The 72,089-nt window shown below is 40.1% G+C and overlaps 1 protein-coding gene across 2 annotated transcripts; it reads left to right on the forward strand.

Annotated features, from left to right (window-relative positions):
* The first annotated feature begins 23,963 nt into the window (after window positions 1-23,963).
* Window positions 23,964-54,387, forward strand: LOC148030239 (uncharacterized). Of its 2 annotated transcripts, XM_087686516.1 has the most exons (11): window positions 23,966-25,160; window positions 25,316-25,513; window positions 25,601-25,810; window positions 25,906-25,995; window positions 26,100-26,142; window positions 26,230-26,303; window positions 26,383-26,595; window positions 53,105-53,283; window positions 53,415-53,658; window positions 53,774-54,029; window positions 54,151-54,387. In XM_087686516.1, the coding sequence occupies exons 1-11, from the start codon at window positions 23,994-23,996 to the stop codon at window positions 54,360-54,362; spliced, it is 2,886 nt and encodes a 961-aa protein (XP_087542642.1). In that variant the 5' UTR covers window positions 23,966-23,993; the 3' UTR covers window positions 54,363-54,387. The 2 variants fall into 2 exon arrangements, with proteins under 2 accessions (XP_087542640.1, XP_087542642.1); XM_087686514.1 differs by having other exon boundaries at window positions 23,964-25,160; window positions 26,100-26,303.
* Window positions 54,388-72,089: the final 17,702 nt, after the last annotated feature.

Consider the following 72,089-nt stretch of genomic DNA (forward strand, 5'->3'; position numbering starts at 1 on the left):
ATCTATTGGTCAATACTTGTCACTCTAATATAATGTCCTTACACAACCTACAGTGGTTGTTAGGGCTAAAATTCACTTACAAGTCATTCAAACATAGGACAAGTCTATGATTGTTTCAGAAAACTAACTTCTATCATTTATATCTTCTTTTGTAATGAGTTGATTCAAGACTTTAAGTGCTATTCAAAGAGACCATTTTAAGCTTTGATTTGAATCAAGAAGCGTCTTGATCAAATTTTTTTAACCAAAGTTATAGTCAATTTAGTGATAGGTGGTACTGCAAGATTGCACTATAATGATAGAGAAAAAAGGTAAATATAAGGCTTGGCAAGAGCATGCAATGGCAATTAGGGATTGCCTTTTGGAAAGCTCCCAAATCGAGCCTTCTAAGAATGACACGCCATCTTCTGTTTATGAAAATTGGGCTTTGCATGAGGATTAAACCTGATTTGTGTGGAAAAGTATCGGTGGGCCATAGGAGCTATGGGGGGCTACACTAAAGTTGCCTAATGAGAAGAGGGACCACCCGCTCTATTGCCTCATGAGGTTTTCTCCTTGTTGGAGCTACTCCACTAGTTCTTATAAGGCCTTTGGTTCTTCCTAGTCTTGTGCCCTCAGTTTTAACAATAGAGAGAACCCCAAGTATTATGAGGCAAGTTAGGGGTGGAAGCAAATGGATGCAAAATCAAGAGGGGTCCAAACAGCTAAGATGAGATTGTAGGAGTAGACATGTAGAAAAGTGGGGGGAAAGGGGATTGGAGGTAGCACTATGCAAAGGGGGATGTGATAGGATGAAGGGAGTGGAAATGACTACTTGGAGTTTAATTATTGGCATCCAATCTTATGTGTGATCCATTTGCATGGTACCAACACATTTGCACTGATGAAAGAGTGGAGGAAAACTTGACCATTTTCAATCTTATGTGTGATCCATTTAGATGTTACCATTTGCACTAATGGAAGAGTAGAGGAAAACTTGTCAGTATCCAAACTTGTGTGTGATCCATTTGAATTGTACCAACACATTCATGTTGGTGAAAGAGTGGAGGAAAACTCGTTAGTTTCAAAAATATGGCCCTCAATTGTTGCTTTTTGATCTGAGCGATAGGGAAGTAACATCAATAAGAAAGACTTCCCTTAGTTTCTCATCTTCCACACCACTCAAAATTGCAACTTGCAAAGTGGACCATGGGCAACTGCCTCATTACAATCAATGCCCTTGTTAAGTTTCTTTCTATTGAAAAAATCTTGCAAGAGCTACTGCACTTTGGGGACCCTTGTGGATCCACCAATCAAAACCACCTCATCAATGTTGTTTTTGTTACTTTTTGTGACCCTTGAATAGTTCTCTATAGGCTTTATACATTTCTTGAACCATGCTCAAACCTAGCACATGAAATGGAAGATTGCAAGTCTATTACTTCATATAACCTATTAATTTCAATGGCTATAGGGAAAAATAAAATCTCCTCTTGGCTTGCCCACAACAATCATATAAACTTCAAAAATCTTTTGAATTTTTGTAAGTCTTTCTAAAACTTCCCCTTGAATTTATGCACAAAGTAATCTATCATCAAATGGTGGTTGAAGTCTTCGTCGCCTCCAAGGTGAGAGTGACTAGCTGTTTCCTTGGCCTCAAGAAAGTTGTTCTCTCTCTCTCTCTCTCTCTCTCTCTCTCTCTCTCTCTCTCTCTCTCTCTCTCTCTCTCTCTCTCTCTCTCTCTCTCCCTCCCTCCCTCCCTCCCTCCCTCCCTCCCTCCCTCCCTCCCTCCCTCCCTCCCTCCCTCCCTCCCTCCCTCCCTCCCTCCCTCTCCCTCCCTCCCTCCCTCCCTCCCTCTCTCTCTCTCTCTCTCTCTCTCTCTCTCTCTCTCTCTCTCTCTCTCTCTCTCTCTCTCTCTCTCTCTCTCTCTCTCTCTCTCTCTCTCTCTCTCTCTCTCTCTCTCTCTCTCTCTCCCCCCCCCCCACCCACCCACCCACACACACATGCAAAAAAAATACATCTCAAAGAGAGAGAGAGAGAGAGAGAGATGGCATGGAGTTCTACCTCCCTTTGACATGCGGCAATGAGCACCACACTTACAAGTACTACCTTGTCCTCGAGCGCATGAAGAAAATTGAGGCCATTTGTGAAGCAAAGAAATTCAAAAAACAAGAGGCTTCCGAATCGATTGTTGCTACTGTTGCCGCCTCTACTACTATAGCCACTCAATAAATATCTCAAGAATGCCAAGTGTACTGAGTTGAATGCATGATTAAGCTGCAAATAAGTGCACTCTTGTAATTTTTCAGTGATCATTTACAGAAAGAGCAAGTTAAGTGCATAACAAACACTAATTATATTATCATTTTTAGGCTAGTGAATATTGTTTTCAATGCCAGTGTTTTATTCCTTACTTCAAGCAAGGGGCTGTCAAGCATTGTTTTCATTGTCGGTATTTGTGCCATATGTAAAGGTAGACAAAGTTGCTAGGAGACTAGATGTGTTGCATCAATAATCATGTCTCAGATGTGGTTGGTTGGTTTATGAATTATGTTTTCCTTTTTAGTTGTGGAAGGATGTTGAGATGTCAAAATCTTCATTGCTAAAAAAAAGTCATTGACATCTGGGGTTACATGTTATTCACTTGTGAATGGAGAGGTTCAATATTCACAAAAAAAAGAGAGAGATGGTAGATGTTAGATCTACTATGACGTGGACCAGCCATCAGATAGACCTGTTGTGATGACCCTACAAAAGTAAGCAAGGGAAACAAATGTTGACGTGTGGCCTGGAAAATCTACAATTGTGTTCTTTCCTGGCTTCATTATACATTCGCATAAAGCTAGGGAAACTTCTGTCAACAGGTCAGTAGACAACCTATCCTTCTCAGGTGCAAGTACTATTCAGTATACATGTGGATAGGGACATGCTTCGTCGGTCTATTGTGCAAATAGTGCAAACAATCATGAAATTGGGCACTTAGTCCCAAATGGGGTTTTCAACCCTACAGTGTGATCTCAGACAACAAACACTTGTACTAGGTAAGGGGGAGTTTAGGGCAATCCAGACTCTAAAGTCACCCAACTGTAGTCAACAAATGGGGGAAGTCGATTCATGTCTAGTCCATGTGGGCTCACTCATGTTGTCATTTGTGAGTATCAAGGGTCTTTCTCCCCTTCTTCCTCTACTAACTTTCTCGAAGAGGCCAATGCCAATTCAGCATTCTTCATTGCAATTTTTTTATGTTCTCTCTCTCTCTCTCTCTCTCTCTCTCTCTCTCTCTCTCTCTCTCTCTCTCTCTCTCTCTCTCTCTCTCTCTCTCTCTCTCTCTCTCTCTCTCTCTCTCTCTCTCTCTCTCTCTCTCTCCCTCCTCTTTATGTTCACTCTCTCTCTCAGTATTGGTCATATGCTTCTACATTCATTGCATCTGACATGGTATTAGAAAAAAATTGAAGGGTTTATCTGATAGTGGACACTTTGAAGAGATTTTAGCATGATAAAAGGCTATAGGGGATTATCGTGATCATTGAGAGGATAGATGTTATAATTATATTGTAGGACCATGTGATCCAGCTTCTCTTCTCAACCAACCCTTCTTCTCTACTATCCTAGAAAGGTTCACATAGTAGTTTGGTTACTTTACCAATTGTTATGACTTTGACCTCATGCCTTAGAGAACTTTCTATAACAACATAATTCGGAAGGAATCCACTTTGTACATTGTCTTGATTAGCAAGAGCCACTTTTAGGAGTTGATTTTTTTCTCCCTAAATTGTACTAGTAGATTGATTCCATGCAACTTTGCCTCTTGCAATTCTATACACTTGCTTTTGTTCAATAGTCTCCAATAAACACTTGCACTCTAATTCTGCCCTTACAAAAGCAGTTTTCAAGTTAGCTTCTTGATTTTTGAGACTTCAAGTCTTATCTCCTTTAGCACAAAGAATATGTTCAAGTTCAGCTGCATGTGACTTTATTTTAAATAATTTAATGTGTGAAGCTTTAGAGTGCCATGCATCTACATTTAGAAGTTGAAAAATTTTAGAATTTGATCTCACCGACACTCTTGTTTAAGAGCATAAGTCTAACATGGACCTCTACATAAAACCTATATAAATATCCCTCCCATAAATAATTATTTAATAAAAACCATCATTAGAGTTTTAGTCTCAATGCCTTTGGCACTATCTAATTCGAAGCATCTACATAACGCTTCTCCATGCATTCTTATTTCATCTTCTCAAACTTGCACCCAGTTTTGTATTATTTTGAATATTTTTCAAGGCATCTGAAGGGAAAACCTTGCTAATAGAGATGATATGGTGTATCATCTCCAAGTATAATCAACCATTTAAAGGCCAAGACATGCATCATAACTAATGCAAAACAATATAGATAAACTCTTGATGTCTATAATTTATAAGATGCTTCCATTTGCTAGATATTCAAGGTGAAAGTGATACTTTTTTGTCATTGTGAATCGAATATTGAAATAGCTAAATATACATTACTACAACCAATTTGAGTGATAGGACACTGAAGTAGTTCTAGAAGCTAGATAATCACCCCCATCGCATCAACCTTCATAGATTTTTTGCCACTCTTTGAAGAAGAATGCCAAGAACAAAGCCTTTTAGAGCCCTTCAATCTATTGCAGATTATTATTAAAACTTCTCATTGTTAGGTTAGTTCTTCATATAAAGCCTTTTGATACTAGGTTCTTCTTTACATGTTGAATGACAGATTTGTAAACCCACAATGAATGAAACCTTAGTAACCCGCCCTAATCAAACTCTCTCCAAAAAAAATTTGGATCTATTTGAACTAAATAAATCACATTGAACTTATTGTATCTACATCTTAACAACATTTTTTTCCTAGAAAATCATATTGTTACACGAAGCCTAGCGCTCATGTGCACAACTCGCATGCGATCTTGGCTATCTACCTTGTGTCCATGCTAGTGAAATGTGGAAACCTATGTGATGGCCATGAAGCATTTGACAGGATCTTGTAGAGTGGAACGAGTATTCCTTGACTTGATTCATTTCTGATTACATCAAATCTAAACAACCATAGCATGCTTTTGTCCTCAAACATAGTCTATAGGCACAAGAATATGCACAACCCAATACTGGCCCTGTTCGATTCTTTCAACCTCAACCATAGCCTATAGGCACAAGAATATGCACACCGTAATAGCATTATGTACCCAGCCTTTCTCAATGCTTTTTGCAAGGATAATGGATGTGATCACATGTAAAAGGAGTTCCATGTTGACATACTTTGAGGGGGTTTGGAGTGCAATGCCTTCATGCATATTGCATTACTTGGAAAAACATTAGTCGATAGTGTGGCAAATGTTGCATGCTAGCATATGCATGCCAATGATGGGCTACTACTTAGAAACATAGTGTCGTAGAGCATTATTTATGTTGCATATGTTGTGTGGGGACTTGTTTAAGAAACGAAGAAGTGTTTCAAATGTGGCTAGAGGGCATCCATCTCGATGGTAACATTAGTATCAAGTTTGAAAGCATGTGGTTGCAGGGTATCCATCCTGACAACAACCTTGGTGCCAAGTTTGAAAGCCTATTGCACAATTGGAGCTTTATAAACAGGCCAAGAAATGCATTGTGAAGCCACCAATATGGGATTGAAAAAACAAAGCTTTTTGTGGGCCATACCCGTGGATATGTACACCAAATGAAAATCCCTTATAGAAGCACATTGAGTGTTTCACATACTTTCCATTTGTGATGCAATCTCTTGGGTGACTTAATCAATAGACATCTCTCGTTAGAACTGAATCCATGTAAGGCATCCCAAAGAGAGGCAAGAAGCAAGACCCTTAGCTTAGACATCAATTGTAAAACTAAGTGCCTTTGCTAGTATCTTGAATTAACCAAACTCTTTTGTCCTCAAGAGAATATGATTGGATGGTAGCAATTGTTGAATATTCTTCAATTACAAAATTATGTCTTGTTTGAGCAAAATTCTTAATGGTTTTCCTTTTAAGAGCCATGCAATCACTCAAACAAAATGTGTTTTGTCTTCTATGTACAAATTTCATTTCTAATATTACAATAAACTAGTAATAAATAAATAAATAATAAAATAAAAGGGCAATGCTCTTGCATGCAATAGTGCACCCTTATTAACCCACAAATTAGAGACCCATAAAGATAGTGTCTTTGAGTACTAAGTTCCATAGTGATCACAAACAAAGTATAAACAAATCATTTCCTTCAAATAGATATCTAATTAGTGCATCATTTATTTTTTTGTTTTTAAATAACACATACCTACACTTCGAATAGAGTTGCTCCTATGCCAAAATTACTAGCACGTCCCAATGACCTAAGGCTTATAGGATGAGGGAAGACAAATATTTGTATATTTGGACTTCACATTTCGAAGTATGGAAGGCATTTTGCAATTCTCTACTTATAGAAAGAGAAGGAATGTCCATAGAGGAGTAAAGCCTAAACTTTAGAGAAGGAATGCCTCCAAAGAGGAAGACACATCCTACTTATATATCATTTTTAAGATATGAAACCCTCCATTAATGCTTATGTGATTGCATCCCATATTCTTAGATGAAATACGTTTTGCAATTGTCTACTCCATACAAAGAGGATGTCTTAGGAGTGTGATTGCATAAATCTCAACACCCCTCCTCAATCACAATCGAAAAAAGCACTAAGTATACATAGGCTATCATGAGCATACCACAAACATGGCAAAACACAAACATGGCAAAACATCCAGCGGCTATTACAAGGCCTCACTAAGTGTGTAGAGGTTGTAGTGCATAGGTTACATGAGGGTTACAAAGCTTATAATTGGAGCATTAATGCAAGTACATATGAGGCTTAAAAAAGTTGGTTTGAATAGTGGGAATAGAAGGATTGATGAGGCTTGTCCTTATGCTCTTGAGTGTTTTCTTGTTCTTCTTCTTCAAGATCAACTTGATCCTTGTTTGCCAAGTGTCGAAGTCCGTTCCTTTGAAGTGATGTGCTAGTGAATCTTTCCCCATACACTAGATGGCAGAAGCAATAGCAAATCAGCGCCAAAAATCTTAGATCAAACCAGCCAACGAGTTGCTTGGATGTGTTAAGAGACGTAAGTGCCAAGAAGCACTAATGAGTATCAAAATATACTATACTTATTGAGCTTGATGTTGAACTTTGATGGTTGACTCTTCCCCTCCTTGCTAATTTGATATGGCAATCTTGCTAGAAACTAAGTGGTACAATAGATCAAAGGGGTAGTGGGTTGGTTAAACTCAGAGGAGTGAGAAAATAGAGTGAAAAATGAGCTTGGGTGAAATTGGCTATGGCTGCCCTTTAGGGTTTCCTGGGCTTGACTGGTTTTTTACTTATGGCAGCTCACACAATGGACTATTTGAGCTCAAAATTTGTTAAGAGAGAGCCCATAGCATTAACTTCAAAAGCCCTAGGGTCATAGCATTAGGGCAAAAAATGCTTCAAAAAATGCACTTTTATTAATCATGGGATTAAGGGAAGGTTCAAAGAGAGTTTGCCACATGTGTAAGAATATGGTGTTCTTGTCTCCTCCTTTTTGGAGATAGTAGAGTCCACTTCGTGATTATCTCCTCTCTTTTAGCCAAAATCTCCAAATTCTGGCGTGGTTTGGTAGTCCCGAAGTCCTTATTTACTTATAAAATTTGACAAAGGACATGATAAAGATGTTGTGAAGTTAATAATGACTCTTTTGAAAGTCGAAAGCTTTTGGCATCACCAATATATTTTCATTAGTCTTCTTAATATTCCTTTTAAGTTCATTCGCCTTTCTCGGTGGGCTTCTTTCTCTATTCATTTTCCTTTCTCAGTGAGCTTCTTTCTCTGCAAATTCAATCTAAGTATGGCATCCAAAAGGTACCCTTCTTGTTTAATAAACTCCTACACTATCTATAGCTAAGGAGTAGACAAAAATCGGGAGCCCAAAAGCTTTTGCATAAACAATTGGGTTACCATGTTGCCCTCTTGCAAGGGCTCTCACAAGGTGAACAGAAGAAAAAGAGAGGATATAATTGCCCAAGGATATGCATTTGTCTCCTAACGAATGTGTTTGCCAAGAGACACATTGTAAGTCTTAAGTTGATAACATATATGATATTTCTTTCATTTAAGCAAGTATTAATATCTAGAGAGGTTGACCATAAGGGCGACACCATAAGGTATATTGTATGCCCCCAATCCTTGTCTCTGTGTTATGATATCACACGACAAACTCTTGCTTTGGGCTTTGATTATAGGAGATACAAACTTAATTAGGCATCTGGATTCCCTTCGATTTTGATACAGATTGCATACCCTTCAAACTTAAGATGCAAGTTATAGAAAAGGAGGTAAATATCACTTCCAATTAGAGTCTTAAAGATGTAAGGGATACCTTGGAGATGCTAGACAATACATCCCCTGAATATAAGTTCAAAGTAAATGGTAAAATAATTGGGAAAATAGCTAAACGCTCCTTCTCTTGTATGAGTTGCTTGCCTCCCACAATTGTAAGCTTCGAGCCATAAATATGAAAGCATTGATTACATTTACAATGACAAAAAGCTTTTCATTGAATCAAGAGTTACAAAATTGAAGTGTATTTACATTTACAAAAAGCTTTTCATTGAATCAAGAGTTACAAAAAGCTCCAATGTCCTCCTCAAAGTGAAATGTTAGTAACAAATGCATACAACAAATAAGTATACATTAAGCCCTTTGCAAAATTGCATATCTTTTGATGTAAGGAAAAAAAATATGGTAGTTTGTGATTGGATCACCCGTTTTGAAAAATATTTCTATGTTTGAATGAGATCTCGAAAACAATTCCACTGATAACAGTGGATCAACAATAAATATAGTTTTAGAGATTTCTTGCTTGAGAGAAGCAATCAACGCCCTAAAACCAATAGCAAAAACAAAGGAATGTCATTTGCAATGAACAACACCATCATTCCATATAGTTAAAATTTTGAGCCAAAATGCCATACCTTATGCAACAAAAGACTATTTAATCTGACAATTGAATATCTTTCTTAATAAACATGGATTTGTCCTTCAAGGGATATACTTAGATAGTCCTCTTCTAAAGAACTGCAAGAGACATTCACAACCATTTGCCCGTATAGCTCCCCCATTCTCCTCAGATTGACAAGGCCAAGGATAGCGATTTTCCTCTTGCAAACTTCATTCTCCGACTCTATAACCTCTTGTGGTTGTTCTTGTTGGGCAGACACTTGTTTTTTGGGACGCGGTCTTTGTTGGGTATAAATGTGTCACCTCCTTGATCACTGGCCCTTTCACTCTCCTACACAATTTTGGTGGAACATTAAGGATCTCAAAGGCTTTTTTATCAGTAGGTGGGCAAGGGCCTCAATACCTTAACAAGCCTATACCTAATTCTACTAACCATACTAAAGTCTTTGTTCATCAAAGTCACCCTAGATTTATTTTGCTCTATGCTCATTCTAGGAAATACAGGCTAATGTCAAAAGTAGTTGCATTCATTGTGTATACTCTTGTTAAATATCTTGTTAAATCTAATGAACAACAATTAGAGGGTCAAACATGTTCCAGCTTCTGCCTTTTGGACAAGGTAGCAAATGACAAGGATGAATAGGAATGTTTGGACCTTGAGCAAGAAGCATATATTGCTCGCAAACTAGATATTGCCCAATTCAAAGCTGAGACCATTATTGAAGAAAACCAATCAAATGCAGATATTGTATGTGACTCTTCTTTCTATAATGTTCCTTCACTTCCAACCTTCCCTATCAAGGACAAGGAATACATACTTATATTAGATATCCAAAGACTCTTCAATCTTAGGGAGGATTATTGTTTAGCGATCATTGCAAAGGCTTTTGATGCTGCAAATGGCATTGTTGACATAAAAAATGAATCAAAAGAAGAGTTACTTAAACTTGACACTAAAATTACGGACGACAAGTTTATTGAAGCAGGGGATGCCATTTGTCTTTGTTTTAATAAGGCAAACAATGTTGAGAAAGAGTATGGGATTACTGAAGAGGAGTTCTGTGGCCTTCAAGACCGACTTGGAATTTCCAATTTGGAGGAGGAGGAGTTAGAGTATGTTAAAGAATTGGAAGATACCAATGAGGCACAATCATCAATTAACATATGGAATCCAACTAAGCTAGAGAATGATGAAAATCAATTGGTACTATTATCTCGAATTCTGTAAGATACATCAATATGTTTGATTTCAACATTCATTTGACATTCATCTTTTTTTGCAGTTGGAGATTGAAGATTTTGATGATTTCTTGGGACAAGGTAAAGGGATGAAAGCTAGTATTAGTTCATTGAAACATGTTACACTTGGCCATTACTTAGCAAGGATTGATCCGCATGTTTTCTTGGTATTTCATAACATCTTCTCAAAGGAAGAAACATGGCCTATACTATGTATCAAGGCACTTAGAAGGCTACTTGGTTTCTCTAGGTTACAATACAATGCACACAAGGTGATGTTTTTGGAGAAGACTACGGTAGTTAGGATTTTTTGTTATGGTCATGGTTTCTCTTCTTTTGGAGTAGGATACTTTCTAGCCCTCTCATCTTATGCTTTGGTAGCAAAATCGAACTAATATAAAATCAATAGTTGGCTACAAGAGAAGAAAATGTCTACATTATGGAGGAAAGATCCCGAAGGGGGAGGAAGATGTAAAGGCTCTTGAGAGCTAGCTTTATACTTTTCTTTCTTGAAAAATACTATGGATTCTCAAGTTTCATTGTCCTCTTTAGTATTCATTCTTTGAAGCTATCATTGAAAAAACCAATTGAATAGCTCCTCAAGAGCATTGCTTTTTGTAACTCCTCCTCCATGTCTTGTGCTTCAAAAAAAACTTGTACGTTCTTGATAGTGAGATTTTCCCATGCCTTGGCCACTATAACTTGCTAGGGGGCCTTGCTCCTCCACAAAGTAAGGCCCATGGATATGAAAGATATGTTGCGAATTCAAAAGAGTAACGATCATTTTATGGCATTGGAAATTTTATCAAAGAAAGCTTGGATTAAATATTCTCTCTTACCAAATAAAATGTGATATCATTTTCTCCCCATGCCTCCTTTATTGCGCTTAAATAAGATTTGTGTAATCGAACATTTAAACTCTTCTGGATACGTGTAGGTTGTCTTTTGTTGCTTGAGGAGCTTTAGGAAGTCATTGAGGTGTCTCCAAACCTCCATCCTTAGAAGTGCAAGGCGTGGTGTGCTTGCAATGTTTATCGTTATCCCACACAGCTCTCTCCAATGCTCCCAAGTAATGCTCACCTGTTTTCCTATATGGTTTCCTAAAAAGTATTTAGCTTTTGAGCCTCCCATTGAGACATCAACCAAGACATCTCTTGTTTTCCCTGAAAGTGTTGGATCTTTCTTTAAATGAACTTGACCTCCATGAAAACCCATTTTGGAGGGTAATGCCTCACATTTGTCAATACACTCATCCAATAAAGACAAGGGCTTAATTGAGTATGCATAGTCGAGATGCAACCTGAGAAGTTTATCAATAATTCTAATCTCTGCATGCAAAGTACATATATGAACATTTGTAAGAGGAATTGAAAGAATGGGATCCCATATATCTTCCTTGTTTTTATTTTTACTCAGATCTATAGAGTCTCTAGTTGGAGCTCTTCTTGCAGGGCGCAAGTTTGGTGTGCAAATCGAATGTTGTATACGTGCATAGTGAACTCTAGAAGGTCTCCAAGAACAAAAAACTCTACAAAATCTCATAAAGCAAGAAGAAAGGTTTGCAGGACATGAGACAAAAAGACAAATTGGGTACAATCTCCCCCCATGCCTTGTGTGAGAGCTTCACAAGGCATGTATTTATAAATTTAGTAATCTCCAAGCTCAAAAATAGCCCAATTTACAATTAGCATGCTTTGGCTTTTGTGTTTGCTTTTTCCCAAATAAAGAGTAAAGCGTTTGGGCATCCAAAAAGTCGGGCTGTGCCCAAATACAATGTCCAATAATGAAATATTTAAATCGAGCATCTATGTGCATACAAAATAATAAATGTTTATCAAGCACTTTAATAAATAAACGTGCTTAAGTAAATATTGACGCCACGCCTTCAATGATAAGATACACACCCATCAAAAATAATAATTCTTCTAGATAATCAAAATACACGTCATCGCCCCGGTGCTTCCCAACACCACCGTTGCCTGCTGTACACATCAACTTAAGCATTCAATTGTTAGAAAATAATAAGATAAAACCCACAAAAGTGAATACTTAGCAGTCTTTAGTTACAAAATAAATAAATAGGTTGGAACTCTGTTCTAACCTTAATTTATTACGAGTGCACTCTAAACTCAAAAACGTCCATTAATTTAAATATGTATTTTGCATAATCACCCGTTGTGGATGTCTATGAACACTTCCAATATATGCAAATATACCCCATTCTTTGATTATAGTTGTCTTGTGTCTATCATTTGAATGGACTTGTATGTGATTATAACTGGAGAATCCGCCAAGAGAACTATATGCCTCTTTTTTCATGACCCTTTCTAGCATGTGCTCGGTGAGGTAGTGGGTAATTGTTTCTCTTCATTGCTGCATTGAACTTTTTGTAATTGACACCATGGGGATGTTGTGAATGGAAATGCTAAGGTCTATTCCTTTCAATTCCTCTAGTGACCAAATAAACACATCATGAACACTTTTAGGAGATTCATAAGATTAGTTTCCTCATCCTTGGGGTGAGGTCATCAACATCAATGTAAACTGGTTTAGGTTTATTGCCCTTTGCAGCTAAATCATGTCAGCCCTCATGTGCCATTTCACATTAAAATTACCAACCCCATCAACAACCAACATTTCTCCTTCACTTTGAGACTTAATAATGTTTGGAATGCCTATATGAGTGAACAACCATTTTAATGTTTGAGGATTTTCAATTGGTATATGAGCCGCACCAATCCACCAAATCTCCATCTCAGATTTGAACTTATGCATTGGTGCTTGACCCCCACCATTGATGTAGTCCAATACCTTGTTCATGATTCAAATGCTGACTCTTTCCATCTTTTGTCCTTTTTGAATTTGTGCTTCATCTAACTTCAAGGCAAACTTCAAAACACCATGACATTCCTCTAACATGAGTCTATACATGTGAACCATTTCAATTTGCACTCTTCTTACATCAACCCATATATTGTTAAACTCATTGTATTCAAAACTAGATTTTCTTTTTGTCTTTTGGTTTGGCATAAACGCTTCAATATGAATGTATTCGCCAAAAACATGTGGAATATTACGATTAGTGGCAGTCCTTGCAACCGATACTCTAAGGGCTCGAGGCAACCCAAATGTAGTTATTCTATTACATTTTATATTTTTAAACCATAATCTTGAGATAGCACGATAACCTTTTCGACTAATTCTCACAGTATCACATGTCTCTACAATTTCATTTGGTTTTACTGTGTCCTTTAAGTCCTTGACCAATTCTTTGAGAGTTGGGCCTCTCAAATCCATATTCTCAGGTGACTTAAGAATCCTCAAAATATCATTCTTATTCATGGTCGCTTTTAAAAGACTGATTCTCTCCTCACTCTCTTGAATATTAATGTTTGACATATTACAGACATATTTCTTTGCAAGATTCAATCTTCTTTTCTTTACTCTCACACACAAGCTAGTTATATTTTTTAATGGTCTCTTTCTCTCTCTGAATCCTGTTGGAGTTTTCTTTAAGTGTGCTAGCTTGTCTTGTAATGACTTATGAGCATTTCCTAGAACGTCAATCTTATTCGTAAGATGCTTGTGCAATAAATACTGCTTTTCTCATTTCATTCATTTGAGCCATGTAAGATGTAGAGTATAACCTTTTACAATAGCCAAACATCCCATTATAACCTTCCCCAACATATCTCATGTAGTCATGAATATTAAAAAAATTAAGAGGTTTACCTGTTGAAGGACCCTTGGGATAATATTTCCATCCACCCACAAATCTATATGTTTCTTTCCTTGAGTTTGCAATCTGTTGGCCTCCATCGCATTCTATATATTCGATGAAGTATACTTCTCCAAGATGAATAAATTGGATCTAGTCGGATGGTAAGTTTCTACTTCCATGTGCTCACATCTGTATTACTTGCAGAGGTATTGCTAAACATTTTAGCATATCAACGACAAATGAATCTCACAGTGATAAGAAAGTAAACAAAGAAGAGAATGGTGAAAGAGAATGGAGAAAGAGCATGTGCAAAGAAGACCAGGAGTAGACAAACACGATATAGGTGGACATTTCTCGAAAATACAAATTCTCCCAAGTTCCAAGACAAAAACGGCCAAAAAGGTGACCCTAACATAAATTAAAGATGAGGGACAATTAATGGTGGTTGACCTCTTCAATGAATTCAATATTCTCTCGTTAATCACATCTGAGCAACCAAATTTGGCGGTTTCATTCTTCCAAAACCTCAACTAATTAGGAACTTAATCATTTTCTTACAAGTGCCTTTTTTGAAGCGTTTTTTGCCCTAATGGGGTCAATCGTGTTGCGTGTAGATGGCGGGAGCTATACGACCAGCAAACAGTGCATTCAAGACAACAAGTTTGAAAATCTTATGAAGTGATGTAACAAGAAGTTGCACTTTGAGTCAAGGAACAACTCCCCAAAAGAAACCTAATTAAGATCTTGCTTGGATGGAGAGATCCAAGAGCTCCAAGACAGGTAGGTACTGCTGGTTGTGGCAATCAAGAGAGATAGAGTGAAGATAGAGTGAGGAGATGAAAACTTTTGTTGAAGCTGAGCTAGACTAAGGTTGCAAAGAGTTGGAAGAGCAATGTGTGGAGCTAAATTGAGCTCACCATGGCTTTGATACCATGTTGAGAAACATGGATCCTTGAGCAAGGTTTAGCTATGGAGGGCAGAAATCAATGATAAGAAGCATGATGCTTGAGACTAGACACACTTACTATTACTCAAGTGAATTAGGTTCCAAGATAGATTAGCTTGGACTCATAAACACAATCTTGAGTAGAGAGAGACAAGATTGAAAGTACAAAATACAATAGCATTCTCATTCAAATGATTGTCAAGTATACTTTTTTAAAGCTATAGGATGGTACCACTTTTCTCCAATGTGCCTATGGGATAAAGTCAACTTCTCCTAAGTTGTTGGATGTCCCTTGTGTTAGATATGCTCAATGCCCCACCCTTATAAGGTGCCATCAATGATCCATGGTGCTCAAAGTTGTAAGGCCCCCATTATGAGGAGAAGCCAAATATGAGCCCATACATTGGTTGAGTCCTGACTTGTATATTAGATGAGGTCTATGTGACTGGATCGAAAAAATGTGACCATTGTGGGTCTAATCTTTGGGTTGGACTAAATAGTTAAGCTAGTAGCAACTCGAGGCACATTGCCCGACGGTAAAGGGAATATCCCCTGGCCGACTAGTGGAGGCTCATATGGTAGGTCAGTCATGCCGACCTAACGGCCTTCATGGGCTATAAAAGCTAAACCCCTTCACAACCATCGATCATCTATCTTTCACCCAGTCAGAGTTGTTCCAGCTAGCCTTAAGCTCTTCACCTATCTTCTATCTAGATCGCCATCTAAGCTTCACTGTGGAAGCGCATGGGTAGACAGAGCCATCTTTGTATCAATTGTTTGGAGCTAAAGAAATTTTCTAATTCTCCTCTTATCTATTGTGTACTCTCTATCTCTATCTCTTTCTCAGATTCAGTTCGCTGCGCTGTGTAATTTTTACATGGTATTAGAGCCTAGGGGGCTCTAGGGATCAAAGAGTGCGCAAGAGGCAAAGGCTTCAACAGCAAAGAGGAACAATGTCGTCTTTCGGAAGCAGTTTTGACACATCAGGGAGCGGTGCAGGAGGTGGTGCTATTGTACCAGCTATTCAAACACTGAGGATTCATCCACCAACCTTCAGTGAAGAAAAGTTAGATGGTACAAACTATACCTTGTGGAAGTTCAAAATTACAACAATCCTTGATTCTTATGAGCTTTTGGAGACTGTGCTGGGGACTGATGTAGAACCACAGCCAACCCCTGACCCATCAAATCCTAGTGCGATGATTCCTCCGAATGCAGATCTTCTACGAGCTTAGAAACGAAGGAATGCAAATGCATTGTGTGCCTTAGTTACAAGCTGTTATGACAGTGTTTTGACTTTGATTCAGCATACAACCAAAGCATCAGAGGCTTGGAATGTACTGAGGAGTCAGTATGAAACACGAAACCAAACAAGGATTCAAAACTTGGAGAATCAACTAGCAATGGAGAAGTTTGCTGAAGGAGAGACAGCTGAAGCATTCATCACTCGAATTAAGAATCTCCGTGACCAGATGGCTGGTACTGGGATACAAAAGACTAGCGAGGAGCTAGCTTGGAGGTATCTTTGGATTTGTCCATAAAATTTTGATGGACTAGTAACTCCCCTTAATACTCAGGTGAGACCTCAAGCTTTGAGTTTTGAGGAGTTTTGTGCATTATTGCTAAGGGGAGGAGTTGAGGCTGAAAGCCCGAGAAGGAAGCAATAATGGAGATGTTGCATTCTCTGCCAATGCAAAAGGCAAAGGTGGTTCCTCCACCAAAAATGATGGTGACAAAAAGAAGAAGAGTGGTAAGAAGAAGTTTCAAGGAGAGTGCTTCTATTGCAAGAAGAAAGGACATGCAATCGCAGATTGTCGTGTCAAGAAGGCAGATGAAAAGAATGGTACCCTTAAAAGTAAAGGGAAAGAGACAGCCAATACGGCTGAAGCAGAGTTGGAGTTATTCATGGCGACCATTGAGGAGGTGTGCTCCTCAGCGCAAGAAGAATCTACCACTGACTCATGGGTGTTGGATAGTGGGGCCTCCCATCACATGATCAACAAGAAAGGTCTATATAGTTCTATGCAACCTCTACAATGATCCATCACTGTGACGGTTGGAAATGATGCAAAATGCCATGTTGCGGGCACATGTACTATTTCATTTGTTGCTGCAAATGGTGATGTCAAAAAGCTTTCAAATGTGTTGTATGTTCCTGGAATTAGGAGAAATCTGTTATCAGTTGCTTCCATAATTGATCTTGGTCATGAAGTGAGGTTCAAGAAAACAGGTGCAGAAATTCTTGACAGTGATGGCAAAGTTGTTGGCAAAGGAGAAAGAAGGAACAACCTATATGAGCTAAGTGCTCTTACAGCCATTGTTGGAGTGCGCACAAGTAAGCTTTGGCATGAAAGGTTTGGACACATTGGATTTGCACTATTGAAGGAGATGCACAAGCAAGGTATGGTTGCTCATCTACCTGCAATGACTTAATTGAAGGAACCATGTGAAGCTTGTATGATGAGCAAGCAATAGAGAAAGGCATTTTCACAAGAAAGCAAGAATAGAGCACAGGCTTCTCTCTAGAGTTGGTGCATGCTGACTTGTGTGGAAAGATGCCTACACAGGCCTTGGGGGAATCTTCTTATTTTATATTGATTGTCGATGACTACAATAGGAAGATGTGGGTGTACTTCCTTCGTGATAAGGCTCAAGCTTTTGGTAAGTTTAAAGAATGGCTCACTTGTTGAGAATGAAACAGGGAAAAGTGTGAAGAAATTTAGAACAGATGGTGGTGGTGAGTTCAACTCAAAGGAGTTTGAAGACTTTTGCAAGAGCAAAGGGATCAAGTGTCAATTGACAACACCTCACACACCTCAGTAGAACGGTGTTGTGGAATGCAGGAATCGCACCATTGTGGAGATGGCAAGATGCATGCTAAAGGGCAAGGGATTGCCTAACCATTTTTGGGCTGAAGCTGTTAATACTGCAGTCTACATTTTAAATAGGAGCTACAAAAGGCTCTCAAGAGAAAAACACCTCATGAGCCTTACACTGGTAAGAAACCATCTGTCTCACACTTCAGAATTTTTGGATGTGAATGTTATGCACATATTCCAGATGAGAAGAGAAACAAGTTACAACCAAAAAGCTAAAAATGTATCTTCTTGGGTTATAGTGATGAGCAGAAGGCTTACAAATTATATGACCAGGAAGCAAAGAAGATCATCGCGAGCCGTGATGTGGTGTTCAAGGAGCAGCTACATATAGTGGAGGAGGAGAAGGCAAGTTCTTCCACTTTATCATCAAGTGGAGAAGTAGTCCACTATGAACCTGTCCCGAGAGCTGTCCCTATCCTTAAGGAGGAGGAAGTATCATCTTCAGATGATGAGGAAAAATTTCACCAACCTGGCATCACCCCATCGAAAAAGCCACTGCCACGTTAGGTGAAGCAGCTCTATGACCACAATAATCCTATGCCCACATCTGTTGAGGAGAAGGCACACGGACCAAGGAGGTCTCAGAGAATAGAGGAGCAAATGAGGGCTTCTACTCACATAGTCAATATGGCCTTGATGGCTGAGATTATGAGAGAAGTAAAGAAGCCAACTGACTTAGAAGAAGCACTTGCAGATCCAGCATGGAAGGCATCTATGCAAGCTGAGTATGATAGCATAATGAAGAATGACACTTGGGAGCTAGTGGATCAACTAGCAAAGCGGAAGGTTATTGCACCAAGTGGCTCTGGAAGGTAAAGTACGAGGCTGATGGTACCTTAGAAAAGTACTTGCAGTGGCCGCCCACAAGCAATGGCCTGTTTACCAAATGGATGTTAAGTTAGTGTTCTTAAATGGTGACCTTAAGGAGGAGGTGTACGTGGCTTAGCCACTAGGGTTTGAGGCCCCCCATTCTGATAACAAAGTGTGTATGCTGAAGAAGGCATTGTATGGGCTGAAACAAGCCCCTAGAGCATGGTACCAATAGATAGATAAGTTCTTTTTAAGCTTAAACTTCAAAAGATGTGCCTCAAATGCTATTTTGTATGTTTATAGGGATGGTGAAAAGTCATTGTCCTATATGTGGACGACCTTCTTATTATAGGTGACTATGAAGATATGATCAACCAAACTCGAAAGGCTTTGAGTTTTGAGTTTGAAATGATAGACTTGGACTTGCTGCACTATTGTTTGGGAATTGAAGCCTGGCAAGAGCCAGGAAAGATCTTCATCTCTCAGAAGAAGTATGCTTGGGAGATCTTGAAGGCATTTGGCATGACCGAGTGCAAGAAGATAGCTACACCTATGTAGGTGAATGCAAAGTTATCAGTTGAGGATACATCAGCACTGTCAGACATTGGGAGGTATAGGAGGATGGCTGATCTACTTGTGTAATACCAGACCAGATATCAGTTTTGCTGTTGGTGTTTTGAGCAAGTTCTCAAACAAACCTCATGAGAGTCATTGGAAGGCTGGGATGCGGGTGCTCAAATACTTGAAGGAAACTCTTGACTATGGTATCACATACAGGTCCGGAACTTCTCTTGTGGGGAATTGTGACTCAGATTGGGTAGGAGACAGTGATTCTAGGAAGTCAGTTTCTGGTTATTGTTTCTCTTTGGGTTCAGGAATTTTCTCTTGGACTAGTAAGAAGCAGCCAACAGTGGCATTGTCTTCTACCAAAGTAGAGTACAAGGCAGCTTGTTTTGCTGCATGTGAAGCAGTATGGTTGAGAAGGATCCTGTGGCATATGGGAGTGTAGGATGAAGAACCAATTGTGCTGAGATGTGACAATCAGAGTTGCATTGCCATTGCCAAAAATCCAGTGTTTCATGCACGCACCAAACATATAGAGATCCAATATCACTATGTGCATGATTTGATGGAGGATGGGATAGTGGAACTGGTCTACTGTCCAACAGAGGAGAATGGAGCAGATATCTTCACCAAAGCACCTATGAAGGATCTGCTTCAAGTTCATCTTCAGAGACTCAGCATTGGGCCAAGGAGATAGTTCATCTATGGGTGGACATTGAGGGGGGTGTTAGATATGCTCAATGCCCCACCCTCATAAGGTACCACCAATGATCCATGGTACTCAAAGTTGTAAGGCCCCCATTATGAGGAGAAGCCAAATGTGAGCCCGGACATTAGTTGAGTCCTGACTTGTATATCAGATGAGTTCTATGTGACCGGATGGCAAAAAGGTGACCATTGTGGGTTTAATCTTTGGGTTGGACTGAGTAGTTAAGCTGGTAGGGAGTTAAAAGGGGCCCCTATTTTGGGGTCCGAGGGTTGTGGAAGTGGCCCCTGGCTGGGGGTCCTAGAGGGGATAGCAGCCCCCCTGGCAGGGGTCTGGGGACAGTGCCCTCGGCCCGACGGTAAAGGGAATATTCCCTGGAATATTCATTGGCCAACTAGTGGAGGCTCATATGGTAGGTCGGTCATGCCGACCTAACCTCCTTCACGTGCTATAAAAGCTAAACCCCTTCATAGCCATCGATCATCTATCTTTCACCCAGTCAAAGTTGTTCCAGCTAGCCTTAAGCTCTTCACCTATCTTCTATCTAGATCGCCATTTAAGCTTCACTGCGGAAGCGCATGGGTGGACAGAGCCATCTCTATATCAATTCTTTGGAGCTAAAGAAATTTTCTAATTCTCCTCTTATCTGTTGTGTACTCTCTATCTCTATCTCTTTCTCAGATTCTGTTTGCTGCGCCTGTGTAATTTTTACACCTGGCCCTAGTGCTCCATACAAAGAGGATGTCTTAGAAGTGTGATTGCATAAATCTCAACAAAGGGATATATTAAAAGAGTGAGACACATCCTAATTATGTAGCATTTTTAAGAGATCAACTCCTCCATTAATGCTTATGTGATTGCATCCCTTCTTCCTAGATGGTGTAATTTTTGGTACATTTATCCCAACTAGTGAGGGTATTTAGGCAAAATTTTGGATGTGTGTGTGTGCATGTGCGCGCGCACACGTGTGGATTGAGATAGAGTGGGGGAGAGAGTTTGTGTGCATGTGCATGTACATGTAGGTTTACTTCCAAGCTCACATCTACTCTTATCATATTTGGAAGCAATTAAATATTTAAGCTATCTTAAGCTCCTTGGGTTTTAGTTAGGTGTAGAGGGAAGCTTTCGTTTCTTTATTGGAAACAAGAAGAATATTAGTAGGCTTACAGAGAGGTATGAGTACTTTAAGTTAGGGTACATCAAAAAGAAAAAGAGTATTGTTAACTTATTGTATACTGAATGCAAAAGGAGTATTGTGAGACTCGCATAGAGCTATGATTCACGTAGAGACACGAGTACTTTTACTTTAGAGTGCATTGGAAACAAGAAGAGTATTATTAGACTCACATAGAGATATGACATCTTTAGACTCACTTTTTTTCAAATTAAAGAGAGTGATATTGTAGTTTGAAAGTGCTTTCATAGATAATTTTAGGCAACCTTGATAGGTTAACTCTTTAAAATCTTGATCATGATGGTGTCCTTAAGTTTTTTGTTAATGTCTATCGTTACAAGAATTTGAGGATGCTATCATGGATTGATATCAAAGGTGGGCCTCTAGCCCAAGATATTTCTCAAAGAGGCTACTATGGAAACTAGAACTTGGTAGAAGGGGTTAGGGAGATCAATAAATTCAACCCAAACTGGGATGTTGGAAGGTTTAGAGCAATGGGGGTTACACTGAGGATGCCACTTGAACTAGAGGAGAATTGTGTAGCATCCACTGCCCATATGACAGGAAATTGATAGCCGTTTCTTTGGTTTCAAACAAGAAAATAAAACGTATCTAATAGACTTGACATTGATGTGTAGGGGGGCCCTAGTGGTCTATAATCCATCCCCTCAGGAACTCAATAGGAGGTCTGGCACCATGACACAACCCAATCAAGGTACCTGATCACGGCTCTATAGTGATATTTTGAGAAAACCTTATCAATAATTTTGTCTAATAGAGTGACATAACACTTACCTTCACCCTTTTCTATGGGCGTTGAGTCGTACTTGCCTGTCATCTAATGCTCACCCCCTTGCCTTGGTTTATTGGAGCTTTCCTAGTTCAAAATTTGGTTCCCCTATGTAGATTTTGGTTTCTTTGGGGAGAGCTTGCTCCATGATCTATAGTCTACTGCAAAGCACTTTCTTAGAAGCTAGCATCAAGGAAACCATGGCCATAAGTATCTCCAGGGGATTGATGAGGGACCTCCAAGAGGATGCTTGGAATGCCCTAGAGGGGAGTGAAATTGGTAAGATGTAGGGGATTGCCTTGAATGGACAAGGTCTCACAAAGGTGCTCATGATGAGAGCCATTGTAAATGGGAGGTGGGATATGCCAATATAGTCCTTCATGGATCTAATTTTGTTTCAGAGGATCCAATTGAGGGTTCCCAAATTGAGTTGAATTTATTGGGTTGTCGAATCCGTTTGAATGATGATGCAATGAGCTCATGGACGGTATTGAGCATGGGGGCACAAGAGGGGATGCCATCATAATGATAAAGCCTACGAATGATGTGATAGGGTAGAGGGTAAGTTCACCACATTGGCTATCTTCCTATAGCCTCTGTGTTAGGGTTCTTCTCTATTCTGGGTGATGCTTGCTACAATTCCTTCTTCTTTCCTACACATTTTGCTTGGGGCAATCCCTAGTGAACTGCCCTACCTCATGGCAAACATAGCATGAATTAGGGAAGAATGAGAACTTGACATCAACTAGCACTTCCAATCTAATCAAATCAAAGAGTTCAAGAAACTTTGGGGGTTCTACCTGATGATCCCACAAAATACATGTGCAAAATGTCAAACATGATGATGTTGTGTGATGTTGAGGAATATTAAGAATGTCGTCCAAGGATGCAATTAGCATTAGCAACTTGCTGTCCATCTAGTTAGGCAACCCTGTGAATGAAATCTAGACTTGGACAATCATGACATAATGTGTCTTTTGATTATAAGCTGGGGGTCCATGGTCCATCTAGTTGGGCAACCTTGTGAAAGAAATCTAGACTGGACATCCATGAGATAATGTGTCTTTTGGTGAGAAGTGGGGGGTCTATGGTCACACATACACATGGTTGCCTTGAAAACCCACGAAAGATGCAAGGATCTAGTCCCTCTCCTACCTAGAAGGGGACCAAAAAGAAACCCCTTCTAATAAATTTGAATTGTTGGAGGGTGGCTTTGGCATTGTGTATAAAAAAAAAGCATCTCCCAAATTCACCCTTTGTCAAATGTCTACCCATGGAATAAAAATATATACCAACAAATGAAAAATCAATGTGGTGCTACTTGATGCGTTGAAGGCCGAAAGCCATAGGTGCTTTATGACACTCTTGGGGTCTTAAATAAGTCCCTTGTTTTTTGAGAAGGCCTTGAACTCATCATGAAGCTCTTTCTCCAGTGCCTCCATATCCACAATATTTTTTGTGAGCGATGCTTTGATAGTCCATGTCCATCGAGTTGCCATGCTTTGCTACCTTACTCACTTGCTCATGTTGTGGCATCGCTCCATCTCCTTGCTTCTTCTGAGTGGTGGTAACCTGCATGGTAAGGAGGAGGCAACATGTCCCACTATCGCTAGCTTGACTTTATAGTAATTAATATAATAAAGGGCCTTAATGGCCAATATACCACAGGCCTAGGGTACCTACCCACCCTCTCGACTCTCTCGAATGCAAGGTTCCATTGAGTTAGTTTGGATATGCCCCCTAGTATCATGTATTGCACACATGAGAGTAAGAATGAGTTATGAGTAAGAAAAATTTGATGCGACCAAATTTTTTGACAAATAGCATCTCAATGGCAAATGCTTTTTGGAAGTTACCTTGTGAACAAGGGGGAACAAGTAATAAAACATGTTTCAATTTTACTTTATATTTATTGGTATTTTGTGCTAATCCAACTAACAAGAATGTGTGATAGCTACATAGTGGGGGTTTGTTCAATGGTACCTCTTCCTTAGCTTGCATGTGATTAGGATCTCAAAGTGGTTGGCTTTGGCCAGCCCATCGATGAAGGTAGAGGTGGTGGATCCTTCACCACAATCCTAGGGACAAAAAGGTCAGACTTGGCAACTTTTGATGTTATAATCATATAAAAGATAGCACAAACATTTACATGCTCTCTCTCTCTCTCTCTCTCTCTCACAGAAAGGATGTCACAGCACATGTTGAGTTCAAAGGATTGTTGCTTCTTTAGAGGACTGAGCTCAGAATCAAATAGCAGCAGTAAAGCCCGAGGCTTCTCTTGCTTGAGGCGAAAGACTGGCCTCCGCTGTTATCGCCCCACCAATGGACGAGGCAGCACGCGAGCAGTTGCCGTGGCCTCGGGCAATTCGGAAGCTTTGCCAGGCTTGGCAGCCATTGGAGCTCAATTTCAGAAGCTTTCAGATTCTGCCAAGCTGGAGGAGATCGGCAGGCTTGGCGAAAGGACAAAGGCTGCCCTGCAAGACTTAGCAGACTATCTGACCACACATGTCAATCAGACACAGTTTGTACAGGAGTTCTCTTCCAGCGTGTCTGATGCAGTCGCTACGTCTGACATATCTTCGCGCACTGCCGAGTTCCTCAGCAACTCCAATGAGACACTCGCACGTGCCGAGACAGAGCTGGTCTCGCAGTTACAGCACCCCTCTGCCACCATTGAGTCTTTACGGATATCACTTGAGTCCCTCCTGCACAGATTGGGGCTTGCAGGTTCCCAATCGGCATCAGAATCATCCTCGAATATCGAGCTTATCAGAAGTACAATTGAGTCATTTCTGCACGAAGTGGAAGATGCAGGTGCCCAGTTAGCATCATTCTCAAATGTTGAGCTTCTCAATAATTCAACTGAGTCAATTCTCCATAGAGCAGAGGATGCAGGTGCTCAAGGAAATTTTCAATTCAATTCACCCATTGTTCCTTACATTGCCACTGAAATATTAGGAAGGCTCGCTGCCTACCCAAGTGGGCTACTATATCAGTTGTGCACAGCCTTGGGAGTTCCTTACAGCTCAGAATATGCAGTTATCGCTAATATTGGCTTGCCATTGGTTGGTTCTACCTTTCTTTTGGCAATTGGTACATTTGCTGCCAAAGATTCTACCTCATTAGAGGGGAAGGACCTTCCTTCTAGATATGATCCTGACGCAATTGAGGCTTACTTTAAGAGAAGGTCGCTAGGTAATACTCTGAGGTCTTTGCAAGTGCTACTTGCTTTCTCCAGTTTTGGTGTAAGCCTTCTGGCCGATAAGATTTTGGGAGTGGAGAAGGAGAATGAAGCAGTGCGTGCTACTGAGCTAGTGAACCTAATCACATCACTTGGACCAACAGCTATCAAGGTATCTGATGCTTTCTGTGTTCCGCTATTCTATAGGTTTTACCAGATTCCTTTGCATGTCATTCGCGGCTTTTGCTCTCTGTGTGTTCTATCAAGAAAGCTGACATGCATATCCAACAAGCTGGCCTAGTTTTGAATGTTGTTTGTACCATACAGATTGGCCAAGCATTGAGCATTCGACCAGATCTTTTACCAGTCACCTATCTTGAGGAGCTTCAGAAATTACAGGACAAAGTACCCCCTTTCTCCAACGATGAGGCAAAGGCATTGATATTGGAGGGGCTGGGCAAGTCTGCAGAAGAAGTTTTTGCAGAATTTTCAGCTGAACCTGTTGCTGCAGCATCTTTGGGACAGGTAACAAGAACAGTTGGCCAGATGATGGCTTGCTGGTCTGTAAATTTGAAATGTACAGTGTTCTTAAATTATAACTTCAATTTGCAGGTGTATAAAGCCAAACTGAGGGAGTCAGGAGACATTGTTGCAGTGAAAGTACAAAGACCAGGGGTTCTTGAAGGAATCTGCAGGGATTTATATTTACTGCGCAATGGAGCTCAGTTGGCCCAATCCCTTCCTAATGTGCGGTCAGATTTAGTTGCGCTTGTGGATAACTGGGCTTTTCGTTTCTTTGATGAGCTAGATTATGTGAGAGAGGTATGCTGGTGCTTTAGCAGAACAAGGTTGTTGTCTTGACTTATATGCTCAGTGGGGTGGCCTCATTCATTTTTGCAACATGAATACATGTGCAGGGGGAAAATGCATTGCAATTTGCTAAGAATATGGAAAGCTTGCCCAATATTCTTGTCCCATCTGTTTACATGAAGTACACATCACGTAAGGTTTGATTCTTGTTCAGCCATGTGACTCCGTCAATAAAATGGTGTCTGGGAGTTTCAGCTTCTTTTTGGTTGATTGTGTGATAAGAGTCCAATGACAACAATAGGTGCTTACGACACACTGGGTGGAAGGGGAGAAGCTTTCTGAAAGTAAGGCAGATGATCTGCTGCAGCTTGTTAAAGTTGCACTCAATTGCTATCTGATGCAACTTCTCGAGAGTGGCTTTCTTCATGCAGATCCACATCCTGGAAATCTGTTGCGAACTCAGGATGGTTGCCTTTGTGTCTTGGATTATGGGTTAATGACACAGGTAATTATGTGGCTTCTGCAGTATGCCTTCCTGCAAACATTTTCCACGAAGAGTCTTATCATTACTTTGACATTTTCAGATAACCACAGAGCAGCAATATGCCTTTATTGATTATATCTCCCATCTGGTGAATGCGGATTATGCACTTGTTGCTGAGGATCTGATAAAGTTGGGTTTTGTGCCTCCTGAATTGGTAGACCCTGCAAAAACTTTTGCAGTGGTTCCCCAGCTCAGTCGTGTGCTAGGACAGCTCGTGCAAGGTGGGGGTGCTCGAAAACTGAACTTCCAACAGGTAATTGCTTGCTTTTTAAGTTTTAATGTCACATATCTACAGTGTTAGATTGGCCTTTCACCAGCATAGATGGAACTTGTGAGGTGGATATGTCTGCAGCTTTAGGAAATGTGTAATGTGCCATTGAATGTGAGTGAAAAGTTCAGTTCAACATTGCCATGTGGCAAAATGCATGGTCATTTGGGAAAGGGGTGGTGCACCTAATATAAGGGTGTGTTGAGCCACCCAAATAAAGGCTGGCAGTAACATTAACCATTTAACTGTTATGCATTAATTGTCCTTCCCTATTCATTCTCTTCTTCTCAAAATGTCTCCCTCTCCATCAACTAGTGTCCTACATGCATTTTGGAGTGGCTACTGGCCACTGAAGCTGCAAATCAGTCAACCCATACTGTCGCACATGCAGGAGGAAGTCTGCCTAGTAGCCTCCAGCCCTTCTGGAGCAGGCACCTATCTTCAGGTGCCACGCTTCAGTCTGCTGTCCATCTTGAAGGCTGTTTCAATGTGCACACAAACTTACACACATAAATTAATTCATTGTTAATTCACAACACGTTAACAACTTATGGACCTGCCCATACCCAGTACCACTCATGCCCATATTCTCAAAACCCTCTCAAAGACAAACTTGTCATTCTTGGATCTCTATTACTAACAATAGATTGGCATACCATGATACTTGAGGATGTTATGTATAAACTGAAAGCAACTTTGCCATACGGTCAGCTTTTATCTTCTTCTTGATCAAAACAAAATGGACCTGCTTACTGAATCTACATAATCAAAAATCCATCATTCCCTATATGTGTCCTAGGAAGATCAAAAGGATAAAATACATAGCTATGCTCTCCCATGGTCTATTTGGAATAGGCAACTTGTGTAATAATCCTAGTGCCTTCTATTGGCTGTACTTAACCTTCTAATATACAATGCATGTTTGTACAAAGGCATGAATATCATGCCTTAAAGCTGGCCAATAAGAGAAAGACTCCATTGCTGTCATTGTTGCACTAATGTCTTGACGTATGCATATGATACAACATGACCTTCAATCATCACTTTTGATTGCAACCACTTTATACATAGGTCACCATGCATCATAACAGAGCTGTCCCTGAGATTATAATCATAATGTTGACCATCCAAAGTTTTCATCTTGCATGTATTGTGTCTTCATCTCATCCAAACCTCGATGATACAGACACAACTAAAACTTGTGGTTTCCCTTGTAAGGCATCAACCACAACATTCTTCTTTCCATCCACGTGGACAATTTGGAAGTGACACATGCATAACAAGTGGGCCCATCTCATATGCTTCACAGATAACTTTGGGTGAGAGAATATCACAACTTTTGATGATCACATAATTGTTAATATGGGTTGACAATTTTCCAATGAAATGTGTAATAGGTGCAGAATTGCATAAGTGTGCATTATAGTACATTACAGTTTTACAGTTTTTAGGTGTGTTCACAGTGGCTGTCAACTTATCTAGCTCAGTGCATTATGATATATGCTGCTTGTACTTGCATTCACGCCCAGAATACTGGCGATCTGGTTTCACTACAATTAATGCAGCTGGCAATCAGTTTTCTGCAGTCGACCAGGTCCCACCTTTAAATGCTGGTTGGACTGGGTCGGCACACATCTGGCCACTTGGAGTTAGCTGTATTGTAAGTATGTGATGCATGATGATGGGTTTTTGCCAGAGAACTTGGAAGTGAAGGTTTTGCAGCAATATGTACTCCCTGATCACTTTCTACTGGAGTTTGTAATGCTCAAACAATTGACTCATACTTTTGCATGTTTCTTGGGTAGGTTGCCTTTGTGCTTTAATTCCTCCTTTCTTCAGCATGAAATTTTTAATTGTTACATGATGCAGCTGTTGGGAAAAATTTTCATTGAGTTTTCATGCAAAGGGATAGGACCCTTTGACCTATTGATTTGTAATGTGCAAAGAGTTGCCAAATAGGATGGAATCCATCATGCTTCTCTTTGCAGACAAAAATTGCATCTATTGAGGAATTGTTATCTTTGTTTTGATTACTTCTAGCTAATTCTCTAGAGAAGGCTCCTTTGGTCTAGTTATCTATGTGATTGCTAGACCTCACCAAACACTTCACCTGTACTCTTATTGGCAGGCTAAACTTGCGGCCTTGATAGAGAGACTGCAAGATAATAGGTGTCAATCACATAAGTGTTATCGTGCTTTTATGCTTATCAGCAATAAGCATATCATCCACATAAAGCATAAGTATTATAAGGCTTCCATCATCAGCCTTCTTTATATATAAGCAGTGATTTGCATTGCTTTTAAACCCATGTGAGAGCATGAAGGCATCAAACTTTTTATACCAATGTCTAGGAGCTTGTTTCAAACCATACAAGCTTCTCTTAAGCCTATAGACCAAGTGCTCCTGTCCTGGCATAACAAAGCCTTTTGGCTGCTTCATGTATAACTCTTCTTCTAAATCACCATGCAAGAATGCAATTCTAATATCCATCTGATCAAGTTCAAGATCCATAGATGCTACAATAGCAAACAATACCCGAAGAGTATTCATTTTGACAATAGGTGAAAAGACTTCCTGAAAGTCAATCCCCTCTTTCTATGTATAGCCTTTTCCGCAAGCTTGGCTTTGTATTTGGGCTTGCCATCCACACACTGGATTTATAAACCCATTTGTTAGGAATAGCTTTCCTATCTTTGGGAAATGGAACCAAATCCCAAGTATCATTCTGATACAATGACTTCATTTCTTCTTGCATAGCTAGCTCCCACTTTTTCCTTAACTCACATGATAATGTCTCTTTATATGTAAGAGACTTATCCTCGTCTGTGAGCAAAATGTAGTCCAAAGAGGGATCAAACCTCTGTATAGGTCTCTTGACATGTGTAGATCTTCTTACCCAATGATCTGTGTTATCATGCAAAGGAATGTCAATGACCTTATTATTTGGTTGTTGAATTGCATGTTCAAGTTGCTGTAATACATTTTCAGGCTATTGTAATTCATTTTCAGCATGCTGACTTTGTTGCCTAAACTGGTTTTCAGCATCCCTTTGCTGTCCATTTTCATCTGGCTCAATGATGATACACTGATTATCATAACTAGCATCAAATGGAGCCGAATTTTCAGTGACTAATGGCTGTTCAAGTGGCTGATCATGTTGAAATTTCACTTTCTTTTTGTCCAAGTCATTAGATGTGGCATTTTTGAGCAACTTTGACTCATTAAATACCACATCTTGGCTGCGTAGTACCTTTTTCATTCTTGGAACCCAAACTCTATAGCCAATTTCGCCTTCATCTCCATAACCCATGAATATGCCTCTATGGGATTTCATGTTAAGTTTGGTTCTGCTATCAACAGGTACATGTACATAGCATTCACAGCCAAAGACCCTTAAGTGGTCATATGAAGCAGGTTTGCTAGACCAAACCTCTTAAGGGATGCCACTTTCAAGTGCACCATGTGGAGATCTGTTGCAAATATGCACATTGGTTTCAAGTGCCTCTCCCTAAAACGATTGCGGAAGATTAGATGTGGATAGCATGCGACGAATCTTCTCACATAACATGTGATTCATTCACTCAGCCACACCATTAGATGATGGATTTTAAGGAGCTGTAAGCTCCTGTTTAATCCCATTGACATCACAAAACTTATTGAATTCTTTAGATACATACTCTCCCCCATTGTCTGTTCGTATGCATTTTAATTTTAAACCCTTTGAGTACTAATAAATGTTAAAACTTTTTAAAGGCGTCCAATGCCTTGCTTTTTTGCTTAACCCATAGCTTTCTAGAATGGTCATCCATAAAAGACACAAAATAACGAAAACTACCATGAGTTTTTATTGGCATGGTGCATATATCAGAATGGACTAAATCCAAGATATATGCCTTCCTAGAGGCTCCATGAGAGTATGAACTCTTTACATGTTTTCCCAAAAAACACAGTTATCACAAAAGTCAAGCTTTGAGTTTTTCACATCAACTCTTCCAAGTGAAGAAAGTGCTTATAAACCCTTTTGGCTCATGTGTCCAAGATGCTTGTGCCATAACTCCATGTATAATTGCATTTGAGCAACTGCAACAAACTTTCCAGGAAGTGCCTTGCAGTGGAGATAATATAGAGTTTCCCTTTTTCCACCTCTAGTGATTAGCATAGACCCTTTTTGTATCTTCCACATTCCACTACCACAGATAGTGAAGTAATCCCTGCTATCTAGCTGCCCAACAAAAAGCAAGCTCTTCTTAATGCCAGGTATATACCTAACATCATGAAGGATAAATTCTCGACCATTTTCAAGAGCCAGGTGTATGGTGCCCATTCCTTCAATATCACAGGTATGGTTGTTGCCTAGATAGACTTTTCCAAGGTGACCTTTCGCATAAGAAGAAGAGCACTCCAAAGATGGAGTTACATGAAATGAAGTACCATTGTCAACAATCCATGATTGTGACAAACCATCATGAGCTGACAACAAGGCATCTATCACATCCCTTTTAGTGATATACATGTCTTTCATTGCCATACCATATGGATCTGAAGATGCAACCATCAAATTAGCATCTTTATCTTCCTCTATCTCCTCAATAACAACATTAGATACCGCATTTGTCTTTTTTGTTTCTTTAGAGGTGGAGTTGCCATCCTTTTCATTCTTTTTGCCTTTTGCATTAGCCTGCTTCTTGCGTTCTTGCTTCTTTTTATAGTACTTGCAATCGGACTTTTTATGCCATTTGCGTCCACACTGATAACAAGTGGCATCTTGTTGTTTTTCCTTGCTTTTGTTGTGATTTTTATTCTTATTTACAGCATTTGACCTTTTTTCAGTTCTTCCTCTTACATTGTAGACTGATCCACTGTTTTCCCCACTTGCCTTGCACCTAATCTCTTCATTGAGAATAGAACCACAAATACCATCAAATGTGAAGTTGGGGTGGTTGTTCAATGACACAACCAATTCTTTTCATGAATTGGGCAAAGTCATGAGCAAGAAGATAGCCCTCAATTTAGGATAAAAAGCTGGCAAGCTTGCATCCTGTAACTGATTCAAAATACTAGTGAAAGCATTTAGATACTTTGAGGCAGGCTTAGACTCATCAAGCTTCAAGTTATCTTCAATTCAAGAAACAAGATGCAACATCAACCAGCCAGTCTTGGAAGTCCTTGGAAAGCCCTTTTATATCATAGATAGCTATCTTGGAAAGAAGAGAGTGCTAAACTAACTTTCACATGAGATATACCTGATTGACAGGAGTTGTATTCTCATACGTAGCCTTGAGTTTCTCCCATATTGCATAAGTAGTAGTAAGTCCGTTGATATCAACCAAGATAGTGTCTATGACAGCCATTCTAATGTAAGTAATGGCCTTCTTATTTATTTTAGCCCAATCCTCATCTGACAAAGCAACAAGCTTATGTTTTGTCAAAGCATCATCACAATCCTTCAGAAAAAGTATACCCTGCATACGATCTTTCCAAAGATCAAAGCCATTGCCATCAAATTTACTAATCTCAAAGAGATTCTTTGTGCCAGATGTAGATGCATTGCCAGCCATCTTCAGCAATAAAAGATTGCAATAAAATGTTGAATACTTTTAGCTAACATCACGGTTGCTGAATATAATAAGTGCACACACTTATACTTCCAAAGGTGTCTAAGAAGCAAATGTTTTGCTGCAATTTCAATATCAAGTACTGATCACAGCATGCACATGAATCAAGTTTGATACATTTGCATAAATGACAGCTCCGACTTCAGTAATACATCACCATAATGCCCAAATGCAATAACCCAAGTGTTGTATATACCACTGTTTCATTGTATAATGAGCATTCAGCAATACATGTACTAGGAGAAGCTACCCTTTTATAACATTTGAAACATCCCAAGTCCAAATTTCTCCCACTCAGCAGTGAATCTGCTGTAATTTCACTGTCAAAGCTCAAATTGGCTCAAAATGCATCACTGATGCGAAATGCCCCAAAAATTTTGCAATAAATCTGCCCCAATTGCATCTATACATCATCGCGAGTATTTCACAAATTCTTCAAAACCCTCAAATTTTGAGGTCCAAATGTGCACAAACAAAGAAATTGGCCCAATTGAGCAAAATTTTCGGGGCAAATGCGCACAATGTCTGCAATTTCTGGGTTAAATGTCGTCGTTTTGTATGACCAGCATCAAATCCTGGAAAAGCTCCAAAATTTCAAGCATAAATTTGCACAGATATGTCTTGTGCTTGCGCGCGTGAACCCCCGTTCGTGAGCAAGGGGTCTGTTGTAGAAAATAATTAAAAAATTAATGAAAAATGCTTGAAATGTATCGAAAATTTCAACTGTTGACGTGTCGTGAGCCTTGTGCCTAATGTCATATGTTGGAAACATGATGCTCATTGGAAACGTGGCGCCCACTGTTGACTCATGACCTGTGCCTAGTCGCCGCCTGCCTTCGGTCAAAAAATTGACTGCCGAACTGATCCCAACAGATCACGCCTGCTGTCGCGCAGACTGTTGCTGGTCGAAATTGGTGCCGATTGATCACTCCTACTTGTTGCTGGTTAGAATTGACCGCCGAGATTGCTTGTTCAGGTCCTCGAGCACACAAATACATTTTTCAATGCTGTGACACTAGTTTGAAGAGAGTGAGAGAGGAAGCACTCAGGAATTGCGCACATGAATTGAGAGGTGTGCTGCCGTTGAGTGAGCAGTGAGCAAGTGAAGAGTTGAGAGATAGGTATGTACTAGTGTGGTACACATAAAGAATAAAAGAATGTATTTATACTTAGGGGACGGTACACTTACACCCACAAGGGTGTGTTCACATGTGTAAAGTAATATATACATGGGAGTAGCGTAAGGGCCTTTACACTCAATACCCCTGTGAAACAATGACTAATAGAAGAAGGCTCTAATACCATGTGAAAAAATAGAGACTAGAGAGATGGTAGGGTTTGTGGGGAGAAACATAGAGTGTGTACGGCAAACATTGAGAGAAAAGAGAAACTCAAAAACACAAGAAGATGCTAATGATGCACTGAATCATGCTATGAAGGAAAGCTGATATAGCGGAGCCGAAGCTCAGAAGATGACTGCATTGTCCAGCCTGAATTAGGTGACCTTGTGAAAAATTTGCACAATGAAGGGAGCGAAAGGCAGTCCTTCGAGCAGTGGGCTATCAAAGTAATCACTAGAAGGTGAAGGATAGTTGTCAAGGGAGTGAACTACAGTCCTCAGATGTCAAGGAGGTGGCTTGGGCAGCAAAATGTAAATTCCGAAGTATGTCGGAGCTGTCAAATGTAGGGAGAGCAGCCCAAATGCTGACACTAGATACAAGACCATGACGCCAGATGATGGAGGATCTCCTAGGTGCAAAATGCAAATACTTGGGGTGTGTTAGGTTGCAAGGAAGAGAAGGCTGTCGCCAAGTGAAGAATGTTGTTGCTGGTGGAGAGAGCTGACGCCATGCAAAGAAGTCCCAAATGCAGGTTGTTTGATGGTTGCCAAGTGGGAGATGATGTTGCCAGTTGTGTAGGATAGACACCAAGATGTGGGGAAGCTCCAAAACACAAAACCTATTGGTGGAATAGGGCGCTTGAAGTAGAGGATGAAGAAGGTGGATGGCAGCCACCAGCGACGAACCACTAAGATGTGGGGAAGCTCCAAAACACAAAACCTATTGGTGGAATAGGGCGCTTGAAGCAAAGGATGAAGGTGGAAGGTAGCCACCAGCTACGAACTGCAATGTTTGTAGGAAGGGGCGTGAGGGGCAATGGAAGGGTTGGAGAGAAGGAAAGGGTGTTTGATGACAAAGGAAGAGGAGTGAAAAATGACTGAAGGGGGTGGTGAAGAATGAATGAAGTGACGGCCTATTTATAGGCATAAGCTATCTAGGGTGACACACCACTAAGTGGGTGCCCATTGACGAAATGACCAAAATGTGGATATCAACTCTTTTTGGGACTGTGAGTGTGAAACCCTAAATGAAGTGTGTAAACTAAAGAAGCGGTTTCTCAACACCCCCACCTAAGAAACCACAACTGACTGCTGTGATGATTGCCTCCACTTTGTTAGATAGTCTAGGGGGGACTACACCTCTTGCTGCTGCCCCATTTGCTCTTTTTGGCACAATCGTAACTAGTCATTGGCCATGTGGGTACGGACAACTTCAATAGCCCATGTCTTTTACTATCCCTAAAGGATTAGTTGATTGTTTTGCTAGCTCCTCTCCCATAGCACTCTTTGCATCTATGTTGGGATCTCCCTCTACAACTTTATGTAGGACTACTTCCCCACCTTGTCATGCATTTCATTAGCAAATACATACTGATGGAAGAATGCAACGGTGACCACATCCTTAGGCTAGCATCTCTCTAGGTATCTTAGGATACTCTAGGCTAGCATCCTTTAGACCTCTTAGTTCCTTAGGCTTATGCGTTAGGTCTATAGGTTACTTTGTCCTTATATTTTTCTTCTTTTGTCTTCCGTTTGCATTATTTACACACACACACACACACACACACACACACACACACACACACGTGCGCGTACATGCACTCATCGCACACCTTTCATTTAGCTTTACTTTCTGTTTTGTTTTGTTTTGCTTTGAAGCATCTCACTACTAACCTCTGTTTTGCAGATTTTGATGTCTCTTGCAGGGTTTTGTATCTTCAGTGTAGGGCTAATATGCAGGTTTGCATCGATCCTTCTTTGGTTGGAGACATTGGATGTGCGACGCTCCTTCGTGGTTTCATCTTCCTAAGAGATTTGCTATTCTACTTGCATGGAGGCTTCCCCTTCCGAGGCGAATTATGCAACATCTCTCTTGATGCTATCATGGCGGTTGACGTCTATCATGCTTATCCAGTTGGGGTGGTTCATCCTCATCCTTGTCTATCATCATGGTTCTCAGCACCCCATGAAGATCGACATCAGGCTCCTCTTCTTCCTTTGGCCTTGAACGTTTGAGGTTGAGAGGCGACTCCTATCCTTTCTGTGTATTCTATAGGATTCGGCAATTATCTTTGACATCGGCCGGTCTTCCTTGTTCTACCTCCCCTTTACATTGCACGATCATCATCATCTTTGTACTAGAGTACTTGGGCAAGTGAAAACTTTCCCCACTAGGGACACCGTCCAAGTGGCACTTGCTTCATGCACATTCTCATCATGTAGCACACTACTCTATGCATCTCATTGTGTAGAGCACATTGGGCGGATTCTAAGTTCTCTGCATTGGCAGTTCTTTAGTACCACATCACTATACTTCTTCCCCCCACACCTGGGTGGATCCTAAGCTCTCTCTATTGGCAGCTCTTTACCACCACGTCGCTGTACTTTTTCACCCCTTTTTGTCCTCATCAACACCTTGGAGTGGTTGGGATAGCTTGTTTGTTTGTGACGTGTTGGATCTAACCATCCCTTTTCATTCTCCCCTTAGGGCATAGTTACTTGATAGGCCGCAATCCATATCACTCTACCTTGCAGATTTCAACCATCAGCCACCTACCGTTTGCTGTCCAGCCCTTGCCGACTGTAACATGACCCTCTTGAGCACCTGCCCTGATTATATTTGCTGCCGTGTTGTGTGGACCTTCTACATAGCTGTGTTTGTCTCTCAACAGTAGTCACCGACTGTTTTCCTCTCCCTGGCACCTTCCTAGCCGGTGTTTTCAACTCTTGTTGCTGGACAACAGGCTGCCTCTTGACGACAGCTTAGACTGCTGCATCTTGCAGATTTGTTGGCTGCCTCCATCAGTTGACACCTCTTCTATTGTTTCCTGATAGTTTGTAATGTTAGATGATCAGTTTCCAGCCTTCCTTTGATGGTACACTGCTGCATTTACCAGATTTCAGCCTCTTGACTGCTGTGTTTTGGTGACTAGTGTGCTGCCCTTCACTATTCAGCATTCCTACATTTCAGACTAGTGATTACAACACTTGGGATCCATCTTCGGTGGATGTCACCCTCCGACATCGTTCGCTGCTCTGCCCTTGAGCATTGTGTACACTTGTCCATTCATCCGCAACATTGATTCATTCACTTCACAGTTCTCTTCTCTCTCTATTTTTGTTTGTGTTTTTGCATTTTGAGTTTAAGTTTTGAGTTTTGCGTTTATTGCGTCATTGTTTGAGTTATTGTGTTTTAGTCATGGTCATATATTCTATATTTTCTCTATGCAAACTCTAGCATATCTTCACATGGTATGAGAGTTGGTGCTCTTATACAGAGTATCCTATGGTATTGTGGAGGTTGGGTTTTGTGCGAGATACATGGACATAACTAATTTACAATGTCTCAGACTCCTTAGGATCCCACAATTTCTTTTTAGGCTTCTCCATCACTAGAGGCCTTCAGGAGGTATTATGGATGTTGGGAATAAAGGGCCATCGTGCCTTTTATATGTGCACGGGTGTGAACGCACCCTTAGCACACTTGTACTTTCATATATATCTATCTAAAAACCTAAAGTGGTACACACTCCAATTGTACCCAAGAACATCTTGCATCTCTCGCTCTCACTCGCTACTGTTGCTCACGTGTTTTGCTCTTTACCTGACATTTCATCGCCGGACATTGCATCTCCGCAGCGCATCACTCACTTCAAACTGGTATCAGAGCATCGGCTAAGGTGTTCGCGCTTCTCGCAGTCCGTGCAGAGCTTCGGTTAAGGTGTTCGTGCTTCTCGCAGTCCACAGGTCACGTTTTTCAGCCAGGCGACATTTCCCAGGTTGCGCGCAGGTCAGTCAGTCATTTTCTGGTCAGCTCGTCACTGTTCTTGGATAGTGTGCAGTCAGGCGTGCAGTTCCAGGCAGCGTGCAGGTCAGGCGCAGGTCAGAAGTGACGTGTTTTGCACAGGCGCTGGTCACGCAGGTCACGCCAGGTCAGTTCGTGACTTTCCAGGCCACGTGCAGCTGGCAGCAGGTCAAAACGCTGGCGGCAGGTCAAAACGCAGCAGTCGTCACGTTACGGGACAGTTTTCGTCAAATTTCTCTTGCAAAATTTTTTAATTTTCAAAGGTTTACTGCAAGCTGCCCCCTTTGCCCACTGACGGGAGTTCGCGCGTGTAAGCACAGTTCTGTGTTTTGGGCAGATTTGAGCCACAAATTTGGGGATTTGTCCGGATTTGACACGAGCAAGACACACAGTGAGATTCTGTCTCAGAAATTGCAGGAATTTGTGACATTTTGCCTCCGAAATTTGGGGCTTTTCATGTACATGTTAAAATTGGGCTGAAATTGACCCAATTTCTTGACATTGATGCACATTGGACCCCGTGCAATTTGGGGCTTTTGCTGTTTGAGCAAAATTTGTGCGCAAATTGGTCATTTTATGTACATGCGGGTTTAATTTCATGCAATTTGGACACCCGACACTTGAAAAATTTGGGGGTTTTGCTGAAATTGCTTCATTTTGGCAAAATTGGTCTACTCTATGCATGTCAGAGACAGTGCAGATGTATGGTTGATGTTTTGAGCACAAAACCTTGGGGCTTTTGACCGTGCGGGTCAAATTTTATGCCCGTGGGTGCATGTACAGCAGAAATTGCAGCTAAAATTTGGGACTTCTCATGTAATGTGATGTATTTGTCCTTGGAACAGCTGTCATCAGTTGTGGAGTGCTGTAGCACAACATTTGGTGCTTCTGAAAATTGATTTGCAGATCTGAAATTTCTGCTTTTAACTGGTACTTATTGCTGGTTGGTACTTGTTTGTACCTTGGTCACTTGTTTGACAGTTTGGGCCTGCATTTTCTGAATTTGTGGTCATATTTTGGACTGAAAATCATGGCTGGCAGCAGCGATAGCAGCCATCTTATGCACATCAAGAAACTTGAGGGTGCACATAATTTTGCAGTGTGGCAAAAGCAATGCTACAATATCCTGTTGCAGAAGAAGCAGGCTAAGCCGATCAAGGCCAAAGGGGTAAAGCCCGCAGATGTGGAACAAGATGACTGGGATGAGTTGAACGAGCTTGCACGCTCGACCATTGAGCTGTCTGTCTCTGATGCTCTGCTGTTTAACATAGAGGGTTTGGACACTGTCTATGCCATTTGGACTAGACTGGAGGAATTGTATGCTCAGAAGAGTGCAGCTAGTAAGGTGTATTGGCTAAAAAAGCTTATGGATTTGCGGATGAAAGAAGGAACTGCTATGTCAAATCATCTGAGTGAATTCAACTCAATTTTCAGCCAGCTGGTTGCTTTGAAGTTTGTCATTGATGACGAGTTTAAAGCTACCTTTCTGCTTTGCACTCTACCAGAGAGTTGGGATACATTCAGGACTGCCTTGAGTAACTCGAATGCTATGCTTATGTACTCTGACGTGGAAAGCTCTTTGCTTATGGAAGAGATGAATAGGCAAAATAATGCATCAAGTAAGTCGTCTAGTGCCTTGCATACCAGGGGCAGATCACAGCAGAAGGGAAAATCTGATGGCAAGGGTCGCAGCATGTCTCGCGGCAAGAATGTGGAATGCCACCACTGTGGCAAGAAGGGTCACTTCAAACGTGACTGTTACAAGTGGAAGAAAGAGAAAGGGAAAGGCAAGAAGACAGAGGACAGCAAGGAAGAGAAGAAAGAGAGCCAGCCCAAGAAGAGCAGCGTCAAGATCGAAGAGGTGAATGTAGTCACTCAGGACAGTGACAGTGGGAACGATGTACTCTTCGTGTCTTCATGTTTTGATGCCCATGCATTGGTTGCCGATTCGGCTGATGACATGCATACCTGGATTTTAGATTCGGGTGCCTCCTTTCATGTCACCCCTTACAGAGATTGGTTTTCCGATTATATAGGCGGTCGACATGGTGTTGTCCATCTCGGGGACAACTCAGCATGTGATATTGCAGGCATTGGCAGTGTGCAGCTTCAGTTTCAGCATGGTTCTGTCTTTACTCTTCAGAATGTTCGTCATGTACTTGAGCTCAAGAAGAGCTTAATCAGTACTGGGCAGCTAGATGATGATGGTTATCATACCACATTTGGCGATGGAAAATGGAAGATCAATACAGGATCTAGAGTCATTGCCAGGGGTTCAAAGAGTGATACTTTGTATCCTCTTCATGTATCTAGTGTGCGTGACCATGTTGTCGCAGTAACCGAGCAGCCAAGTGTTTCTTTGTGGCATGGCCGGTTAGGACACATGAGTCAAACAAGAATGAAAGTTCTTTCTCGTTTGGGTTACTTGCCTTGTCTCCGTTATGCTGATTTTGAGCATTGTGATCATTGTGTTTATGGTAAGCATGCACAGACATCTCATAAGAAATCTCTTTCTTTGAAATCTTCACCTCTAGAGTTAGTACATTCAGATGTATGTCAGATGCCAGGATTGTCTTTGGGGGGGAAGAAGTACTTTGTCACCTTTGTCGATGATGCTACACGGAAGGTATGGGTTTACCCCATTCGTAGCAAGGATGAAGTACTTGACAAGTTTAAAAACTTCTTGGCATTGGTTGAAAATCAGACTGATAAGACACTTAAGTGTCTTTGCTCTGACAATGGTGGGGAATATGTGTCCAAGGCCTTTCATGCATTTTGTGACAGCAAAGGGATAAAAAGGGAGCTCACTGCCCCTCATAATCCACCCCAGAATGGAGTTGCAGAGCGTATGAACAGGACTATACAGGATAAAGTCAGTACTATGCTGTCTCATGCTGCATTACCCCATGGTTTTTGGGTAGAGGCTGTTATGACAGCCGTTCACTTGATCAATCGGTCACCAAACAGGTCTTTGGGGGGGGGAGTCCCTCAGGAAGCGTGGTCGGGCAAGCCACCTTCTTATGCTCATTTACGAGTGTTTGACTGCGAGGCTTTTGTGCACATTCGTAAGGAAGACCGCAGCAAACTTGAGCCAAAGTCCTGTAAATGCATATTCCTAGGATATGGTGACGAGGGTGAAATGGGGTATAGATTGTGGGATCCCGTGAAAAGGAAAACAGTGCGTAGCAATGATGTTATCTTCCGGGAAGGTCGCATGCATAAACAGCCCGAAAAGACTGAGGAGGTTCGTAGGGTTGTATTCCGGGAAGAAGTACCTTTTGGACAGCAAAATGTGCCTGCTGTACAGCAGCAAATACCTGCTGTAAATGAACCTGCGAGTGCAGAAAATGATGCTGGAAATGATCAGCCAGCCATTGCCCATAATGATGAGCCACTAAATGTGCAGGAACAGCCGGGACAGCAAGCTGTTAATGTTGATTTGCAGGCTGAAATGCCAGGACAGCAAGCTGTAAATGATAATATGCAGGCTGAACAGCCAGCAAACAATGATCATTGGGTTAGGAGATCGTCTAGGGCTACTAGACAGCCCGACAGATTCGTTCCTGGTGCAAATAATGTGGCTGATTATGTCATGATCACTGACTGTGGTGAGCCGTCATGCTTCAAGGAAGCAATGGACAGATAGGACAGCAAGAAATGGTATAAAGCCATGCTGTCAGAGATGGAATCTCTTGAGAAAAACGGCACTTGGGACTTGGTGCAGTTGCCTAAAGGGCAGAAAACGCTTCCATGCAAATGGGTTTATAAGATGAAGGTCACTTCTGATTCCTCGCCAAAGTACAAAGCCAGATTGGTTGCTAAGGGGTACAAGCAGGAACATGGAGTTGATTTTGATGAGATCTTCTCTCCTGTAGTCAAAATGACTACATTGAGAACCATTTTAGGCTTGGTTGCAGCTGAAGATATGGAGCTCATACAGATGGATGTAAAGACTGCATTTTTACATGGTGATCTGCATGAAGACATATATATGCAGCAGCCTGAAGGGTTTGTGGCTAAAGGCAAAGAGAAGATGGTATGTAAGCTCAAACGGAGTTTGTATGGGCTGAAGCAAGCACCAAGAGAATGGTATCATAAGTTTGATACATTTATGCAGTCTCAAGGTTTTCAAAGAAGTCAAGTGGATCACTGCTTGTACACCAAGAAGGCCGCAGATGGCAGCCTAATTATCTTGGTTCTGTATGTTGATGATATGCTGATTGCTGGCAGGGATACTCATGCCTTGGATTCGTTGAAGCAAAGTCTTCATGGCAGCTTTGACATGAAGGATCTTGGTGATGCAAATCACATTCTTGGCATGCGAATACTCAGAGATAGGTCCAAAGGATTACTCTTTCTATCTCAACAGGAGTATGTCTCTAAGGTTTTGCAACGTTTCAATATGGAGGGGGGGAAACCAATTGGTGTTCCATTGCCTCCATATGTGAAACTCAGTGCAGAGGACAGCCCTACATCTGATGATGAGAAGGCTGAAATGGCCAAGATTCCATATGCTTCAGCTGTTGGCAGCTTGATGTATGCTATGGTTGCTACACGTCCTGACATTGCCTTTGCAGTGGGAGTGGTTAGCAGATATATGGCAAACCCTGGCAAAAAGCATTGGAAAGCAGTGAAAGGTATTATGAGATACCTCAAAGGCACAAGTGATTTGTGCATCTGCTTTGGAAAGCAGAAAGCATCTGTCGTTGGCTTTACGGATGCAGACTATGCTGGTCATGCGGACTGTAGAAAGTCCACTTCTGGGTATGTGTTTACCTTCACAGGAGGAGCAGTCTCTTGGATCTCCAGGCTACAGAAGTGTGTTGCATTGTCTACTATAGAGGCAGAGTATGTGGCTGCTACTGAGGCATGCAAGGAGACTTTATGGCTTTCACGTCTGGTGGGAGATCTTGGCATTACAGAGTTACCCGTTCTTCATTGTGATAGTCAGAGTGCTATCATGCTAGCACGGAATCCCGTCTTTCATGCAAAGACGAAGCACATACAGGTGAAGTATCACTTCATCAGAGATGTACTTGACAGCAAGAGCATTGAGCTTGTCAAAGTGCATACAGATGATAATCCTGCAGATCTTCTCACGAAGGGTCTTCCAGCAGAGCGGTTTGCTCATTGCCGACAGATGATGGGAGTTGGATAGATATATATATTTCAGCTTTGTACATACTTAGACTTAGCTGATTCTTTTCTCCTCTTAAGGTACATTGCCTTTAGGTGGGAGGTTGTTGGGAATAAAGGGCCATCGTGCCTTTTATATGTGCACGGGTGTGAACGCACCCTTAGCACACTTGTACTTTCATATATATCTATCTAAAAATCTAAAGTGGTACACACTCCAATTGTACCCAAGAACATCTTGCATCTCTCGCTCTCACTCGCTGCTGTTGCTCACGTGTTTTGCTCTTTACCTGACATTTCATCGCCGGACATTGCATCTCCGCAGCGCATCACTCACTTCAATGGAGTGGACTGGGAAGATTACGCTTTTCCTTTATCTTCACTTTCTTCTCCTTCCAAGCTTCATGGCAGATGAGGAGTTTGGAGAATTCATGAACATCAAGTATGACCCCAACTATATCCCTCCTAGCTTTTCTACTATATCCAACCTCTTGTCCAATCAAGTATGACATATGACATTTGGGATGACTAACGAACCATCTTCTTTATCTCAGCTTGGCCTAGTGCCAGGTTCTTGTAACCCCTTCGAGTCATATGAATCAAAACCCTCCCCTATTTCTCCTTTTGGTGTGTAGGATTCGGATAATTTTGAGTATGTCAATTTTAATCAAAGAGGCTCTAGATGCAGATATATATCTATAGGTATACCTGGAACCGTCTTTTGTTTCTTTTGAGCATGGAGTTGGCACTTCTCTATCACACTTCCCTCTAGTCCCACCCTCCCCAAATCCCTTTCTCTTCCATTTAATAATTTTGAATTGCACTCCACTTCTACATTGTCACAACTCTATAGAAACAGAATTTGTATCCTTTTTCATTAATTTGTCTATATAATAATTTATTAAATTTATTTCCTTTGCACTAATTAGATATAAAGAAAAGTGCATTGGAGCTGGCCACTGATGAGTGGTCACAGGTTATGGTGGACCCATGCGGTGGGTTAGAGAAAAGATAGTTCACACTTCCACCTATATGACCCGATTGGGCGCCTGTGACTAGAACTCATGCATATCAGGGTTAGACTCGCACACATAAAGGATTGATGCCTTGAAGTGTGGGCTAGATCCACCAGAACAAACAGTTACAATCAACAAGATGGCATGATCATGAAATGCTTGTATAATGTGCATGTGTGGGCTGAAAGCTTGAAATGCACATTTCTTTGCATAGGAAAGTCACATGAAGATTCGGATATCATTTTTGCGATGTATACGGAAAAAGCTTTCATATGATACCCATATTTGGGGGGGGGGGGTCCCTAAATTTTAGGAGATCCCTAAATTTTAGGAGGTCCCTAAATTTTAGGAGCCTCGAATTAGCCTAAAAATGCTAGTCCTAAAAAATAGGGATGTCATTCTAAAAATAGTAAGTTCTGTACTCTGACTGTGCTTACTAAATTTGGTTGTTTCTATTTTTGACAGTATTCAATCCAAAAAGGAAGGCCATAGAGAAGAGACAAGTGTCAAGACACTTGTCACACAAGTTTCCAAGTGTCCCACCACTTGTCACATCTCATGACATGTGGCTGGACACTTGTCTTGTGCTACTCCACTTTCCCCTTTTGTACTAGCTCTCCCCTCTCCTATAAATAAGAGCTCGTTTTTCTTCATTCACCATCATTTTTCTTTGCTGCAAACTCATGTAGAGCACCCACAAATAGCCAGAAACTGGCCCCATCCATCCCCATCATCATCCCCCACTTCTCCATTATCAAATTCCTCCATATTCCCTCTTCTATCATTGTTGTTTTACAAGACAGCAAGCCTGTAAATTCATTACAACACCTCCTTCTTGAGCTCTTTCTTCCATTTTAGCTACAAGAAGCAAGCTCTATCCATGTACTGCTGATCAACGATGGAGAAAGGCTGAATTCCCCTTTTTCTTCTCTCATACTGTAAAGAAATCAGTTCTTATCATTGCATAATAGATAATGCATGTGTGTTTGTACATCTTTGCATGATCTTGTGAGAGTGAGAATTACTTCTTCTCACTCTCAGGTTGATTGTAACTGAGCTCTTTCCTAAGGGACTTGGGTTGAGCAGAAATACATTCCTTCGGGGGGGGTTTCCCATCTTCAACCCTCAATCTTGTCTCCATTACTTTTACATTTTCATGGCTGTAATTTTGTGAGTAATTTTCATTTTCAGCTTTAAGTGTTCATTCTCTTTTATATTAAATCTCGAAAACAAGCAAATATCATAATTGTTAAGCATACTACGTTGTTCGGGGCGTTTACAGTGGTATCAGAGCTTTGGCTCGGTCCTCACCCCCAACACTGGTAGTGCTTACAACTATAAGTTTGTTTGTTTTCAGCCCTTGCATTGAGTGCTTGAGCATATTTTTTTTCTTTAGTCTCAATGGATCAATCGAGTGCTATCCTTCAAGCCATTCAAAGTCTTAGAGAGGAGAATCGGCAAATTCGTGAGCAACTTCTCAAACTAGAAAAAGTTGAGAATCCCAAAGAATTCAAGGAAAGAAGCCCATCTACTTCAAGAAGATAAAGCCATACCAATGAAAGGAGCCGATCAAGAAGTCCAACTACTTCTAAGAGGCAGTCCCATTCTACTTCAAGACAAAGAAAGAGATCGCGTCGAAGCTCATCCTCTTCTTCAAAGTCATCTGGCGCCTATTCTGATGGATCCTCTTCTAGTAATGAAGAGTCTCACCCTTCTCGTGGAAGACCTCATCATCGTCAAAGGCGTCGACATTCTTCACCCTCGTCTCCATCTTCATCCCCATCAAGCACTTCATCATCTTCAACCTCAAGATCCGAGCATGGACGAAGGCATAAGAAGAAGAAGAAGACTAAGTCACTATCTCAACTTGAAAATAAGATCAAGTTCAGTATGTATGATGGTTCCCGAAATCCTGATCTTCTTCTGAAGTTTATTCGTCAATTTCAAATTTTGTATGGTCGTGACAAGTATAAAGAAAAAGAAAAGATTAAGTTTGCAGCTTTACATTTAACCGACTTAGCCCATACTTGGTGGACGGGGTTGGAATATGATCATGCTGCCCCAAAATCATGGCGGTCCTTTGTTCGCTTGATACAAAGCCAATTTCTTCCTGTTCATTTCAAAAGAGATGTAAAAATGGAATGGGATCGGCTTTGGCAAAAGAAAAATGAGTCACTTGGTGACTATACCAAGAGATTTTGGGAGCTACTTTTGAAGGTCCAACATTTCAAGAAGATCAGCAGTTCGGAAAAGCTTAGGAAGTTTCAAGGAGGTTTGCATTTTAAACTTCGTACTGCTCTTAATCATTATCATTGTTCTAGTCTCAGGGAACTCATTGACCATGCTGAGACATGGGAAATGGAGCACAATGGCAACAAATCATTCCAAAAGAATAATAAGAAGAGAGTAGCTGATGATGAGGAGTATTCAGCCCCAAATGAAGGACAAAAACAGTGGCAAAAGCAGCCATCAAATCAAAAGAAGATGAAGCCCTATGCACCTCCTAATGCTCCTCAATTTCGCTCCAATCTATACCCACAAGCAAAGCAACTTTCCGAAGAAGAAAAGCAACACTTCATGAAAGAAGGGAAGTGCTTTAAATGTGGACAAACAGGCCACATAGCGAAGCAATGTCCAAACAAGGGACAAAGCAAGGTTTCTGACAACAAGCCTAAGTCGCCAGTGAAAATCAATGCTATCAGTGATGTAGTTGCAAACACAACTCACACTCCAGAGACGCGCAAATTATTAAAAGCTTGGGGACAGTTGCAAGGTAAGCAAGCACTATTCTTGATAGATCTTGGGGCGAATGAAAATATCATTTCCTTGCAATTAGCTAAAGAGCTTGGATTAAAAAATGAAGAGATGGACACTCCGGCAGAAGTTCGCCAAGCTTTGAATGCTGATGAAGGTGACACAGTGAAGACTGTGATACCCTACATTGGCAAGCTCAAGTTTCAAATTCAAGGCTACAGTGACGAAGATACCTTCTGTATCGGAGACCTTGATGGTTGCGATGTGATTCTTGGCATGCCCTGGAATCATAGAGTAGATTCAACCATCTTCTCTCAGAAAAAGAAGGTAGAACTCACCAACAAAGGCAAGAAGTACGAGATCCAAGCTGGAGTTTCTGGAGACACCATACCTATGGTAAGCCATATGCAAGTCTCTAGAGCAATTAAGGATTGTGTTCAATGTTGTCTGCTTTATGTCACTCATGTAAAAGATAATATGAATGCTGAAAACCAAGAGCAACTTCAGCTCTTGGAAAAGTATAAAGATTGTTTTTCGGAAGATCTTCCTTATCAGCTTCCCCCAGAAAGGCCAGAAGACCATCATATTGATATTATTCCGGGCAGTTCTCCTCCTAATATAGCACCATACCGTGTGAGCCGTCCTCAACAAGAAGAAATCAGAAAGCAAGTCGAAGACCTACTCAACCGTGGGCTAATTAGGCCAAGTAGCTCACCATTTTGTTCACCGGTTCTTCTTGTTCAAAAGAAAGATGGCACATTCAGGATGTGCATTGATTATCGAGCCCTCAACAAAACCACTGTGAAGAATCGGTTTCCTATTCCCAGAATTGACGACATTTTGGATTGTCTAGGAGGCTCAAAGGTTTTCAGCCGCATTGATCTAAAGAGTGGTTACCATCAAATTAGGGTAATACCACAAGATGTACACAAAACTGCTTTCCGCACTTCATACGGTCTTTACAAATTCTTGGTGGTTCCTTTCGGATTAACCAATGCACCAGCCACCTTTAATCGAATGATGGAGCGCATCTTTAGAGAGCATCGACAATATGTCGGTACTTTCTTTGATGATATTCTTGTCTTTAGCAAGAATGAAGAGGAGCATCATCAACACTTGGAAATTGTTCTACAATTACTACAACAAAATCAACTCTTGGTAAATGGTAAAAAGAGTGAATTTTTCATGCATAAAATAAATTACCTTGGGCATGTCATCTCTTCTGAAGGGATTCAGATGGATCCTGAAAAGATCAGGATAATCCAAGAATGGCCTCATCTTCGTGATGTACATGAGGTGCGATCGTTTCTTGGCTTATGTTCTTATTACCGCCGCTTCATCAAGCATTTTGCACATATGGCTTCTCCACCTCATGACCTTACAAAGAAGAAGATCTCTTTCCAATGGAAGGAAAAAGAGAAGGCAGCCTTCACAAGGCTGAAAACAGCTCTTACTTCTAGACTTCTTCTTATCATTCCAGATCTGGTAAAACCATTTGTGGTGGAAGCAGATGCTTGCGGTGATTGTATTGGTGCAGTGCTAAATCAAGAAGGCCATGCCGTAGCCTTTGAAAGCCGCCGTCTAAATGATGTGGAGAAAAGCAATTTGGTCAAATTTACAGCAAGGAGGTTCTCATCCAGATTATTCCATCAAAGACGGTTACCTTCTCATGAACAATCGCCTTTGTGTCACTCTTCCTGTTCGACAAAAGGTGCTTAAAGAAAGTCATGAACCCCCTTATGCAGGGCATAGAGGGAGGGCAGCCACTCTAAGTGCAATTGAGCGCTACTTTTATTGGCCAACATTACGAAAAGATACACATAACTTCATTGAGGCTTGTCTGGTATGCCAAAAATCCAAATATGATAGGCAGAAGATTCCGGGATTGTTGCAACCTCTTCCAGTGCCCAAAGATCCATGGGAATCTATCACAATGGATTTCATCTCAGGTATTCCAAGAACACCTCAAGGTCATGATATGATTTGGGTCATAATTGATAGATTCAGCAAACAATCACATTTTATTCCATGTCATAAAACATTGAAATCCGCACAAGCTGCAAGACTTTTCATTCAACATATCTTCAGATTACATGGTATGCCTTCTGAGATCATTTCAGATAGAGACTCCAAATTCACAAGTAACTTTTGGCGTGCTTTATTTGAGAATTTGGGAACCACTTTAAAGTTCTCCTCAGCTTTTCATCCTCAAACTGACGGCCAAACAGAGGTGATGAATCTCACTCTTTTGGATATGTTGAAAGCTTATGTTAGTGAACATAAGTCACAATGGGAGAAATATCTTCCATTATTGGAGTTTGCTTACAACAATACAGTGCACTCATCCACAGGGAAAGCTCCAAATGAAATAGTACAGGGTAAAGTGATTCCTCCTCCAATTATTCGCACTAAAGATAAGATTTTTGCTGCTGATGAGTTTGCTTCAGATTTAAAAACAACAATGGATCAAGTTCGAGCCACTATCAAAGTTGCGCAAGAGCGACAAAAGAAGCAAGCAGATAAACGAAGAAGACCTTTGGCTTTTGTAAAAGGTCAATATGTCTTGCTAAAGTTTGATAAAAGCAGGCTCAAACAAAGTTCTGGTCAAAATTCATCTTTTCCAAAGCTCTCCAGTAGATACTTTGGACCCTTCAAAGTGATTGAGAAAATAAATGAAGTTTCTTATCGACTTGAGCTTCCTACTCATTGGAAAATACACAATGCTTTTCATGTAAGTTTGCTAAAACCTTACATAGGACCAGAACCAAAGGAACCCATTACTGAAGATCCCCCAGAAGTTGAAGAAACAGAGCAACTCTTGGAACCTGAAAAGATTTTGTTTCTCAAGGATCGAACCACGAGAAGTGGCCTTGTGACACGAAAATTCTTGCTAAAATTCAAGAATCTACCCACAACAGATGCACAGTGGGTAGATGAAAAATTCATGAAGGATTACCCAAATATTCTACAGCAATATCAAGAAGCTTTTCAGCTGAGGACAGCTGAATAAAAGCCAGAGGGCTGTCACAACTCTATAGAAACAGAATTTGTATCCTTTTTCATTAATTTGTCTATATAATGATTTATTAAATTTATTTCCTTTGCACTAATTAGATATAAAGAAAAGTGCATTGGAGCTGGCCACTGATGAGTGGTCACAGGTTATGGTAGACCCACGCGGTGGGTTAGAGAAAAGATAGTTCACACTTCCACCTATATGACCCGATTGGGCGCCTGTGACTAGAACTCATGCATATCAGGGTTAGATTCGCACACATAAAGGATTGATGCCTTGAAGTGTGGGCTAGATCCACCAGAACAGACAGTTACAATCAACAAGATGGCATGATCATGAAATGCTTGTATAATGTGCATGTGTGGGCTGAAAGCTTGAAATGCACATTTCTTTGCATAGGAAAGTCACATGAAGATTCGGATATCATTTTTGCGATGTACACGGAAAAAGCTTTCATATGATACCCATATTGGGGGGGGGTCCCTAAATTTTAGGAGATCCCTAAATTTTAGGAGGTCCCTAAATTTTAGGAGCCTCGAATTAGCCTAAAAATGCTAGTCCTAAAAAATAGGGATGTCATTCTAAAAATAGTAAGTTCTGTACTCTGACTTTACAAGACAACAAGCCTGTAAATTCATTACAGCACCTCCTTCTTGAGCTCTTTCTTCCATTTTAGCTACAAGAAGCAAGCTTTATCCATGTACTGCTGATCAACGATGGAGAAAGGCTGAATTCCCCTTTTTCTTCTCTCATACTGTAAAGAAATCAGTTCTTATCATTGCATAATAGATAATGCATGTGTGTTTGTACATCTTTGCATGATCTTGTGAGAGTGAGAATTACTTCTTCTCACTCTCAGGTTGATTGTAACTGAGCTCTTCCCTAAGGGACTTGGGTTGAGCAGAAATACATTCCTTCGGGGGGGGTTGCCCATCTTCAACCCTCAATCTTGTCTCCATTACTTTTACATTTTCATGGCTGTAATTTTGTGAGTAATTTTCATTTTCAGCTTTAAGTGTTCATTCTCTTTTATATTAAATCTCGAAAACAAGCAAATATCATAATTGTTAAGCATACTATGTTGTTCGGGGCGTTTACATACATCTAGCACAATGGGAGTTGGGTCTTTCATATCTGCTCCTAGTTCTTTGTCTTTCTCTACATCCCATGTCACCTATCCTCAAGTGAATGCCACTCTGCACCCTCGTACAATGCTAGGGAGAATGCTACCCTTCGACATTGTGCCTTCCACATTTCCAAAGTGAATACATTCTTTTACCTTGGGATGGCAGTGATGGGCATTCCTCTCACTAACCCTAGATACAGGGATTTCCATCCTTTGCCCCACGTGTCCCTATTCCTCCTCCATGGGCTATATTGATGTGGTCACCATGTCCATGACTAGTTAGTCCATTTCCATTTTTGGATCCACAATTCACACTTTACACATGCATGGTAGGCACTTTGAGATTAATTCTCAAGTGTACTTTGTTAGACTGTAGCGGTGCAGAAGCGTATGACCAAGATTGAGAGATAGAGTAAACATAGAGAGAAAAGAGAGCAAAAGAGACAAAAGAATACAAAAGATTTGCAATATGAAGAGTGTTGAATGAGAAATGCAGATATGTGCACAAGTGCAGTGAGTTGTCGGAGGGGTTTTTGTTGAAAGGTTGTATCCACCGGGGATCAGAGAGAGAAGGAAGTAGAGATAGGAGATGGAAGAGAAGAAAAAGAATAGACAAAAGGTAAACATGATAAAGACAAACCACAATGGATCGAATCAATATGTATTGACAGAACCTAGAATCCCTTGTTTGGCACTACTCAGAAGCAATCTCCAAGCATTAGATCTCTTGGAGCTCCCTCGCAGACCAAAAACATGCATAAAAACAATTACTTCTTCTTTGCTGCTCGGAACCCAAATCTTATGGCTCCGTTGGCTTCGAAAGGGTAGGACACCTGATCAAATATCTCCCAGATTACTCCTTCTTCTTCCAGTTCAAAGTGCTGTTTTCTACTTGTCCACTGCGATCACGACGTGCCCAATTTCGTCCATCTTTCATTTTTTAATGAAAAATCCAAAATTGGCTGAAAAAGCAACTTGCTTTTTGCATGCCATCCTAATCTAGAAGCTTTCCTAGCTTTTTAGGATTTTTACAATAAATAATATAAAAAATAAGCTAAAATTGTCCAAAAATCTAGTATTTTTGGACCATTCATGCCACGAACACTAGCACTAATGACTCAAATCACATTGACTCTCTATATCAATAAGAAAGTCAGATGATGATGCACTCCAGAGTTTTTCACATTGTACCCCCGTAGTGGCACGACAACGTATGTCTGCGTACCTCCACCTCAATGATGTCACTCTGCTGTACACCTCGAAGCCTGTTGTAGTCTGCATGATCTTTGCCTGAAATCTGCAATCAGAACTGTGTGAATGTGTGGGGGCTGGCTGGAATATATAGCCCATAAAAAAGAAATAAATCTGCACGGGTAGGCTGCATTAAATGTGGCCGACTATGCACAATAAATGGTCCAATTGCCAAAAAAACTGCAGAGTGCACAGGTGCCACGTGCCCGATTGCTGACGTGGCAACTCCAGCTGTACAATCACTTGCCATGTGGCAAACCTGCTGTGACTGCACACACGGGACTTGTCATAAATTTGATGATTGATCAGACTACCATGTGGCATATCCAGCCTGCTCCCAACATACAGAAACTACTCTCGAATGCTTGTCTGACAGGAAATGCATATATACCCCCCACTTTGATGAATGCTTGGGATGACCATATCTCTAACACCCCCTCTAAGATCTTGGACACGGCATGAGGCTGAGGGATTTGGAATGCTGTCAAAGTAAAGCATGCAGAAGCGCCTTTGTAAACAAGTCTGCTAGGTTGTCCTGTGTCTTGCAATAAACCACATCTATAGTCTCATCTAAAAGCTTCTCTCGAATGAAATGGTATTGTATCTCAATGTGCTTTGTCCTAGCATGAAACACTAGGTTCTGAGCCAAGGCAATGAAACTTTCATTGTTTTAATGAAGGGTAGTAGGACCTGTTTGCTAGCAGCCAAGCTCCTCCAATAACCTTCGAAGCCATACCCTCATGCATGTGGTAGAAGACGCTGCTTGATACTCCACCTCAATCAAAGATAATGCAACCATGGGTTGCTTCTTATTGCTCCATGAAATAGCACCAGCACCCAAGGTAAAGCAAAAACGTGTCACAGAACTCCTGTGGTCCATATCTCTAGCTCAATTTGAATCACTCCAACCTATAAGCACAAGATTTGAACCATCTATACTTGCTGGATACAAGATCCCTAGATCGGGGGTCCCCCTCAGGAACCACAAAATCCTCATAGCAGCTTGCCAATGTATCTTCTTAGGGTCATTCATGAACCTGGCCAACAAACCTAAAGCATAACACAAATCAATACGAGTATTCAAATGCCAAATCAAGGACCCAATAAAGCATTTGAGCTGCCTTTTGTGAAGGATCTCGGTGTCCTGGAGTGATCCATAATATATTTAATTGTGGATAACCAAAGAAATCTAAACAGAATGGTTATGCTATCTCTGTATGCAAGAGTATTGGTTCTCTTACTATTTTTAAAGATCTAGTATAGGATTACGATGGAGGCATCTTAGCATATCCATGATGGTATTTGATCATGTCGATCTTATGGGGAATGGCCCATAATGAGGAGAGACGACTGCATGGATGATGTGAGATGTGAGGGATTGAGAGAGGAAGGAGAGAGGGAGATTTTTATTTTCTGGTTTTGTGTGTTCTTTCAGATTACAGATGATCTTTCCAGCATCTCGAGAGATTATGTATTCGTAGTTCCTCCATACTTTGCTCTCATCTTACGTGCTTTTTCTGTCCTGGAAGGCATTGGACTAGCAGCTGATCCAGACTATGCAATAGTGGATGATTGCTTCCCATACTTGTGCAAGCGTCTCATAACAGATGACAGGTAAGATAATAAGAAACATAGAGACTGTGTGATACCTGCAGCATTATAAAGATTCGATGACTATTTATCTTGAGTTTGTGGGGTCATTTCTTGAAAGCTTGTTTATTGAAGTGAGGAATGGATGTGTGCAGTCCTAGGGCAAGAGCAGCTTTGAAGTATTTTGTCTATGCTGGCAAAGATCAACTTGATGTCAGCAGGGTGGAGAACATTATTTCAGGTTTCCAATCATTTCAGAAACTGATAGCAGTAACACCTGAAAGCATGGGAGATATGAAAAGATTACAAGGTGCTCGTGTGGATTTTGCTGTCAAAGAAGTCCTTTATTCAATGTTTGCTCGTGGTGGGAGTTACCTTCAAGAGCTGTTATTGACAGAGGTACTGTTCATGTCCATCATCAAAGTTCATGGCTCTTATCACTTCTGTAAGTTTGTGAAAGGACCCTTAGCTACTATCTTTCACAAGTATGGTAACAGAAACTTTGGATTTGCAGCTTGTACGAGCGGTTGATGCTCTTTCTCGAGATGCAGTAGCAGAAGTCTGGCAGTATTTTGTGTCTCGGACATTTGTTTCACTGCCTCCATCACTTAGGGCTCCAAAGTCTTGGCCTATTTTCCTTCCAGGCTTCTTGTTCGGTTCTGGTCGTGTTGCCACTCTGAGTATAGAGGATCAACAAGCTTTGGAAACTGTCAAGAGAATCTGGGTTCTAATTGAACCACAATTGAGCCAAAGGCCAGTTGGCAGACTGGGTGAGTTTTTGGTTTTTAAATCTACTTTTGTTCTTAGGCTGTAAGATCTAAGATGTAGTTGGCTGAGATATATGAAAACTGTGCAATGGCTTTTTGTCTTGGTTTTCTTTTTGTTTTCCAGAAATGCAGGAAGCTGCTGGGAGTGTGATACCCCTTATATCTGACTTGTTTCCGGGGGTGGTTAACACTAGTCAAAAGTTTATTCTAATGCTTTTACAAAGGCAAGCCCTACGTCTTGCTGATGATCTGGATGGGAAGGATTCGGTTGCTGAGTGGAATAAGGATCCATCTGCTTTTGTTCGAAAAATAAGACCCATAATGGGTGGACCTTGAAGTGCCCACTACTTTTTCAGGCATTTACACACTTCTACAATGTTAGTCTTCCACATGAGCAATGTGATTGTTTTATGTTTTCACATCACTTTATAATGGTATATCAAGGACAATGATCTGATGTTCTGCTAATGGTGGTGCTCAGCACCAGGCAGTAAACTTTTTAATCACTCAGGTAATGTCTTTATAGGATGTTCAGCATCGTTCTACTGGAGTCCCATTGAAGTGGAAATCTTCTTTTGATCTTGGATGCTTTGACATCGTGACATAGGCTTATGCAAATTGAGGTAGGGTCACTGAGGCACAATTGTTAAAAACTGGCTCCAGGCCACATCAAACATGTGCAAGCTCTGAACATGGTGAAGCAAAATATCAGGTATCTGAAGGACCAGATGAAACCCTACAATCTGGACATCAGCGGAATTCTGTTTGCTATGTACAACTGCACACAACAGTATATTGATAAGTCAATTGTTGGTGCCAGAAGACTCGTGTGCTATAGATAAAATCTGCAAATTCCTTGTAGAACGTAAGAAGTCATATAACCTCACAAGTATGCGAGTAAGGGCTTGAATATGTCTAGATAAGGTTCAGCAATTGTAGGCTGCTCAAGATAGTGGAATGTGAGGTGTTTCAACAACATAGCCAGTGAATTTTGTTTAGTACTCCATGCTTCACAGCTACAGTGGGACAACATAGCCAATGCATGCAATGGCAATCTTATGAGTTAGTGCTGATGTAATTAAATTTTGGTACCACTAGACAACTGGTGATGCCCAACCTCTATATGCAGTGGAATGCTCTGAGAGCAAGTTTTCTCTGGTGATAGTTTTATGTGAAATATTTCTTAAACGTCACAAGGAGGCTTCATAAAAAACACAAGAGGTGGGAGTTAAGGAACCTGGGCAAAGCGAACTGTACATCCATCTGTACTGCAAGCCATCTTCACAATCACAGTGTTTGCGACTTCGAAACTCAGCTTGAGCCACTTAAGCAACTTGGAGGGATGATATTTTTGGAAAGAGTTATAAGACTGTTGAGTTGGCAAACACTCAAAACATGCACAAATTCTGTATCGGTCCCAAGTTGTAACTGTGAGCTAGGCCTCTGCCGTCCTCGAGCGCCCTTATGCAGTGATGGCAAGCTATGGTAGCATCTTGTTACAAAGTCGAGGCAAGTTGTCCTGGAAAGACATACTTCGAGTTCCCATACGATTTGTCTTTTGAACCAGCGACTTGTTTCCACTCGCCCACGTGCTTCTAAGTGGTTTCTGTATCCCTAAAACATGTCAGACATCTCCATTAGCCCTCTTTCAAAGGGGTATCCTGCACAAAGGCGTACCCTTGATGGTAGCGTCCGCCATACCGCCAAGGGTAGCAGAGATGCTAAATCAAGTGGACATAAGGATTTCAGCACGGTTCTTGACTACATTCCACACTTAAAAGGACATCCTAAGGATAATGCACTTATAAGGGGTTGCATATTTCTGTTTTAGGTTGGGCTTCTCATTTCATTCTCATTTCAATGGTCTTTTCTCTCTTCAACGTTTCCTCTTGCTTTTAAGAGGCTATTTGAAATCTTAGTGCTGCTTTTTTTCCTTCCTCCAACTTCTGCGATGATTTCAAAGTGTGCATACGTGTGTAGATGGATGTGCATGTGTTGTGCCCGCACGTACAAAAACCCATGTGACAATTAGAGTTACACACATACTAAATGGACATACCCTTTCAACATTCCATTAAGCAAAGTCCTTGTAGTTACACTGACTTAACATTAGTTATACTACATATGTTGGAAATATATGTATGAGTGATTCCCCACGAGGATGCAGTTGACAAGGCTTGATCACCCGAAGTGTTGACTAGTCAAAACATGAAACAAGTTTGAGAGTTGGCTATTCACACCTATGAAACAAGGGTTCTCTAATTTGGTATTATAGCAATAGTACTAAAATAGGTGACAGGTAGTAGGTATGCTATAGATCACCCTAAATTCTATCATTAGTCCCTACTTGCAATTGATGCAAATTTTGGAAGGGTGTATGCAAGAATATCTTACATTACAAAATTTAGCTTGTTGGTGACCCATGAGACCGTCTTGTAAGGTTTGTAAGAGAGTTGGGGTTAAATAGACCCATCACAATAAAAAATCCACTACAATCTAGATCAATACTTTTTGTACCAAAGGAAATCTAGTGCTTTGCTTAACCTACAAACTTCACACTTAGTTTTAAGTCTCATAAATTGTTTCCTCACATGCAATGTTGTTTGATGTGACAAGCTCCTCATATCCATTGTCCTCCTCTTTGTCTTCATCATCTTGTCACAGGTAGTATGCATATTAGCATAAAGAGAATGATTATGATACACATGTATATTTATTTTCCTAATGTGATGATATTGTTGTCCTGTGATAATTTTGTCCATCTTTTTAGATTTGTGATGATAGGATGCCTCTTGGAAGTTTAACCACAAGATCAAAATGCTAGTGTAACAACAATATTATGAATATTAGAAGGAGCTGACTATAAACACATAAACCTAGCAAAGAGAGTAGATACTTACAAACTTGAGCTCCCATGACGTGGTGTCTCCTAATTCAAAGTGTGACAATCCATATTGTTCAATCTAGATCCATTCTATCTTTGGGTATTCTTGATTGAAGACCTATTTCATTGCATATCTCTTGGCTTGCTGAGTTATCATAGGCTCACGTTGTGTGAGAGGTCCTCACTCTATCCTTGTTTTTTGGCTTTGTCTTGTAGTTTTAGTAAGTATACCTTGTTGGCAAGCATATACTTTTAAGCTTACTTCTTTCCCATTTATAATTAAATGTTTGGTTCTCAAGATTTGTCAACCTCCTGTACATAGTGTTGATAGTTTTCTTTAGCTAGCTTGACTTATGATTTTTTAAAAAAGATCCTTATAGTTTGGGGGCATTGTAGCACTAAAAGCTATTCCTAACCCGAAAACAACCTCCTAGGAATCCTTTGTCTTACATTCTCCTTGGTCCTGTAGCAACCATGACAACTACTAGTCCCATGGGATAGCTTTGTGGGAAAAGTGCCTGCTAAGTTTGTGTGGCTACTTGTGATCGAGGTAGTCAACAACTAGTCACATACTTATATATCTTCTTTGGATTGGGGGCCACCAAAAGAAACCATAGATTCGTGCCATGAGGTCCTTATGGTTTACTCCCTATCATCTCTCTCTAGATGTTGGGATTGGAATTATTTGAGGATAATCCTACCACATTAATATTTGCCTCAATACAAAGAGGAACATCTAGAAAAACATTTTACATTAGGATTGTTTACGAGATAAATAACGTCAATCTAACAATAAAAAATATAGAAAAATCTACAACTACTCTATCCTTTGTCTAACTTACAACTAGCTTAGCTTAGTCTATGCCTACACCTACGCCTAGCCTATGCCTATGCCTATGCCTATGCCTACGCATACACCTAGCTCAGCCTATGTCTACACGTACACCTAGCCTACACTTTAGCCTAAGACCAACCTATTCCTTCATATGCAATCTTTTAGGCATAGCTTCATTTTTGGACATAGCTCCAAGAGTTTTAGGAATGTAACGTTTGCCTTCAGCCCCAACATGTCTCTATGTAGATTGTAATCTTCCTCTCTCCCCCCTAGTGGTATATTAATGGCATGGTAATACCTTTTAGGGGATCTTTTGCTATAGTTTTGCATCTTTCTTGGCCTTTTGTTTTTGATCCGCTCCTTTACTAGTCTCTCGTCATCTCTCTCCTTATTTTTCTCCTTTTTGCTAGGTATAGCCTAATAGTGGGTTTGGTTAATGCATCAACCTTTGATCAATCCTCTTTAGATATGTCTGTTCATTATGCATCTATGCCTCTTATGGGCCTCAATTGATTCTTTTGAATACAAACATCTTGCATATGCTCCTTTCACAAATTGAAGTTAATACCACTTTCTAATGTTATACAAGTCCATTGTAGATGACAAAGCTATTGTTGCAAAACAACAACTAATTGTCAAGTAACAACAACTAGAAAATCAATAGACTACACCATGAAATTGGCAGAATTTCTGCAACACCTACTCAATATAACCAAAACTCAGAGAAGATAGGAAATGAACCAATGCTTAACAATAATACATATATCATTGTTCAAACGATGTGAGAATCGCTATATATAATTAAAAAATTATATTACCACATCAAAACTTCCTCATAGATATAACTACATAATATCATCCAACTATTCAAAAGTACATCAATAGATTGATTTTCTTGAAACCACTGTAGTACATCAAAGAACAATATTATTTCCAATTCATGACCAAATATGCATGGATTCTATGATAATATATGTAGATCAAGAACTGCTACATCATGTACATCAAATCTCTACCAAGGCTACTATAGGCAACCTTTGGGATGGAACACATTAGTGCCCATTGCCCCTATCTGTCTAGGCCTCAAAGGGACATATATCCACTTACCAAATAGGAAAAATGACTAGGGGACCGAAATGATTGAGCCTTCCCTTTCCCAAGGACCATGTGCATAAGAAAAGGGAAGAGCACACTAAATTGCATACTACAAACAACAAGATGGTAGACATAATGCCTAGCTACTAAAGTGTATTTTATAGTTGTGAACTAAACTACTTCACATGGCCACGGAAGAAGTTATGTGGCACTTACGAGAATGCAATTGCTTCTAATAAGGTGTGTCTTATGAAGAGGTTTTTTGAGTTCTAGATGAAGGAGGACACTATTATTACCTCCTACCTTAATGAATTTAACGTTATATTCAATCAGATGTATGCTCAAATGTTAAAGTTTGAACATAGGTTAAGGCAATATTTTTGTTGTGCTCCTTACATGCATCATGGCATACCTTTAGGACATCCATCTATAATTTAGCTCCAGATGGTGAGATGTTGTTTAATGAAATTGAGACAATTTATTGATTGAAGAGACGCACAATAAAATTCATGGACTGAGGAAGAAATGGCTAGACATTGACAACTTAAGAAGACAGAGGAAGAAAATGATATAAGGGCAAGAATTGGGATTGTGGGCAGTCATGCAATAAATCTAGCTCCAAGAAAGAAATTGAATGTTTCCATTATTGTGGTAAAGGAGGATGAGGATAATGACAAGAAAAAGGTAAAGGAAAGGTGAATATTGAAGAAATAAATGAAGTAGTTGTGTATAATGATGAATGTGAAGTGCTCTTTACTTCAACTCTTATTGTACATATGAAAGTTGCAAAAGATCGACAATTGGCTTGAGATTAGATACTTCATTTCGGTGCATCTTTTCATGTGACTCCTTGGAAGGAGTGGTTCTGTTTATATGATAACAACAGTAGTTGTGGATTAGTCCATCTTGCTAATGACTATATACATGACATAGTTGATACATGTGATGTGTGGTATGCTTTTTAAAATGGATCTACCTTTACTCTTTAGAATGTATGTCGTGTGTCCAAGCTTACTAAGAACTTGATATTGATTGGTCAGCATGACAATGTGGGGTCCTTTTGGGAGTCAATCATGGAAGGTCCACAAGGGATTGTTGTTGCTAAAGGAGCCAAATGTGGCACTTTGTATCCCCTTCATGTATCTTCTAGAAAAAAATAATGTAATTATGGTAGAGATAAGAAGCAAATCTATCTTGTGGCATCACTGATCGGGACATATATCAAGAAAAAGGAATGGAAATGATATCTCATTTAGGTTACTTGCATTCTCTTGTTTTTAAATAATTTTTTCTATTTGTGAGCATTATATATATGAAAATTATGCACATTTAGCCTATTAGAAAAACTTAGATAGAAGTAAGAGTGAGACACTCGACTTAAAACACAATGATGTATATGGGCATATGTCTACAAAGTCTATAGGGGAGCATCCTATTTTATCATATTCATTGATGATGCAATTAAGAAAGTGTGGGCTTTCACTATGGGTAGGAAAGATGAGGCTTTGTCTTATTTTTAGAAATTTCTGGAACTTATAAAAAATCTGTTTGGCAAGAGACTCAAGTGTATCAAAAATGATAATGGTGGAGAATATATCTCTCATGAGTTCAGAATGGTGGAGGATATGCCTCTCATGAGAACATATACATAAGATGCAAAATGAAAGAATCTTGAGTATACTATCTACTATTAGTCTTACTCAAGGATTTTGGGCCAAGGCTATGGCATGATTGTTGTACATTTGATAAGTAGGTAACCTAATACTACTTTGGATAGTGGAATTCCTAAAGAGGCATAGTTGAGCAGGAAGCATTCTTATGATTGCTTAGGAGTATTGGGTTGCGAAGCTTATGTGCATATACCAAAGGAAAGGTAGAGCAAGTTAGAGCAAAAATCCACTAAACACATCTTTTTGGGCTATATATAGGGTTGTGAGATGGTTATTGCCCTCAGGATATAGAAGGCAGAAAGATTATCCGTAGTAGTAATGACATGAACTTCAATGAGAAGAAGATGCATAGGTAGTCTCTTAAGGAAGTGAAAACAAGAAAGGTTACTTTCTAGGATACAATAACACCTATTATTTTGCCACATAAGGCAAGTGCTAGTGCACTAAACATGTATAAAGAATGCATAAGTGATGCTTCTGTTAGTGAGCAGGAAAGCAAGGAGATCTATTGAGAGTAGTAGGTTGAGAACCCTATGGTGCCTTCAAAAGAAAGAGTGGTTGGAAAGATTTCAGCCTAGGGTTGAGAATGTGATATTGAAAAATTGTGGGTAGCCATTTTGTTATTATAAAGAGGCCATGGCTTGTGATGATAACCTTAAGTGATAGCTAGCCATGTAGTTTGAAATGAATTCCAATATGAAGAATTAGACGTGGGAGTTTGTTCCTTTGCTAAAGGACAACAATACTATGCTATCCAAGTGGATCTATAAGTTGAAATTTACATGTGATGCTAAACCAAAATATAAGGTAAGGTTAGTGGCCAAAGGATAAGCAAAAAAAAGGCAAGGACTTAGATGAGATCTTTTCACCTATGGTGAAATTGAGTATTCTTCACAGGAGTGCACGGACTTTGTACAATTGGATGTTGAGACAACATTTTTGCATGTTGACCTTTATGACGAGATCTACATGTAGTAGTCAAAGGGTTTTGTGAAACATGGTAAATAAAAGCTTGTTTGTAAACTAAAAGAGTCTTTATGGATTCAAGAAAGCCCCATGGGAATGGTACAATAAGTTTCATGCCTTTTTGCTATCTCATGACTATAAGAGAAGCGAGTCAAACCATTGCTTTTGCTATGCATTTAATCAAGGATAGAACAAAGAGATTGCTCTATCTGTCCCAAAAGGATTACATCAACAAAGTGTTATAGCATTTCAATATGGAGGGAAGAAGGCAATTAGTAATCCATTGCCTTCATATGTGAAACTCAATGTTGATGATTATTCCATGGAGAGGGCTGAAATGATCAAGGTTCCATATTCGTTATGTGTGTTGTGGCTAGTCTGATGTATACTATGATTGCCACTCAGTTCGACATTGATTCCACGATGGGAATGGCTAGAGCTTGACACTGATATTGAGGGCGCGAATGCCCTACCAACCTCCATATCACTACATTACCTCCATTTGCCTTCCATTAGATGCTTGAAATGTAGCTGCCTAAATCCTACCTACTTGTAAGCAAGAACAAATGACCATAGAAGATTTTTCATCTTTTATTTTACACCCATAAGAGGGGAATAGACAATTATTAACAAAAATCCTATAATGGCCAACATTTGTAATCAACAAGGAAGTGTGTTGAGGACTTGTCAACATATCAGTTACCAACATAAAGTTAGCATGGCAAGTAGTTTGTAGTTAGCAAGGAAATGTGCCAAAGACCTGTTAGCATTCCATAATCAACTTACAAGCCAAAAATGGTTAAAAAGTTATACAAATGTGTGCCTCACAAGAAAAGCTATTCTAGTACTGATGGAAAGTACTGACACCCCAATATCCACTTAAAGCTTCGCTAGAACCTACATCAAAAATTTAATCTAATCTTAGGACCAGCTAATGGTTAATATAAAGAAGTGAACCCTAACCTTGTTGGCATCTTCACTAAAACAAGAGAAGATGAGGCCTACAAAGCCTGGTTCCATTATTTGATGCATTCCTTGAGTCCGCACATTTGCAAAGTTAAGCATCATCCCAATGTATTCAAAGCTTTACATAAATTAACCTCCCTTAGGTGCAACAAACATAGAGCATGCCCCCATGTTCAGAAGTTTAGCAATCATAAACAGCTCAACTAAAGAAAGCACAAGGACAAGGTCACTTGCAAGTGTGACCATGCTAAAAGGTGGTTACAAAAGAGCAGTAAATATTATTTTTTGACTAGTCATACTTTGATCTCAAATACAATAGTACTCACCAACATGAGAAGGTAGGATACTGATGTGTGGATGTGAGTGATACCACCCTATGACTAGTTATTCTCCTAGTGTCAGCAGATATTCGGTGCTTGGTAGTCAAGAAGCACTACATAAGGTTTTCCTAGCACAAGGGGAGAAAACAAAACTTGAACTTCCTTCAATGAAGTGCTCAAAATGGAGTTACACGAGGATATCTCAGCTTCAACACTGGCAGCCAAGCTGTTCTAGATTTGTCTCAACCCTATCTTTGTGGCGATTTTGAAACGAGTCTAAGGGGCTACACCCCACACTAGCACCATGGTACATCCATTTACCAGATGTTGTAGCATAAAAAATCATTTTACTTGTTTCACCAAGCCAACCGAATTTTTTTTAAACCTCTCAAAGGAGACAAGCTTTCTTCGTGGTCTTATATATGATTAGTGATTGTACTTAAGATGAGCATCCACAATGTCTTCTGCATCACAATTTGGGAGATTGCTATGGTTGTGTTAAATATATTCACCCAACAGGGAGTTTTCTAGCAAATGTTTTTAATCCACGTTTGGGGAATCATCAAAGTGATTACCAGCCTGTGCATACAAGCAAAGCAGGGACTTGGAAGGGATAGAACTCTGAGTGATCATCATGGAAGCATTTGCATCATGTTTGCTATGCTTTACAGTAGGCTGTGTAGCAGAGCATGAATCCATTTCCTTAATACATGGGAACATCTCATCCTCTGCCTCTAAGCCTAACCCCAAGGCATCAACCACCTCATCTATGAATGTTGTATTGAGCTTACATATGGTGACAAAAGGGTGGGCTGCAAGTCTCTCTTCAAGGTTGCTGCCCTATGCCCCTTGATTATTCTACCCTGGATTGTGCTTGTTGCAAAAGAGAAACCCTAAAAGCATCTGTAGTAAAAAAAATAGGTTGTCCTATAGATTGTTCATGTCTCTCTATGTCTGTGATAGATTTCTCTGCATTCAACACTAAATTTTGTAGGGCTTGCAGCCTCGGTTGCTCTTGATAAACCAGGGTCTAGTAATATACACCTGTGATTGTCCAATTTTGATAGCTCATTATGCCTGCCCACATCCTGTCTTTTACACCAATAGGTCCTATCCATGATGCTCCCAACCTATGCATCAATCCTGTCACGTTAGGGTCGACATAGCCGCCCTGTCTCCTGCGTAGGTCGTTTGCCTAGATAATGGCAGTAGCTGGGATGTCAAGGCAAAAACACAACAGAATATCTTTTTTTTTCTTGTAATAGATAATTGTATTAATTACAAAAAAGGTACAAGTTTGCATGATTACAAGATGTAGGATGGATCTAGGCCATCATGCATAAATTAACTTGACAAAAGATCAAATAACTAAAAGGGTACAAAAGTCACAACAAAGGAGCAGATATTGCCAAATGCCAAGGAGCTAAATCCTCCCTATGGAGAAGATCAACATGCTGCACAAGATCTAACTGCCAGTGTAGAAGACCCTTGAGTTTGGCTATGTTCCTTGGACACCCATAGCCAAAAGATAAGCATTCCAAGTGATCCAATTATGCCGACAACAGCACCAAAATCTAAAAAAATGAAACAATACTTTCATCTCTGGTTGCATCAAGGTAGGATAGTTGGCCTTGGAAAAGACCCAATCAAAAGGGCACAGCTATAAACCAACAACCGCTTCCCAAATCTCTATCAAAAGAGCCCAAATTTTCCTAGACAAAGTGCATAAATAAATCTATGATGCAAAAATTCCATGCTGGTTGTTGTATAAAAAGCAATTGCCATTTGAGATTTAGCACTTAGAAAGGGTCAAAGCAATGGGAAGCCCACCAATGATCACTCTCTACCAAAACACATTGCATTTGAATGGGGTCTTGTTCAACCATCCCTCCATCACTGTCATTTTCCACCACGGCTTGGATTCATGCATGCTCCAAATCCCATTGGCTTTAGTAACCATCCAATGCTTGTCCCTAGTCAAGAGATGATACATGTGGTCAACTACAGCCGTTTGAAAACAAAGATGGCTAGCAAAATCCCGATCTTGCCAACGGAAATCCAAGTCAAGTGCATAAAAAGGCTGCATAGGCCTTATCAACCTTTCAATCTAGCATGATACCACATAGGTATACTTTCTGATTGTCTTCTTTAAGGAATTGGTTGTAGTTGATTGTGATAGCTCTGATACCATGCTGAGATGTAGAGAAAGCATATATGTAGAGAGAGAGAGAGAGAGAGAGAGAGAGAGAGAGAGAGAGCATATACACTCCCAAAGACTATTTCATATTGATCACAATCTACATTTTGTGCCTTGCCTTTGAGTTTTTAGACAACTCAATAGTGGTAGACAAGATGCTCTCATCTTCCTTGATGTTTTCAATAGTAGTAACCTCATTCTCCAAGGCACAACGGAAAAGATATGAGAAGTTGTTGCAAAGATTTTTGTGGATTTTTGGACCAAGTAGTAGGCCGAATTCAATTTCTAAAAAGTGATAACCACAATAATGAATTGTGGAGGATTACTACTAGAGACATTTGAGAAGAAATCAAGTCAGAAGCCAAAATGTTGATCTTCAAATTGCTTTACAAGCACAATGAGGAAAACCATTGGCTATCATGATTAAACACATGTCAGAGAACACAAAGATATATGTGGAAAAATGGACATCACTTACTCATAAGGAAAAGTTACATGGGTAAAAATGGACAAAACTTAGATGGGTGAAAATGGACAACTCTTACCTAGGAGGATAATGCTTGCCAATGGGAAAATCTAGCTCCGAGTATCTATCACAACACAAGTGCTCATTGACCAATGGAGATAAGTTATGTTCAAGCTTCAATGGAAATTTGAACAGGAGAGTTATATGAAAGGAAGATGTTTTCCCAACCTTATATATGTTATGAACATCCCCCCCATCACTTAGGACATCAAAATGGCAACAAGGGACTAGTGAGATGGTTGAATATATAGAAAACTAACATGTAGGGAGTACTTGAGTTGGAGGAAATAACATCTAATTTTTAGCTAGATAAAGAAGAGAGGGAGTGCTTGATTGTACTCCTCTAAATCAAGAAGGTAAAGTGGTTGCTAGACATAAAGGTTGGTCTAGAAGACATGTGGTGCTCTCTCATCAATACAAGGGGAAAGGGAAAATCAACATGCAAAATGAGGAAGAAATAGAACTTATAGAAGAGAAGGGGCATGTGGTTACCCACATCAAAGAACTGTGGAAGACATGTTACCCTTACACCATTGTTGACACTTCAAGAAGAAAACTACTAAAACCTTGAAAGGTGACACCAAGTAAAGTGTTGAACTTAATGCTTTGGAAAGTAGGTGCTAAAAAGATACTAAGGTTAAGATTTCCAAATTCAAGAAAATTAATGATCAATCACTCCTTTGTATTGTACACAGTGAGATAGTCACTCGTAATAAACTAATGCATAACTAATCCTCATTATAATCTCACTAATAATTCAATTTCATTGAGTCTATCATAGTCAACAAATTGTCTCGTCCTCTTAATCAAAGTATCAAGTCTACTAGTGTTCACATGTATTGAGCAATTGAAATGTTGGCTGACAGTTAGTCATTAGTTAGTCATATGTTACCTTCACATGGTTTGTTGCACCATTGAAATAAAATTTTGAAGTAATAAGGAGGAGAAATTCTCAAATTGTCTAAGAAAAAGCAAGAAGCATTGTTGCATTAGATGGTTGGATATAAAATGAACAAAATAGAGCCATGTTTAGCATAGATTGAGTAACTAGCTTGAGGCCACCCATTTGTATATGGGGGGGCATTTCCAATGAGTTTCTAACATTTAATGCAAGAAAAAACAAGTTCACAATTCCATCTAAATATGGCTATTTAACTAGGAGTGGAGAGGGCATGTGTATATGTGTATGCATGTACATGTGTGTATATGTGTTTACTTGGAGTAGATGGCTCTTAGTCATCTTCACATGGTCAATTCCAACTTTAACAAATTTATAGATTTGTTTATAAGCTAAATCTACCTAGAACATATACCTTCTAGTACATCTTGTGGATGAAGTGGAGATTACAAGACCCATCCATATGCAATGGATGTTATTCTTAAAGCACTTCATGAAAACCCTAAAGGGATTTGTGTGACAATGAGCTTAGCTAGAAGGCCACATGGCTAAAGATTGGCTAGTAGTAAAAACATTAGTGCATATTTCAAAGTGGGTGTCGATGATGGATCAAAAATATAGTATGCTTTGGATGTTGAAGCATATTGATAGACTAACTAGAGATTTGGTGGTTGCAAAAGGAATGGATTGTGCCATGGAGGAGAAATTGAATTGTTTTTGTATGTTGCATCATGCATCCATGGATAAGGAGCTTGGTAGCTATGAGCACACTAGAAGAGAGTGGGAGAAAGTGTAATCAGAATTTCGACATAATATTACACGCCATTGACTGATTTGATATCTTGCAGGCATGGAGGAGATGTCGTGGTTTATGTCTATGTAGTGATTGCATGAAGCTTTGATTGCTTCTGGTGAAGGAGTAGAGGTATCTAGGGAGGAGTGGGAATTCTTGAGGAGATATAGTCCAAAGGTGACCGCATGTTTTCTTTGTTGTCATATCTGGATTTTATGTGCAATAACTAACCTAACTTTCAGTATTCAATAAAAAATCTACAATATGGTGTGGTCTCGTAGGTTACATTTTTTAGTTGAGCGCATTGACAAAATGTGCTCCACAACGAATTGTGGTGTCATGGCAAAGTTTGAGCAAGAGAGCCGACATTGGGCCATAGATTTGAATACTATAGTAGATGAGATGGAGTATTTTGGCAACTTGCAAAGTGTTATCTCAATGGATTAATATGGCTTCTCCATGATCATATTCGATGTACAGTGGTTTTAAATAATATTGAAAGGAGATGGGGCAACCATTCACCAGCGAGGTCCATTTGCATTTTTGGAGGTAGATTTTGAGAAAAGAAGGAACAGTCTGCGCAACACATTTGTCTTGTCAAGCCATTGTGAACACGTGTATGATCCTTTTTATTAAATTTTCCATGGCATGAAACTATCACAAATGTTGATTCACTCTTTGTGACACACTTATATGTGATATTGAATAGGTAATCTTCTATCCAAATCTCTAGCAACCTGGATGGTGGTATGTTGTGATGTCAACATCTCGAAGCATGCAAGTGTATGATGAAAGAAATGTTCCTAGCATGGATGAGGAGAATACGTAGATAGAGGGGTCGACATTGTGGAGGGTGGAGGGAAAAGAGGGCTTGGAGCGTGCGAGGAGACAAGTACGGGCAATATAGATGAAGTGATAAGAGGCCAAGAATTTTTTGAGAATGAAGTGGACTCCTATTTTTGTGAATATCTATATATAGACCTTTGAGTATACACAGAGCTATGCCAAGAACTTGACATGGAGCCATAGGCTTAGTCGTATTTGCTATGCATTTTCATTAACATCATTTTTTGCAGAGTTATATTGTCATGCTTTACCTAAATCCTTATATTGATTATACTAATATCATTTTTTGACTATGCAGGAGGCTACCTTTTGACGATAACCAGAGAGAAGGATAAATCAAGATATGACAGATGAGGAGCTACATGAGATCTTCATATGTATGTCTCTAGATTAGATGGATTGCTTTAGAGACATAGTGGGCTAAGAGTTTTTACGGTCATCGTGTGGTGGTTCTATGAGATCTACCTCAGTACACTTTGATGTTTTGATCTCTAGTAGACACGTTTGACACTCTAGAAGACTGGCCCCAGATGTTGGAGAGAGTGGTTCTGGGAGGTGCTGTGGAGATATAGATGTTATGATCCCACAACTGGTTGTTGCTCCTTGCTCTCATATCGGTTCCAGAGAGGGTGGCTTACACAAGTGTTATGGAGACACTAATACAATGTCTCTCTCTCACTAGTTTGCCCTTATGCACGATGGTTAACTAGACCTGGTTGTTTACTTCCTTGTTGGAGAGAATTGATCTTACTCTAACACGTAGCAGCTAAGTGGCTAGACTTTTCGCAAATATCGCATTTGACATTCAGGCCATTCCTAGGGAAATGTTGGCCACCACACCACTTACAGCTGAATCTTGAGGGGACAGCCTCCTCAGGGCATCGACTCCCTATCAAATTATGCTGCTTCTTAAGAAAATTGATGTCCACAACTATTTGTCTGTATTGTTCAGAAATCATATTGGTATAGTGCTTCATCATGTCCTTAACTTCGCCAAGGACATTAGAGGCACTGGACTCATAGCCACGATCATCTATCTATCGTCCCATCGGCCTAACTACTTGATTAGAAATTGGCCGTTGACCTACTAGGACAACATTAGGATTCATTGTTTGGCTTCCACCACTAAAGGGAGGGCCTTCCATCAAACTATTCAATGGTTTTGGCTTGCCTTTAAAAAAGCCAAGAATTCCAAAACCCATGCCCTTTTTGAACTTGAAGGGTGGGATAGAACCTAGATGTGGACGTGATGTTTTTTCATTCATAGATTGAGTCTCGAGCCATAAAACACTCGAGTCTTCATTGGCACTTTTATCCAAGTCTAGAGTAGGAGTAATGCTGATCTTTGTTTTAAGGCCCAAGTAAGTGTACCATAGCTTAAGGGCTCTTTCATCTACCCAGTATATTTTGCTATAGACACCTCGTGAGGGTCCAACATGTCTAGTTATTTGAACACCTCGTGAGGGTCCAGCATGTCTAGTTTGATCTTTTATCTTTTACGACTAGTGTACATTATTCAATGCACTTTGGTGTGAGGGTAAACATCTTCGAACTCAACGTATAGATGAAAAGAGAAATACCCAAGATTGTGGTGTCCTTGCTCACTTCGAGGATGCCAATGGTACTTCAAGTAATTATTAACTCTATTTTTTTAATTCAATGATTCAATATATATATGTGTATTCTTAATTCTATGGTTTTTATCATGCGCACACGTGCATGCTCAAGAATCAATTTTAGGTGGTTAAATAATTATTAAATTTGGTTTTTTAATTATGTGAATTGCAATTTTAGGTGGTTAAATAATTGTGCGTCTGCTGGTGCGTCTATATTAGCGTCTATTTGTGCGGATATATAGATGCACAATTCGCGTCTATTTACACGCACATTTACATGCACTTATAGACTCTATGATAGACGCGCCCGACTTTGCGCATCTAACATGCGCGTCTATGCCTCGTTTCTGTTGTAGTGGCACTTTACTCATTCCTTATCCTTGAGGTACTATAGAGGTCATCCTCAAGTCTTCATCATCTTTCCATAGTCGTGGTTGAGACGGATCCACTTCAGCAAGATATTCAGAGATATAAACAAGGGATGATTGCACTAACCAACCCTCAGCCATGCTTCCCTTAGGCCGTGCTTTTTGCCTCACAAAATATTTCAAGGTTTTCATGAAGCGCTCAAGAAAAAACATTCACCTTGCATGAACTGCCTCACAAAGTACGATCTCATCAATCAAATGTACGAGTAAATATAATTGAGTAGTCAAAATGGAGCGAGGAAAATTTTCATCCACCAAACAAACCACCTCAACAGATAATACTCGAGCATCTTGCAATGTGTTTGGATCAATTTCCTTCGAGCTCACGTATCTGTCAGGTTGTATTTGACAATTGTTTATTTTTGTGTAAAAATTCAAAGAGGTTCACTACATGATGTATGCAATATATAATGAAAAAATACAATGTATACACACCTCACAAGCTCTCCCATCTTGTAAATGATATCACGTACATCTTTGGATGCACAATGGGATATGCTAGTAGGAAGTATGAACTGAATGTAAATAATATTCATAGATCAAATAATTAGTTGAGGAAAAATTCATTATACCCCAAAGTTTACACATAGTTACTCCACTAATTACTATATTCATGGTTAGAGATACACTTACTTGAATCATTTTGTGCCAATCGTGGGACTTCAAAACAGATAGTTGCTCCACACCTCTTTTCTTTTTCTTTATGAAGGCTCCCTTGAGACATCTCATACATCCTGTGGGTGTTCGAAAGCTACATATCTGTTCCTTCACTATTTTTTCATTGTTCTTTAACAGCGTCCAAGGTGCATGGGGTAGCTCAATCTTTCCTCTGGGTCCAATGCGTGGCCAAGCTCGTCTCATACGACCAACGTTATATAAATCCTCCCTTACATTGACTGAATCACGAGCCCCTATATCAAGTGATCCCATAATGTAGATACAACATTTTTGAATATGTGCATGGGGTACAATAGGTGATTAATCTTGAGTTCAGTCCAATACGAAAGAAGAAAAAATATAGAGAACCTAACAAACAAACAATATATTATGTAAACAATTTATCATGCTAAATACTTTAAAGTCAATCGAGAGAAATATACTTCTTACCGACTCATGCCGAGTGGAGGGTGGCTGTCGGCATTAATCCATCTCTCCTTCCAATCTCGAATGGTTAGAGATTGTGGAGTCATTCCATTAGTAGGGAGAACATATTTGGGATGGTCAATAGGAAGAAATTGATGATGATTGTCATAGATAACCTTCTTTAAACGTGCCAGCCTAGAGGAACCTAGAGAGGGACAGCAAATAGGATATGCGTGATATCCCGATGTGGTTAAACCTGAACAAACAAGTGAATTAATAATATGCAATTGATTCAAGTCTTGAATTTCAAATATAGAGTTATATACATGTACTTGAACACTCTCTATATCCTGGAAAGTCATGCATGGTCCATAACACCATGGCCTTCAACGTGAAATCTCTAGAGGATGCAGATGCGCTTGTATCTTGCACCTCAATACCTTCCCATAACATTTCTAACTCTTCAATCAAAGGCTCTAAGTAAATGTCCATGTTTTTTTACCTTGTGCTTTCCAAGAATCAGAAGGGACAACATTACATGTCCCTTTTTAATTGCCATGGATGGAGGAATATTATAGTTCACCAATACCACTGGCCATACACTGTATGATGTGCTTTTGAAGCCAAATGGATTGATTCCATCCGTACCTAAATCAAATCTTAAATTTCTTGGCTCTTCTTTGAAAACAGGCCACAAATTGTCTATACATTGCCATGCCGGTGTGTGTGTAGGGATCCTCCATTTTCCATCACTTGAATGATGACTAGCATGCCATGACATGAGCTTTCCAATAGACTTACACTTGAACATAAGTTGAATACGTGGAATAATCGAAAAATGTCGCAAAATCTTATGAGGCACATCCATTGACTTCATCTCCACTTCGTATCTTAATTCACCACGAATAGAACACTCTCGTGCGAACTCATGAATCCCACG

This window comes from Lygodium microphyllum, chromosome 10, assembly GCF_053477565.2.
Source record: "Lygodium microphyllum isolate KBCC chromosome 10, Lygodium_microphyllum_v1.1.10, whole genome shotgun sequence".
NCBI lineage: Eukaryota > Viridiplantae > Streptophyta > Polypodiopsida > Schizaeales > Lygodiaceae > Lygodium > Lygodium microphyllum.

What these genes read in the sequence shown, in the direction of transcription:
- LOC148030239 (XM_087686514.1), top strand. Translation starts at nt 23,994, where the DNA reads ATGTCACAGCACATGTTGAGTTCAAAGGATTGTTGCTTCTTTAGAGGA. An exon ending in CTGCAGCATCTTTGGGACAG is followed by an intron (nt 25,514 to 25,600) that starts GTAACAAGAACA and finishes TTCAATTTGCAG; the next exon opens with GTGTATAAAGCCAAACTGAG. An exon ending in AAGGCCAGTTGGCAGACTGG is followed by an intron (nt 54,030 to 54,150) that starts GTGAGTTTTTGG and finishes TTTGTTTTCCAG; the next exon opens with AAATGCAGGAAGCTGCTGGG.